Here is a 72,089-nt window from a genome sequence, read left to right on the forward strand (position 1 = left end):
GACCCTTTCAGCTGAGATCTTTGGGCGAATATTGCATCTTTCGTTTTAAATGCTGAAAAGCGGACTATAATGGGTCTACTTTTGTCCGAAGCGAACGAGCCTAGCCGATGCGCGCGAGAAATTCCATCTTCTGGTAACTGGAACTTGAGATTATCTGATACAACTTGCCGAATTTTTTCTTCCGATTGCGCCCAAGTTTCATCAGCACAATCAGAAATGCCATAAAAGACTAAATTATCTCTCCGCGAGCGATCCTCGTATTCATTTAGTCGTGATTCTAGATTGACAATTTCGGTGCGAACTGCTGTAGAAACCATTTGTTGTAGGCAAGCTTCGTCTTTCAAATGTTCAAGGTTGACTACTTTTTCTTCTTGCGTTTTTAATCTTGACGTCAAATCAGACACCTTGGAGCCGAGCAGCTTCTGGTTTACTTTAAGCTCATCCATAGATTTCAAGAGCTTATCGTGCCGGTCATCTAGATGCGGGGTGAGGCGCTCGATGGCAGACAATACATCAGTGTGAAGCTTTTCGCAGGCCTCAGAAGGGCCTGGGTTTAGCTCGACATCTCCGCCCAGAAGAATCATTTTCACAACATGAACACAAGCAACAACCGTACGGACCAAAGTATGTGGGCATGGGAACAGCAGCAGACAAACGTTGTTCGATCGCTTTGCGAAAAGAGATGGAACTGCACCAACCTGGACAAAAAAGCAGAAGTGGTTTTGGTCGAAGAACATTGCTGCTGCCATTCCATGCCCCGTGAAGGGTGCCGGCTTAGACAAGTAGTTTATATAGGCCAGGTATGGTGTTGTCGATGTCACAGCGGCTGTTTGTTCAAGCGTCGATCCATGGGTTAGGCGAAGTGAGGACAGCCCTTGGTCTGTGGCAGGAATCGCATCCAGGAACGGACACACATCGGCTGCAGACGCCCCTTCGAATGTTCCAGCGCAGGCAGGAATGCACGTGCCGACGGCGATAATCGTCTGGACAAAAAAGCAGAAGTGGTTTTGGTCGACGAACATTGCTGCTGGCATTCCATGCCCACTCATTGTCTGTTGTCTGTTGATATTTTTTATTTCTTTGTGTGTTCGACTGATTGATTGATTGAAGGGCCCCAACTTTAAACGACAAAGTGATCAGTGCACAGAAATGAACGGCGAATTAATATTGCAATGAGAGGTTTTGAATAAAACTTGCAGGTATTTAGATTCATTGTTCGTTATTTTCAACCAGGGCTCAGCGCGGCTTAGCGCACAGTTGGTAAAGCTGCCGCGTTCGCCCTTCAATAGAGAGTTTTAGAATAGTGTCGTGGCGAATAGGGTGACCCTATCCGCATGCGCTTAGCGTTAGGGGAACGGGTTCACGTTTTCTGTCTATAGAATAGGGTCGCGGATGGTCGCTTTGCGTTGCTTGAAGGCAGCGCCATGACGGCGGGAAAGAGAAGCTTTCAGAACAAGTAAGTTGATATATATGCCGCACTTTTTTACTGTGTAAATAAAATGACGCGCAAACTGTTTCAGTTACCAATTACTAAGTAGGAAAAGCGAAAAATGATGCATATTTTTTTTTATAATGCGGACATGTTCAATCCGAGCCAAGGCTATTCACACAGGAAGAGTAGTAGTAGTAATGTTTTTTTTTTTTAATATTTTGCATTGAATATGGAAGGTAGAAGAATTTTTTCTACCCCTGCATCTGCTATCGCTGCTGGAAGCACCTGAGCTGGGGCGGCGGAAATAAAGGATAGCAGGCAGTGTGTAGAAGTGAAAAGAAAGAGGGGAGGGGATAGTAGAAAGGACAGGAGGAGGAGTACACTGAAAATAAATATATTTACATATATACATGATAAATATAAATATATACACGTCGCACGCGCGTGTAGGTCTGCTAAAAAAAATTGCAAACCTGTTTGTGGAGATCAGTAGTTCAAACCTCCCGCGCTTTCTGACGTCAGTCGACGAGTACTTGCTAAGCCTAGCAGCTCTGTAAACACGGACGCAATCTGAAAATTAGGCGTGTTTTATCGCTAAAATTTTGTTGTTCAGGCAACTTCAGCCAAAGCGAAAGCCTCGTGCGCCTTTAGTTTGATGTGAGCGTGAGCCACAGAGCAGCGGCAACGACGAATCGGTGATGTAGCGAGAGGGCCCGCTTCGGCGGGCGCCGCCATGTTGTCCCAACGTAAAGCGGCTTAGGGGCGCAAGGGGCGCACGCTATTTCGCCGATTTAGCGTTAGCGTCGTCCGCTCACCCAAACACCGAAGGGCCGATAGCGTTCTGCGCATGCGCAGTAGACTCCTGCTATTCCCCTACACTGCAAACTCAAATAAGCCCAAATAGGAGTATAAATACCTTGTGTCCGCTTTTAAACTCCTTATTGAAAATTGCGCAATCGACTTTAAGTAGCAAAAATGAGGAAATCCTCCTTTTTTACCGCTGTCGCGAAATGGAGGAGTAAAATAAAGTATTCACATGATTTTACTACTATTCCAAGCAGGAGTATATCGGCTTCAATACTCCTTCAGACCCTTTATGCACTCCTTAGTGTCTGCCCGCCGCCTAGTGGCAGCTGCCGGTTCGCTGCACTTGCAGGTGACGACGCCTGCTCGCTCGTCGTTGCCTGCTCGCTTCTGCTTTTTCTGCTTCAAGCGCGTTTGCCATGTTACAAGACACCGGATCGTCGCAGCTTTGCGCTGCAGTGTGCTCTGCACAGACAGTTCCTGTGAAGTCTCCAGTGTGTTCGGAGAACGCTTGGTGTTGCATCGCCTATGACGGCAGTCCGCGAGAGGCTTAGCCAGCCTAGCTCAGTCGAACAAACAAGGCGGTGTGTGACGCGTCGACCTGCCCGCAGCCGCCAGCTTGCCGCCCGCTCCTTTTCGCGCGCTTGTCGGGACATAAGAGACTGGACATCATCGACCTTAGCAGCAAGATGCTGCAATGAACGTCTCACTCAAGCCAGCAATATGTGCAGAAGCAGCGGCTGGTCGTTCATTGTCTACGCAGCATACAAGTATTGGCTGCTGGCGTTTCGCCGCGCCGACATGGCGGTGTGTGTGTGACGCATCAGTTTTCACGACACCGACGGCCCCTCGTTCTTTCGCTGTATTACAGCAAGAATACAAAAGACCGGATTATCATCGTCGTGTATAGCGGTAAGCAGTATTAAACTCTCCTTTGATGCCACATACGCGCATGCACTTAACGCCGCTCCCTTTTCAGTGTGCGAAGGCTTGCTGTGAACCCCGGGTGCACGGAGACGAAAGGCTTCATCGTCGTCCGGAGGAGCCAGCGCACACAGAGGTCATTAAGTAAGCATCTAGAAATTTGTTGTTGCATGCGGCTGAAAAAGAGTGTGACACTGCAGTCGTGGCTGTTTACGTTAATATGTACGACTGGAAGTAGGGTCAATTCTTCTAGGGACCAAATTTTCTCCATGCGTTCACGCCCCATGAATATGGAAAAGCTGTACAGGCAATGAGCAGGTGAAAATGCACAGCCTTGGGGTCCGGAAATTTTTGTCACGTTATTACGAACAGTGCTGAGAACAAAACATTGCCTGCCCTAATGTGTTGCTTCCTTTCCTGTGCTTTAAGAGGGCCTTGTTATGCAAAGAATGCAAGCGATTTTTTTCTTTTCAGTCATAGCACAGGACATGGCGAAGCCTTAGCGCTCAAGCAGATTGCCTAAATTGTTACATTTTCCGAGTTGGTGGCGTCTTATCGTAGCAGCGATTGTCGGCAGCGGACATGAGGTGGCAACCATACTGAGCGTTGCCTTTCTGGATCGTTAGGCGTCTAGTTCCAAAATGGGGTATCTCGTAAGCTCTTCGCATTTGAAAAATGTGAAAAGAAGTTTCCTCTTCGCGTGCAGTTTCCGAACACATTCCATTATGTGAAACTCGTGGATGCAAGCGTTCCGGTTCGGACTGCTGATCCCGGGAAGGTAGCGAAAGAAAAAAAAATAAAGCATACGCTAGAATACAGGATCCCCTGCTCGAGCTGGACATAGTACATTGGCGAAACCAAGCACTTCCCCGAAAAATTGAAGCAGCACAAAGCGGATGTCAAACAAATGAATAAGGAACGAAGCGCGGGTTGACAAGACTGACTTCAAGGGAACTCTTGTTCTGGACACTGAGCCGCACCCGCGCAGGACGCTCTTACTTGAGTCACGGCACATTCAGCAGACGCAAGGAAATGTTATACTCTTCCTAGAAACCCTATCCTCCTCTTGCATCAACTGTCTACGAGCAGTGACCCGGCGGATGACTAATCGAAGGCTTAAAAAACGCGTTGTGACTCGCTCGCAGTCACACCTGGTAAGAACCAAGAAGGTTCCGTCGTGTTTTTTTTTTTCGCTTTTTTTTTGGTTGGCGTTCTTTCCTACTTAAATTTCTTTCCCAGCCAGATAGATCTGTGTAGAATGTTTTCTTTTGAACCCTGGCAACGAATGTGGGGGCAAAGCATAACAGAAGACAGGTGGCGGCGGAAGGGTGGGTCTGGTGGTAGCTTTCTATTCCTAACAGTGCCTGCTACGTTAGTCACCCTTGCCCTGCCTTTGACCTCTACCACGCTTCGCGCTTTGTATCAAGCGGCCGTGCCTGTACACAGAATGACGACGCCCTCAAAATGCACGGCTGCGGGTTCTCCCATCAAGGAAATAGCGCTTTGCATACACGCAGTGGAAGCTCACATGCAGTCTTTTGTTTGCATGTTCTGATTTCAATAATTGGTTCTGATATGGTGCCTGGAACGTGTGGGGAACCTTCTGACAAGTGAAAAAGAAAATTATATCGCAATGCTTCTTGCAGTGCCGGAACGCAGACAAAGGCAGCGCGAATGCGCAAGTGCCTCAGTAAGACCATTTTATTTTTTTAGTTTTATTCTTTACGGGAAAAATGTTCCCCATCGACGCTGCTTCCCATTCGCCGTATTTCCTTAATGTTTACGAAAGCGGCTGTCTGGAATTTTTGATTCCCTGAAAACGCGTTTAGCCGCTGTCATGCGACAGGGTACAGATATGTATTATAGCTAGTTGATTACCTACTATGTTCTACTAGCTAATCTTTTGTCACGAGAAACGTTTAAACTTCAACAACACCTACTTTATTGAAAAGTGCACTCTGAACTGCTTTGGGAACTTGACTTCTACACTTGAAGCACATCATACTTCAAGCTTAGAGGTGTAATTTCTCTGATGTACTTTTTTTTCTAATCTTTCTTTCAGAAGGAGCCTCCTTTGACGTCGTGCCTTTTAACCAGCGACAGCATGACATGCCCGTATGTTGACAGCAAAGCATTTCAAGGTTCCCTCCTTGCTTTCAAGTGTGGCATCTCTATTTTTATTCCTTGGGATATTTCAACTCTGCACCCAAAGACAGCGTGGGTTAAGGCACTCTTCTTTTCTACAGGGGCCAAGACATTGCTTCTCTGTAACCATCGAAAGCAAGCTGCCGAACACTTGGTTCAAATGTTTTGTACACAATAACAAATTGTTTGAAATAAATCACTGCAATTTCATCGACGCATTTATCCTGGGAAGGCTTTAAAATGAGCCTTCCATAGGAATACTTCATTTCAAATGGGCTTCCTCATCATGTGAAATAATAAACTCGTCTGGGCATCATGAATGTTACCTTATAGTAAGGGAAATTGCTAAAAAAATTTCCTGTCAAAACTACTTGACAGGAACAGGCACGTACTCCTGAAATGTACTATAAAAGTAGCTGCAAAGGAGTATATAATACTTCTGTTAATTGCCATGCTAACTCCTTTGTGATCGCAAATTTACTCCTAGAGAGCGGTAACACTTCACTCCTTCCAGCACCCCGAAAGTGCCCCTTCAAACAGAGGAGTAGACGATATACTCCTATTCTGAGGAGTATCAAAACCCCTTTTCGGGAGTGCGCTACGCGATGAGCCATTTACTCCTTTTTGGGAGTTTTTCGGTTTGCAGTGTATGACCCAAAGCGATAGGGTGACGCTATACTAAAACTCTCTAATGACTATCAGTGCAATGCTTGTTTCCTTTTGGGGGCACACCACGTCCGCCATGCAACATGGACAGAGGTGGTAAGCTGACGTCCGCGGTCCTTCCTTACAAAAATTGTCGTTGAGGTTGTGTTGTAGTTGTTTGGAGTGGACTCAACATGCGATCTAGATTTCCTATTGAGACCAGGACGGCCTTCCGTTTGTCGATTGTTTAGGCAGCGTAGAAAATCAATGAAAAAGTGGGCACCGTGCTAGAGTTGAGCTATCTCAACTGAATATCTGCTTTGCTTTCCTGTTGAATTCATATTTAAATTACTGGCATGACTCAACACTATATTTTGAATCTCGGATGTGGTAAAAAAAAAGGTTGCTAGCAATACGTTCTTATTGAGCTAGATCGACCGACTACCGATGCAATTTAGGTGACCTATTCATATTTATTGCTGCAATTTCTCGTTAACGTGACGCTTACAGCGCCCAGTCGTGTAGTGCTCTACACATACGCAGACCATTGACCGGCAGCAACTGCTGCTCAGTTCTTCCGCTGGAAAAACTGGTTACTGGCAAGCCCCAATGGCAGCTGCAGACCGTGAAAAAACCACGTTTGTGACCCCTGACGGCCTCTACGAGTTTAGTGTCGCGCCTTTTGGCCTCTATAACACTTCTGCTACTTTAGAGCGAATAATGAATATCGTTTTCCGTGGCCTCGAGAGGGAGACATGCGTGTGTACCTGTAAGATATAGGTACCTTTTCGCCCAACATTGAGACGCATCTGTGTCACCTGCCTGATCAACGCAGGCCTGCAGCTGAACTTAGAAAAATGCACCTTTACTGCCCGTGAATCGACAATTTTAAGTCATGTTTTGTCGAAAGGCGGTGTACATCCTGATCCCGAGAAACTGCGTGCCATGACTGAGTTTCCCAAACCTTCAACCACTAAGGAACTTCGCAGCTTTCTAGAGATCTGCCCCTAATTTAAGCGCTTCATTCACAACTTTGCCTCAATTGGTGTCCCTTTGACTCAGCTGCTCGGCAGCAATGCCAATTTTTCGGCTTGATTATCAGCAGACGGCGACGCCTACAATACTTTGCGTCATCTGGCTTCACCCTTCTTGCGCCATTTCTACCCAGCAGCCCCGACTGAAATCCACATGGATGCTAGTGGTATTGGTCTCGGTGCAGTCTCGCGCAGCGCATATATGGATTCGACATATGTCAACCGTACACTTGTCTAGGCTGAGTATCACTACTCTTTCACTGAAAAAGAGTGCCTCGCCATTGTGTGAGCCATAGGCAAGTTTCGTCCTTATGTTTACGGCCGCCCTTTCTAGGTCGGTGCGGATGATCCCTCCCTTTGTTGGCTTCCTTCATTGAAGTAATATTCCGGCCACCTGGCGCCAAGGGCGCTGGGTCTCCAGGAATATAACATACGAGTTGTCTACTCACCGGGCGGCAAGCGTCAAGACACCGACGCCTTGCCTCGCTACCCGCCGAAACTGCCAGCCTCTGCGAAATCGATGCACCTGCGCCGTCTTCCTCCATCAATTACCTGCCTTCTGAAGAGCGGAAGGATCCCTGGATTCGCGCTTTTCTCTACTTTCTCTCCGACCCATCAGCGGTTGCACCATCCTGCACCCTGCGCCGTCAAGCTTCCCATTTTGAGATCAGAGATATTCTGCTTTATCGCTGTGATTATCAATCGGATGGACGAAAATGGCTTCCCGTCATTCCTCACAACCTCCGGTCCTACACATGCTCATGTTTTCTCGCTTATTTACAGTTCTGTCACGCGGGCCTTTTCAAGACTTACACGCACCTATGCCGCTGACGCTACTGGCGTGCATGTACTACTTCGTTTACAAGTATGGCTGCTAGTGCCGCGAGTCCTAATGCCGCAAGACACCCACTAACGGTACAAATAACTACCGTATCATGACTCTTGATGATTTTGTTTTATGAATAACGGAATATAGCCGCTCGACCAGAAAAAAATCCTCTGACAAAGATAAAATCAAAATTGTCAGTATCCTTAACCCAGTTGTCCGCATGATCTCCTTCATATCTGCGTTCTAAAGTTCCAAAATATGTTCGGCTTTAAGGTCACTGTTTTAGTAGCATTAGTAGCGGGTTGAAAGCCTCACGCAAGGTTTTCCTGAGGCGGTCGCTCCGAACAGTCTACGGCGTGTGTTAAATACTTATAAATTTTAGCAAAACGTTCAGTTGGGCGAGTTGGTAGATATTCATGATGTAAACAGCGCGAACTACAAGGGACAAGAAAAGAAGGGGATTATTCAATCAAACACGTGTACTATACACCCACAGTGATCAGACGACACGAGAAGTTGTCGAGGCTCTTCACATAACTGAATTGCGTCAGCAAACCATCTGTTTTCCTTTGCTATAGGGAGATGAATTTTCTTGGGAGCACCTGACGAAAGTGCGTTTCATGGTTTATAATTTTTTGTGTTGTTTCTTCCCTTTGATTGTTTCTTCATATAAGAAGGTTTCAGTGAATAAACCTTTTAGTTGCGAGTCAGCGCTCGTCCTCTGTCCCTTCTTTTCTTGTCCCTTGTAGTTCGCGCTGTTTATATCATGATTATAACTTTTTTTTTGGTACGATAAGGTGTGTTGGATATAATGCCTTGATGCAGCACTTGCGCCATTAACTACGCCAATGTGGAAGACGTTGCAATGTTTTGACCGCTATGGGCTCTTTTAGCACGTCTCACATGTCCCAGCTGAAGGTATGTTTTTTCGCATTTCATATGCACTGAAATGCTACAGCGATTCGACCCCACGACTGTGATTGCGGATAGGCATGTTAAAGTTTTTGAAAACGGAACAAATTCCTACAAACTGCAGCAAAATGATCTAATTAAAAAAACCATAAAAAGCGGCTTCACGAAAAAGGATTCGTTTCTTGGGTCCAAATGTTTAATAAACTCATAAAAGTTATTGACCATTAAGGATCTTTTCGTTCCTATATAGTCATTGTTCTTTCCATGCAGACCCGGCTGCGCTTGCTGTGCACAATCCACAAGGTGCACGACCACTCTTCAAATATATTCAATGCGTGCCTTTCAGTGTTTCAAATCAAGCGGTTTGTGTTCCTTTGGATGCCCGAATTGCGTTTTCCGGCTTTCCCCGAGGTTGTGAAGCATTGCTTGTTATTCGCTTGACGAATGCTCCTACTCCATTGCTTAAGTTTTTACGCAGAACAACCACTGGGTATACAGAAAATCGTCTTTTAGGAATTGATACTGCCGCATACGTGTTATTTAGGTGACGGCCTGCTCCGTAGCTGAAATACTCGTTTGTCAGCAGGCAGTACACGGCCAGTGTGGGGGGCACCTACTTTGGAAACTTTCAGAGATAGCGGAGCTGTACGCAGTTTTGCTGTTTCTGAAAACGTAAGTAAATATTACTTCAGAAAAAAAGCGTTTGCAGACAAAGGACCAGAACGAGAAGGACACACAACTGCGCACACAACCCTTCTCGTTCTGGTCCTTTGTCTGCAAGTGCTGTTTTTCTCAAGATGTACCCCAACCAACTCGCCCAGAAACACACCTTGCTAAATATTACTGTATGCATTCGGCTCTAGTATGCCTAAAACTCGTCTTGGAGCAATACTGCACTTCCAGCAAAGTCGAACTGCCCTATGACGATCGCACATACGTTATGCGCATTCAGTTTGCTTGTAGGCAGCTTTGCATTGTCTTTTCCAGGCATGGGCTAGGGAGTTGAGGTCTAGCATTTCCCCATTCTTTTCTAGTCAGAGACGATGTTTCATCTCAAAGGTTTATGGTGTACCGAGCCTTGAGCAAGGATCTGATTGGAGGGCTCTAACTAGTAAGTGTCTATATGATTGAATTATTTTTCACGCTTCTAAATGCTGATGTAGGGAATATGCTGCAAATATGAAAAAACATTAAAATATTGTTTAACCCTCATCAGAGACTTCGGTTCCGTATTTATTTCAGTTTACGTGACATCTCAATACTTTTACTACACCACTATACGGTACTTACACGTTCATAATTATTATTCGTGATTTATTGTATCTATATTTTAAAAGAAAGCGTTGTTTCCCACCTTTTGTTATCCTTTGTGTAAAGATACCCGCAATAGGATTATTTCCTCTACTGTTTCTTTGTTTTCTGCATACATTTGTTGTAGTGGAATTTCACCGTTCGTTATTTTTATTTCTAAACATGCCGACCAGTCGAATGTTCTGATTAGTACTAGACCGCTATCTTGCTTACTTAACAAAGCTCGCCACAATCCCTAATCGAATTGGCAGTATGTATAAATAAATAACATCAGAGCATAAACTTCTGTTGTTTGTGCACATATTCGTGTAGCACATAGTGTGTAGTTATATGAGCTGTGTAATGCATCTTTCATGAGCTAAAATATGTAAACAAAAATTTTCCTTGGACCATGTTTGAGAATATTTAAAAAGTGCAAACGTTTCACATCGATAAAATAACAAGGCACTGATTTCAATTTTCTGTTCCCCACGGCAAGTATGTTAGAATTTTTAAATTACCAAAATTGGTAAAAATAACTGAGCACGTATGCACTGCACAACAATTTTGGTGATAAAAAATGTGTGTTATACCCGCCAACAACCACATATAAAACTATATCCCGAATTTAAGTGCTCGTCCAACCACCATTTGGATGGTCCCATGTCGAAACACGTAGCATCTTTCGATTATCAATCGATTATATGGACGCCTCCCCACCGTGCCTTTGCCGAATTAGGTCCATACTGATGTCACATAAAAACAGGACGTCCCAGCGAAGGGTACTCTCTGCTAATTCCGGTGCAGTTTCAATTTTTTCTTCCTAACTGCTGCGTTTCACGCCCACCAGAAGACCGCGATCTCCACCTAATTCTGCACTAAGGATAGTTGCCGGGCCAGTTGGTACATGATCACACCGTAAAACAGCGCGCTTATACGGGACGAAGAAAGCTGTGTGAAACAGCGCTGTGTGTATGCGTGTCTTCTTTCTTCGTCCCGTGTAAGCGCGCTGTTTTACGGTGTGATCACCTAATTCTGGTTTACACCACCTACCTGCAAACTTCGCTTCCACCTGCTGTTCGCAGCTGCTCAAGCAGCACTGCTTGGTGCATGCCGAGTGGTTTAAGTAGCGTCGATCCGGCGACTGTAAATTGACTGTAGCTCCAAGCAGGATGTTTTCGCATCTTAGGTTAAACAACACTTAGATATGCTCGAGCACTAGTGTTATCAATATGCATAAGTATTTCGCACGGATGATTTGTAGGGTGAACTCAAGCATCTTTTTGAATATTCATTTTTGGTACATCCTCGAATCATGTTACTTAAAAAAAAAAAAAAACTTTTGGATATCTCGGTTAGGCGAAGATGTGGGATGAAGAAAACAAAACAAGCTGCACTGGACATGTCCCAGAGCCTATCCGACCTTAAGGAGCGGTTAACTTTGCCTACCTTACCAAAGTGATGAACTGAGCCCAACGCCCTGTTTTAATACATGTGGAAGGAAGTGTAAGCGCTGTTTTCGGCAAGACAAACTGAAATTGGTTGCGAATTGTAAGCTGTAATACGGTCTAGAAGAAAGCGCCACTGACATCTCCTGGGGATATGGAAGTAACCAGCGAATATTAAATGAAGGGGAAAACATCATACTGAAAGAAAAAAATTCTAGCGAATAATCGTGGTTCATATGACGGAGAATTTATTATTTTCACACAATTAGAAAATGGTGGATGATTTAGCGTAGCTAGGCCAAGTGAGAATTACATGCTCCAGCACTCCGCTATCTGTTCGAGGCTCCAGCGGTAATTACGTGTAGTGTAGCCAAACCTTGAGAGTGTTCACCTGCCCCACCCTCCTCCATTCTGGAAGGTGAGCGAAAAGCCTCGTACACTACCTAAGGCATCAAGACTGCAGTACCTAGGACCTAGTAAGCTTCAGAAGGCACCACAATCAAGTTTTCTAGGAGGCGCAGTACGCGAGCGCAGTATATTAACTCCTCATACGTCCAATGAGCGTGTAAGAAAATTGCCTTTCGCTGCTTTGGACAGGTACTGGCGCTGTTCCGCTGTTGATGAAAGACATTTATGAGCTGCTGCCTTTAAATACGGGGTATGAAGGCCGGATTTGGTTCTCGTTGCGAAGCTCCGTCGCGTCGGCCAGTGTTCAAGGCCACATGTTTGAATATTATGAATGGAGCGACGCGAATGGACTGCGTCCCGGCGCTCAACCCTCCTTTCTACAGACAATTATCGTGGACGCGGTGAAAAATCTACAGTATGCTGGACGGACGGACGGACGGACGGACGGACGGACGGATGGATGGATGGACGGATGGACGGATGGACGGATGGACGGGTGGACGGATGGATGGATGGACGGATGGACGGATGGATGGATGGATGGATGGATGGACGGACGGGTGGATGGATGGACGGACGGGTGGACGGACGGACGGACGGACGGACGGACGGACCGATGGATGGATGGATGGATGGATGGATGGATGGATGGATGGATGGATGGATGGATGGATGGATGGATGGATGGATGGATGGATGGATGGATGGATGGATGGATGGATGGATGGATGGAAGCGCTCCCTTTGAAACGGGGTGGCGACAATGTCCACCATGCTCAGCTTTTCTTTATTTTTGTTTAACTGTGTTGTCAATTCTCATTAAGATTCGCCATCTTCTTTACCTACGGTTTCCTACACTTCTAACCTTACTTACTAACCTTACGCTCACTTGGAATTAAAGCGCCAAAAATCGAAATTCTCAGAAAGGAAAAGCAATTTCATGAAAAACGTTCACCATAGGCTATTTAATTCGACGAGGAAGTACAATAGGCGTGCTTGATTCGCACTTCGAAGATTTTGAATATTCGCAGAGCACTGACATCATAATTATAGATGGCACCAAATGTGACGGTGTGGGTGTGCGCGCCATCATTAGCGATGCTGTTCATAATGAAAATAGCCTTGGCTCAAAGGTACGAATAATAAATAAATATGTTTTAAACGCAGCGCAGAGGAGATGAAAGGCGTTAGAGTGGAGAACTCATTTACCTTATCTCTGAGGCTCTTAACATATTTTCTTTGGTCTTAACGCCGTATATATTTCTTGAAAAGGGCATCAACTTCACTCACGTTTCACGTGTGGGCGGCTAACGCAAAGAGCAGAAACACTTGTTAAATTGCACTGCCCTCAACAACCACCTAAAAATATCACCCCGCAAGGACAGTGCGCTGCGATGACTCAAACTTGAAACATTCGGAAAAAGTGTCAGCGCATGTTTGCAGATCTTAATCACCCCACAGCAGGATATCGTGTATGCTTAGAGCCCAAAAAATTTACAAGTCTAGGACATGGGATATGAAAACGCTACACTTGTAATATATGCTAGGAAATCAGGAGTCAAAAATGAATATATGGAAAGGTGTACTGCCAGTATGCATTAAACTTTCCTACAAGTATAGCCAATATAGCAAACGGGATTCGGGAACTTATCGACGTCGTCATTGACGAGTCTAACAGTGTAAATGACCTAAAATTTACATTGTCACATAATTTCATCAGTTATAGACAGCCTCTCCGAGAGAGCTAAACAGTTTATTGAGCTAGTCCTCGGATCGCTTAAGAATAGTTACATTACATGTCGAAATAAATTTACTAATCAATTTAATCAAGAATTATCCGTGCAGATCTTATTCCATCGGTCAGGTACTTGATTATTGAACTACATAGATAATTTTTGACAACTCGAGCCAAATTAGGAAACCTTTCGTTTTCTTATTCAGAAGTGGATCTGAACACGAGAGGTTTAAAGCGCATATCTGACCGGGATTTTTAATTTCAAGTCAATATGTATTAATAATGCAAGCGCACCCGGAGGAACATATTCGAGCGTACTTTTTAACAAAAAATTCCGTTCTGAAGAAAGATCACAAAGCTATCTTCGCGCACGGCCGGTTTTCCATAATTCCCGAAATGTTAAATTTGGATCGCTATAAAAAGAAGCTGCTTGCACCCAGCTGTCCAGACAGCATTCTGGCGACACTCCGGGTACTGCATAATGAGGACTTGAATATAATTGTCTTCCAGGATTGCTGTCGAGTAAAAAAAAAGCGAAAGACGACTTTTTTTCAAAAATGTTCCAACTAGGGCGGGATATATATCCAGAACTTTTACGTCTAGAAATTTCAAACACTGCAGCGAAAGCACAATTCCGGTGTGTACTAGATGGTCGAGGTCGAGATCGCGTACTGACGCTTGAGGCGACACACATGGGCGATGTCGGTGCACATGGTACAGCGGGCGGTGACTACGAGTGCAGCGCTATGATCCCATATGTCGCCGAAATCACAGGACGTACGACACACTAAGGGCCCGTATAGCGGGGAGAGGCTCATACGGCGGAACGGGACCGATATTAAGGCAAGGAAGCCCGAAGGGTAGGTGTCGGCACGTTAGCGACAGTCATGATGACATTTCTGAGAGTCTTGGGATGCGGACAACCCTTGGCGGGCTAGAGTATGGGCGGCGTCGGCGCGGGCGGTGGCGTCGCGAGCATCAGTATTCGACGAGGCGGTGGCGGCCAGTACGCTGTCCAAGGGCAGCAGAGGATTGCGGCCAAACAGAAGACAAAAAAGAATCTAACCCGCTGTATCGATCGCCACGTGAGGAATTATATGAGACGGTCACAAATCGGCGGGTATTATCCCGCTCACGGTTATGCTCAGAGGTGTGCAAAGAAATCATGTCGGTCAAGGCAGAGTTCAGGCGTGTGATCAGGCCGTTTGTCAGTGGTAAAATTATGACAGAAGGAGAATGAGCGGAGATGCCCGGCGACCACTTGGGATAGAAAGCAGCGGCCGCAATGTCTGAGCAGGTGCCGAGGAGCACCGTGATGGAGGATGACGTCCTTTAGGAGTACGCCAGTGACATCAGTAGCGCAGCTGGTTGGATTCGCTCGTCGAGTAGTCCGTCACGACAGAAATCCATTGGTCCCCCATAGCAGACACCGCAAAAGGGCGCAGCATGTCGGGGCCGACAATGGAAAACCGAAATTTCGGCATGGTAATTGGGAGAACCGAGTACTTCTTCTGTAGCTGGCTGAGCTCGCAAGCGGCTACATAGCGCGGGAAAGAGCGATAGAGACCTGACCAAACGACGTGGTGGCGCACGTTGCCGTGCGAGTGGGATATAGCAAAGTGACCTGCCGTGTGAGCAACCTGGACCTTTTCAAGGACGCTGGAACGCACGTGTTCTAGAACCACGAGCAAGAGCTTACAAACATTCATGCCGGGTATTGCGCCGGTAGAGGATGTTCTCGTGGAGCACGATTGTGGCGAGGGAAACGTCAGAATGGTTGGTGGCTAGGCGGCCAATGAGGGAGCACAGCAAAGAATCTAAGCGCTGTTCTTGATTGAGCTGTGTTGCATAAATCTGATACGGACAAAACGCACGGGTCAGTCTCACATCCGCTTGAGGAAGGCAGGTCGAGAGGGTGCCCGGAGAAGCAACTTGCGTCTTGGGTGTAAGCGGCCGAAAATAGGTATAATGTAGAGGTTGGCGAATATTCGAAGTGTTCATAACGCGAATCGAGTGCTTTCATGTTCGAATCACCGAACGAATCAAAAGGGGCACGTTTAAAACTATTCAATCGAGGCTGCATCCTGTCTCGAAATTGTCAAATTATTCTCAAATATTTAGCATAAATTGCAAGAGCGTCTTTTGTCCACTGCTGCTTCAACGACAGGGCCAATTACGCCGCCACGAAGCGCGCCACAACTTTCAGTGTGTGCATAAAAGAGGGTTCAGCGCGATAACGCGGTCCTGTCGAGCAAATGTAATCATACTGCTTTAACAATACCCTTAAAGACTGGGTAACAAGTTGCACTTGTACCAGGTTTAACAAACATAGCCTCTGTGTGGGAAGCCAGTGGCCATCGCTCATATGTTTAGTGCCTCTCAAGAAGCGGGAATAGGCGCCTATATGCGCGCTGTCATAGGCAGCAAGCGATACTATTCGTACGTGGATGTGATGACGGTCGAGGAGTTCGAATACTCACTTGATGTTGCGTGTCACATGGTGTAGGTCAGTGCAAATTTTTCAGACGGTTAGAGCTCTAAATTAATTACTTAGCACCGCGGTACTTCACCAGATAATTCGTTTTATACAAAAATTGGCCGAAGTAGCGAATAATATTGCACAAATATTCGGTTCATATTCTATTAATTCCTTCACTATTAGAGTCGTATTCCCTTCGGCTTTTGCTTACGCTGTGCGCATTTGATGCCATGGCGAAATTAGCCTGTTCTTAATGCAGTGGGGCTTGAAAAATTACTATCCGTACCAGCGGGGTCAGAACTACAGATTAACGGGGGGAGTGAAACAATGCCATCGTAAAAACTGTCAGCATCACAACCATATATTTTACATGAGTGCTCATGCCGCGTTATACAGTGGATTTACAGAAAAGTCGATATCTTTCCAGGGTTGCGGGCATCCAGAAATGCGGCGAATGACAAACTAGAAGCAAATGTCGTGCGATCCTCAAGGCTGTTGCCTTGTGCGAATTAACCCGACTTTTCTGGCACGGTCTGGGGTTAGGCAGGTGTCTTTTTAGGAAGGAAGCTGTGCTACCTCATATTTGAATCAGGTGGAGCCGTCGTTCCCTGTGAACTCCCTGTGCCGGCGGCCCTTATCTGCACAGGCCGACATCAATTTCTCCTCGCTTCCCTATTATTCGCCGTAATTGCTCATGAAACTACAAAGGAAATTAGGACACAATTGCTACAACGCTTTTTTATTTTCTTTGTGTTGGTATGTTTATTATGCCTTGATTAAAATCAGTGATTGGGTATAATATTTTTCAAAACCGCATCGAATACGAAAAGGTTACGTTCATTCCCGATTTGTGTAGTTAAAAACAGCATGTAATAAAAAGTTAATGGTGAAAGAACGAAGCAGGATAAAGTCGAATATTTTTGTGATTACCAGCTACTTGTGCGAAACAGAACCAATATTCAGGCGGAATAGCGAAGCGCTAACGGCGGCGCTATTGTTTATGAGCTTGAAGCTTTGGAAGGCGCAACACTCACGTCTTCCAGGAGGCACAGTACACGAACGCAGTTTATCAACTCCTCAGGCGTCATCTGAGCATATAGTTAAACTGCCTTCCGTTGCTTTCGATAGCTGCTAAATGGGCGCCAATCCGTAGTTGATGAGAGAAAAGAAATTTATGAGCTGCTGCCTCAAATACAGGGCATGAAGGCAGGGTTTCATTGACGAGGCTGAACTCCGTCGCGTCGGCCAGTATTGGAGGCCACATGTTTGAATATTAAGAATAGAGCGACGCGAATTGACTGCATCCCGGCGCTAAACCCTCCTTTCCACAGAGAAAGATCATAGGCGCGTGCTGGTGGTGTCATATTTCGCCCTGTTGGTGAACCAGTCGCAGAAAAATCTATAGTATGCCCACTTCGAATTTAGCGCTGATAATAAAAAACTCTGAAGGAAAAAGCAAATTAATGAAAAACGTTGAGCATACGCTATGGTTATGGGCGTGTTGTATTCATTGTTTGAAAATTTCGAATATTTGCACAGCCCTAACGTCAGAGTAACATTTGGCACCGAATGTGATGATGTGGGATGTACGCGCCATCGCAAGCCATGCTGTTCATAATGCAAACAGCCTCTGAACGAATATGAGATAAATAAACATGATTTATACGCAGCGCAGAAAACATGAAAGACGTCACAGCAGAACACTCATTGACCTTATCTGTGAGGCTCTGAACACATTTATTTGATCTTAACACCGCATATAATTCTTGAGCAGGTCAAAAACTTCACTTGCCTTTCATGTGCAGGCGGCTACCGCAAGGAACAGAAATACTTGTTAAATTGTTTTGCGGTCAACCACCAGCCAAAATGTCACCGGGAAGACAATGCGCAGCGATGACTCAAATTCCAAACACTTGGAGAAAGCGCGAGTGGAGGTTTGCGGATCTCAGTAGCGCCACACCAGGAGATTCCCCACGCTGACAGTGCACAAAATATACACGTCTGGAACGTGGCATATGGAAACTGCAGATTTATAATATATGTTCGCCAATCAAAAGTGCAAAGTAAATGCGAGGAACGGCGCATTACAAATATGAACTCAGCTTTCCTACATGTTTCGCCAGTATAGCAAACAGAATTAATGAAGTTAGGAGCGTCGTATTTGCCGAGTCTCTCAGTGTGAACGAGTTAAAACTGACAATGCCACATAATTTCAACATTTATTGAGAGCCTTACCGCAAGGGCTAAAAATTTATTGAGCTAGTCTTCAGATGGCTTAAGAAAGATGACATTACATGTCACAATGAATATCGCAAATATTGGGATCAAGCATTCTCCGTACGGAAGTTTTTCTCTCGGTCAGGTTCTTGATTATTTAAATACAGTGATATTTTTTGACACTTCGACGCATATTAGAAAACCTATCGTTTTCTCATGCAGAAGTTGGCCTTACCAGGAAATGTGGAAAGCGTATGTCTGAACGAAATTTTTAATTTCAATGAAAATGTATATAGTAATGCAAGTGCAGCCGGAGGAATATACTCGAGCCTACTTTTTAAAAAAAGAAATGCCTTTCGGAAAAAGATCCCGAAGCCAACTTAGCGTATGGCCGATTTTTCGCAATTCTCTCAACCTTAACTTTGGACCGCTGTAAAAAGAAATTGCTTGCACTCAGTGGCCGAGATTGTTTCCTGTCGAGAGTCGGCATACAGAATAATGGAGATGGGTACAAATTTGTCTTCCGGGATAAGTGTCGAGTAAAAAAAAAGGCTAACATGACTATTTTTGAAAAATATTCGAGCTATGGAGGGGTATATCTCCAGAAATTTTCTGCCGAGAAAGTTGAAACATTGAGATGTGACTATGGTTTTTTAACGTAGTATATACTAATTTTTAAGTGCGTGGTAGCAATCATTCATGTTTTAAAATGCACTCAATTGGCAACAAAACGTGCGCTTTGAAAAGTTCTGAAAATTATTTGCAAAAAAGGCGAACTTCAATTTTTAACTTTCAGAAATTATGCTCTATACAATCTCCAATCGCGTGATCTAAAATACGGAGAATTCTTATTGTATTGACACACACGCACATTTGCGAATGTGATTTTATTAGCGGGGCTCCTGCTACTACATGAGCGATGGATTCGCGGGGTCGGGTCCCAAATTCATGCTTCTATAATTTACAGTGACCATAAAGAAACTTCACTTTGACTTTACATAGGCGGCCTTAGCACTATGGCAATTGTAGTGTAGCAGCCGCGCTCGCTCACTGTGGGTAGCTATGCGAGTGAAAGACGACGACGATTCAGAGGCGTGAAGCTCCTTTGCTGGACGTTGGAAGGCGACCAAGGTACTGCTGAGCCACAACCCCCTCCTACACAATAAATGTCAGTCAAATATTCGTCTATTTTTGCAGCTTCCTAGCATTTTTTTTAAATGAGTGAAATAGCAGGAAGTGTCGTCAGTAAGTACTGTATTTTCAAGGTGATGTTTTTGCATTGTAGCAACAATAGCAAAAACAAACCTGGACATATGCTCTTGACGAAAGGTTTGCTGTAAGTTAACTTCTTTTTCTACTAGATCTTTTAAAAACCTGTTAGTCAGAACGAGTATGGACCTCAAACTCCCTCTCACCATACAGCGCAAAAGTGTGAAGAACTGAAATTCACTTGTTTAATGAAATGAAATTAACACAATACACGGTAAGAGAGCATAGTACAACATAGCGCAGCAGGATGCAGGCTTCAAGCACAGAACAATGTTCAGCGCCACATTCACCGAAGGCCTTTAAACACCGCGCAGCGTGTTCTCATCAATGCCCAGTCCATCAAAGTCAAATCATCTTGCAGAACATTGGTGCATGCATGCATTTGCGTCGCAGATTGAATGCGAACATGCACAAAATGGGGAGCTTTTAAAACGAGGCGTTACATCGCAGGGATTAAGGTCAAGGTTTTGCAAGCCGGTAGTGCGCGTCTGTTGAAAGGAAAAGTTTTTATTGCTTACCTTACTTCTTTCCGGTGACGTTGTCGAAATTCTTTGCGCCAGCGTTTTGCCGGCTTCCCCATATCCATGCATTACTGGTGGGATCATCTTTTCCTATATAAAGCAAATATTGGGAGGTTTTTTTTGGATATTTTTGTCCTCCCGATGTTTTACGTGCGGACTAACTTTGGTGACTCTGTTTCCGGCTAATCTCTAAAGTTCATGGTTCACACATTTAAAGTGGGCGACCTTTATTTCTTTTTCCCCTTAGTGTTTTAATGGTTTTGTGCTGGTCGTGTTATGTCAAAGCACATTATGCGACAGCAATGGTTTTTATTCGAAATATTTCACTTCAGTATTTAAATTTCATTCAAAATTTCCTGCGCTTCATTAAGAAATACTTGATATGTCCATGTTTACAGGTTGAGTCAATTTTTTTCTGAATCAAGCATTCTGCTTTCAGCCAACTTGCAACTTGCCGGTCCGTGCTCACTGCCAAGAGTGCCATGTCTGAATGCCACGCACAGTGAAAACAGAAAAACAGCGGCGGTTCCACTCTGCCGAAGCAAGTTTCACTTAGCGAAAGCTACATAAGCATGACTTTACATGCTTTAACTCAGTATATATTTTATAGTTTGTTAATCCCCCCCCCCCCACTTCACAGCCCATTGTTCATCTTCACTGATCGGCTTGATGGAGAAAGAATGATCGATGGTCAGGCCCATGGCAATGACTAAATCTTGACCACAGCCTGACGAAGAGAACGTGGATGTTTGCACACGCAGAATTCTTAAGCACACTCTTCTCCCTCCATAGCGTTTAAGTCAAGCTCACAGCTTTTGGTATATATATAGCCGGTACCTGACGTCAAAACTATGAATTCAACCACGTGACACAATGTGATGACCACGTGGCTTTCGTACTGCCTCTGTCAACAACTTTCCGGGTCAAAATTGATAGCAAAAGTTAAAGATCAAAGTTCAAGGTCAAAGGTCGGGGACAGAGGTGTTCCACTAGGCATACCACGTATGATTAGGTATACGTGCAAAGAAACACTGGCCATGACTTATCTAAACGACGTTTTAAAGTCATTCGGAGGCTCACGGCAAAATTCGTCCCAGCTATTGGAGTGTAGCTTTCGGTACAAAATCATTCTATTTCACGTGTCCGAAAGCTTCAACATCCGCTTTCTGAAAATGAATCAATGTGATATTCAGCAGCTTATCATTCAGTGCTTCAACCATTTCAGACGTGGACTCTATGGCCATTGGAGATTATGTAGAGCTGCTTTATGGTTCACAAGGTCCCCCATTTTAACACCGACATTTTTGCCATGTCCAATCGTCGTGAACATCCACTTTGGAGAATTCTGATGGTTGTGCTCAAGATTATAAATTTGGTACCTGTTTTTAAAGGTGCGTGCAGTGCCATCGCTGAGATACGTCATGTTATTATATGGAGGTATGACATCGTCTACCCATTCATGGTCTTTGCTGAGAGTTTAAAAAGCTTGAGCCGACCTTGGGTTGTTTCGTCACTTATGATTGCCAAACTACAGATTTTTTCTTCTCATGACGACACAAACGAATATAGAAACTTGGGATTCCTCCCAACGTTACGTTTTCGTTTCTTCGTGAAAGTCAACCAACCTATTTCCTGCAGTCCAAGTTGGGGAGAATGCTGCTCTTCTGCAATAGCTCAATTTCTTTGCTAATGGCTTTCCTCTGAAGGCGTATTATGAACTCATATTTTATCCATCTTTTCAACGCACCCCCAGAGATGCTCCAGGAGTTCTTCTTTACGTCTCGTGAAATAATCTATACTGCACACACGCTTCTGACTATACTCCTTGGTTCTAACACTAATTGAAAGCAAGAGACGCTTGTGAACGGTAGCCACGGGCAACTGACTGCAGCCTTGGGGGCTCGTATGACAGGAAGGCTCATATTCTAAGAGATAATTCCTCCGCCACTCGTCGTTTCGAGCTACGAGAGCGAAAAAGGTAAAGAGCAAACTTTTTGAGCCCCTTCACGCCTCTCGCTAACCCACCGCATTCGCTCGAGGGAAAAGTTCGAGGCTTCGCCCGTCGTTTCCTCCATATCTTGGCTGCTCGATGAGGTCAGCCTACCACCTCTGTTTATACGGCTTGGCATAGGTGGTCTGCCCTCAAAGGAAGCAAGCGTTGTACTGAGTGGCGTTGAAGACCCAGCGCGGCAGCTTTAGCAATAGAGAGAGCTAAGCCTTGGTTGAAAATAAGTAAAGAACAATGAATCATTATAGCTGCAGATTCTACTGAAAACCTGTCATTGGAAGAATAATTCACGGTCGTGTTCTGTGCACTCGAGGCTTCACCCGTCGTTTCATAAACATTTCGACTACTCTTACGAAAATAACTTTTGAGCTCCAGTTGACGCCTTGTTGAGCTCGTTTTGAATCAACTTGCAAGCAACATGAGCCCAATATATTTAGAGCCTCTTCCACATCTGCTAAAAACTGTGGTTGATTGTACTCAGCATAGTCTATATTTCAAAATTTGGGTTCATTTTTAATTGTAAATGCTTTTACAGAGCATGCAGATTGTAAATTTAGGCCCTTACGCGGACTGGTTGAAGCGTGGAAATGGACTGCTTTTAGAAAGTATTTGATAGGGCATGTACTCCGCTGCATTGTATGTTTCGATATATTATGGTACGATGTCAGATAAGTAAAAAGTTAAGCTGAAATTGCATATGTTGCGATAATTATAAGCACTGTAGAACGTTACAATATTCTGTGCTAACACGTGATCTCATCTCACCGTTCATAATGAGCGGGTTCCTTCAACAGAGTGAATATCTTATTCTTTCCATAAGTAGTATTCGGTTTTTAAAACCCTGGGGAAGCCCACACAATAACATTAATGTTTTGCTAGCTAACTGCTATTGAGAAAGTATTTGGAAGTCTTGAATGCTTTAACTCTATTAAAGTTAAGACTGTGCGATTGGGACGAACACAAGAGTCAAAGAAACGATTACAGCGTCACGCGTGCGTAGGCGTGGTATTCGTTTCTTTCTCTCTCCTCCGTGTTCTACTCGCCCAGTCTTACCTCTCCTCGAAATCAACCAACTAGCTCGCAAGCACGTGCTACTGTAGAATTCTGTTTTCGGCTTTTCTTTTGGAGGCTATGTAACCAGCGAATTACGAGGGCACGGCTGATGGTGATGATTACCTGGCAAACAGTCTCTTCTATGGCCTCCAGAAAAATCAAGTAAGCAGAGTGCTCTACTTGCACGATATCTGTTAGCCTTGTTCATTTGGTATTGTGTGAGCAGATGATGCCGATGATGCTAACAGGCTATTGATCACGGCTACGGCAGTTACAGCGAAACTCTTGTTGAATCTAAACACATGATTGGTTCAGTAATTTCTGTTGAATTTATCTTGAATTGTATCTTATGGCAGTCGACCGTGAACCTAACTAACTGAAATCAGGCCTAAGCCTAAAAAAATGAAATCAGGCCTAACTAAGACATGCGTGTTGTAAGCAGACCCTTATCACATTATACATAATAAGAATGCATGCAGCACCTGTTCAGACTCTAATAAAAAGCTAGAACTTTTCTTGGGAGAGCAAATTGTGCCACTGGTGCACTATCCGCCTTCAGGCATGTCTTCTGCAGAAGACTCGTATGTGCGCTCACAAGAAAACGACGCTCGGTTAATTAATAAAGCGCCGTTTTGTGTGGCATTTCTTAATGTAAAAGGAGATAGTTTAGCCGGCGTTTAAAAATCGGTGGCATGCTACTCGGCGTGGGAAACAGAAATTAGAAGATAACGACCGAAGGAGAGCTGTACAGAAAAATAAAATAAAACAAATAGAGGAGATGGTAAACTGCGGCCATGAAATTTGTACTAAGGTGCATCAGCGAGAAATGGTGTAACGTGAAATGAAGAAGTGCATTAGTTCGAGAAATGTACTAACAAAGTTCACAGCGTGAAGAATGCATGAGCGTAAAATGCAAGGTGAAATAAGAGTTTGTCTACATGTGCAATGTCCTTTAAATACGCGAATAAAAAGTTTATTGCATGTCTGTGTTACCTTGGGCAGCCAACGGGAACTAAAACACCGTCCATTGTTAGAAGCACTTGGGAGAGCTGATCCATGCAATGTTCAAGTACTAACGCTGGTTAGCGAATGCAGGACACTCAAGCAGCATATGCTCCACAGTTTCGGTCGAGCCGCGGTTTTCACAAAACCGGCGTTTTATTAGACCGAAATGGTATCGCAAGCCGTTTGTAAATGCCGCGCTCAGGCGAAGTCGGTGATAAGTGTTACCAGGTGGCGAGGAATTCTGGGTGGAAGTCTTGATCTGAGATGTGAGTCGAGTGAGTAAAGAAATCGGTACCCTATCAAAAAATCCAACAGTCTCTCCTTGTTGGCCCTTGAATGGCAAACAGGAATTGCTATTGGCACTCTGTTTGTCAAACAAGCCAGTAAGCCAACACCAACAGATTCCTTATTGGGCCGTGTTGGCGGAACGCGAAATTATGCCAACACCAACAGAGTGGCTTGAATTGGAAAGAAAATCCTGACTGGTACAGCTGTTGGTCAAAGACGCCAGTAAGCCAACACCAATAAGTGGCTTGAATCGCAAGCAGGATACTTGTTGGGTGAACACGCCATGTAGCCAATAGCAACGTGCAAACAGGTAAATTTGTATGCGCAGCAAAATATTGACACTGTATGCCATGAAGACAACCCGTACGGTTATATCAGTCAGCATGCTTTGCTTCGGATGGTCTCCTTCCGTGTCATAGGTAATTTTCTGTGCACTAATAGAAAAGAATCGCGGCTCGATTTTCAACATATCAACGCGATCCAGTCTCCATGCATGTGCGGTGTGTTCGTTAAAATGGGCAGTGAAGCTCGAATCAGTTTGTCAAAGTAGATACCACACTGATCAATGCATACATCGCCGATTAGCTCTATGCATCGCCGAGCTCAGTCACGCATATACGAGGGGGTACCCAAAAGAAACCGGACTTATTTTTCTTTGAACTTATTTGTTCACATTTTAAGCACAGACCTTCAATCTCCTTCAAAGTATTCCCCACTTGCAATGATACGCTTGTCGAATCTTTCATTCCATTTTTCAAAACATTGTTTCAATTCATCTTTTGTGATGCTTGACAGTGCCTCCGTCGTTTTTTTCTTCACCTCAGCAACATCGGCGAAACGCTTTCTATTCACCTATTTTTTCATTCTAGGAAACAAAGAAAGTAGCACGGGGCAAGGTCGGGAGAGTATGAGGGTTGAGGAATAGGGGTAATGCCATTTTTGGTCCAAAATTGTCGTAGAGACAGACAGGGCTTTGTGAGCAGGGGCATTGTCATGATGGAAAAACCAGCCACCCGACCGCCACAAATCTGGCCGCTTCCACCGCACACTGTTGCCCAATCTTTTCAGAGCATCCAAGTAGAAAGCCTTGCTAACTGTCTGACCCTGCGGAACAAATTCTCAATGGACGACTCCTCTCACGGCGAAAAAACAAATCAGCATTGTTTTGAGGTTTGGTTTCACCTGACGAGCTTTCTTGAGGCGAGGTGAATTTGAAGTTTTCCATTGGCATGATTGTTGCTTTGATTCAGGATTCGATTCAGGAACACTTGAGTTGTCCCCATAGCATCGTCCTTGTACGTCTTTCTTAATATTTCAAGAGTTTCCATTCAACTTTTTCCGAGCAAAAATCAGAATTTCACCGGCGCGCGCTGTTCACGAAAATCAGCCATTGCAAAAACGACATTCACACAAAACAGTCGTCACTCTAAAACTCTGCCTAAACTAGCCTGACCTCCTTCAACGACGGCACTCGGCTTACTGACTCTGGAATGTTCGTTCTATGCGCTCCTAGTGGCAAAACGCGGTACCACAGAAGCTTTGCCGACCAAAAAATTTAGTCCGGTTTCTTTTGGGTACCCCCTCGTATTGCCTTCGCGTCTACGCAATTCATTCGACGGCTGCTGGATGTGTTTTGCAAGAGTGCGAATAGCACTGGATGTTATCGTAGCGCGCAGATCTAACGCATATCGCCATGCTTCCTTGCAGTGGGTCGATGAATATGCAAGCCGACAATGTGCTGTTAAGGCTCGCCGCGCAGCTATATATGCGTTCCTTCCTACGTATAAACATTTGTGAAATGTGCATTGCATATGAACGCGTAACAAACAGCGACCGTGACCCAGCCGGATGGTGGCATCGAACAGTCAAAACCAATCCCGCGATTGCATTTCTTTAACAAATATTGGCAAGATTATATCTGACGCCAAGTTTCGGTTCGCGGCCGACTGACAAGCGCTCAGCAATCATACGAATTCGCATTAAAGCTATGCATTTGCCCTGTATGCGATATACTTTTCTTCATCGACGCGATCCTTTCGTACAGCGTATCCAGACCGCGTAATTCGTGCCAAAGAGGTCATTTCGCATATGCGACAACTAAATTACATGTCTGGACTAGTTTGAAGCGTAGCGTACGCTGGCTACATACATAGAGGAACGTACAGCTCACGTCGACGCGCACGTTACGCGCAGTTGCCGGCTCGTTTGATTTTCCGGTTTTGCGGACCAGTACCATCTGGCGGGATAAGAAAATAAAATATTGTAATGTGCCCGCCCGTGCCGTGAAGTATATATGTGTGTACAGTTGTACAAGTCTGAGAACAGAACATTTAAGAACCGTCCATCTTCTTCGCACATCAATGCAGCTAATTCTCGTGCCTGCAACTAGCAGCGCACTGCCAAAGCCAAAAGTAAAGTACCACTCATAGTTCCTTAATTTAAAGGATGCATATCAGCATGAATCTGCACGCTTTTTTCATACTAATAAAGAAAAAAGGAAGGGAAGCATATTTGTACCCTCACCTCAAGATGTAGTTCATACATGTGCACATTATTTAGAATAAATATTGTTGTTGACTGATTCAATGTGAATTAAGACAAAACAGGACACACTGTCTCCTACATTTCAAGTTGTGTCCATAACTCCAAGTACACATTACTCGGACTAGCTCAGTACATGTAGGCGAAATTTGTTGGGCCACAGCGCCAAGGGTAACCGCATTTTCGAAATTCTAAAAACTGATATGGGTATTACTTACGATGGGCTACATGCCTCTCAATAATTAAGGAGCTCAACGGTAATAGTTTAAAAGTTAATTATTAAATGTTGGTTATAAAGCCTGCTAGTTAGCACGCCTTAGCTGCATTATGATGTAGTACACCACTGACAATGCTATGCCACAGAAAGCGCGCATCTAATTCAAATAGCTTATTTTTAAAAATTGCAGAAAGTCTTAGGTGAAACACCCTGTATACCAAGCGGACTGCTTTATTCTGCTCAAAGAAGCAAGGAGGAAGCACTGAGTGAGCGTTCAAAGTGTAGAGTGACTGATTTTTTTTTAAGACGCTGGTTCCGAAGTAATCTGCGAGATAGGGTGTAGCAAAGTGACCGAGGCGCCTAGGCGCCTTTCACCGCGCCTCGCAGGGTCGATGCATGGTGTCATGCATAGAATCAGTTGAAACCCTACAGCAGCCAGGTGCGGAGAGGCGCAAGCTACGAATCTCTCCGTGGGCTTCTTCGAGGCGTGCCATTATAGTGTACTAATTCTAGTACACTATTGCCATGCAACGGCCCACGCCAATTGACTGGCCACACCAACGAGCCAGCGGCCGGCACCGCTGATAAATTCCCTTCCTCGCACATAACCCGCCGGCCACTATTTTTTTACTGAAGCCTACGAAGAGAATTGCTCATTTCGTTCAGATACACTTCACGTCCTGAAATCCGGTAAAACAATGAGACCCACGAAATAAAGATTCAAAATCCGCTAAAAAATCTGCTAGCCGCTAGACAAACATTTTTCCCGCTAAGAGGCAACAACAGTCACTTAATTTAGCGGGAAAATCGCTAAAATGGCGACACTGAATTCTGCATGTACTTCGTATGAATTTCGAAGTCGAAATAAAAAATCATAAACTATTTGAGCAAGGTTGCTTGGACATTTTGCCTTTTCGTACATAAAAGCACGCATGTATATACGAGTACAGCTATAAATTATAACAGCACGTTTTACGTGGGAAAAGTACTTGTATGGTGTGTTAGAGATGACCGAAAATGGGAAGGGGGAGCGAGTAAGAATACCCACGCACACACAATTTTGGGGGAATAAAAACGGATATATTGTGGTTACAATTCAAGTTCGCGCACTTCAAAAGGGTTCGCACTGTCTTACACGCACGTCCGCTCAGATCGCTCGCGCACCACGCACTCTCGCTGCGCTTCTTGCCGCCGACGCTGATGAGTCGACGCGCCGCACTCGCGAAAACACAAAGCATCACAAACACAAACGGCGTCCTGACGGCACCGGGATGAAATGGAAGAGGATAGGCAGGAGATGCGGTATGCACTCCGGACCGAGCAACGCACCGAGCCACATTCACGTGAGCGCCACTCGAGGCAGGCGATGCGGTGTGCACTCTGGACCGACCGGCAAACCGAGCCAGATTCACGTGAGCCTCTTGAGTCGAGGGGACGACTGCCGCCGTCTCGACGGGAGTAGGCGCCGATGAGAAATTGCGTCGTACGATCGCTTACAGGTGGCACTATATTTTGCTGCGCATGATGCATGAAAGCCTATGCACGCCTTATAGTTTTGTCCGCGTAGTTGAGATGCGTCCATTGCCAAATCAAGGCGCGTCGCGTTGCAAACTTAGTGCGCATTTGCGGTTCGTTTTAATTGTTCCCGAAATGTTCGTCTACTGTGAGTACGTGTGTGATCATACAACTGCTGTTGTTGAACACACTAAAGTTCAGTCATTTGAACCAAAGAACGTCGCGGATTTCGATCCGGGAAAAAACTACAGCGTCTACTGGTGCGGCGACGACTTCACCGCTGGCGGTTACTACGATGCCAGAATCATACACATGACAGGTAAGTCGCCAAAAGGCCATCCATTGTATTTTTTTTTCTGCGGCTGAACAACTTTTTGCGGTATTAGGAAGGTGTATATACAAGCGCGTGCCCTAAGTATGCATGACTTCCGCACCTGTGCGCGCGCTGCTCTACGCAACGACACAACCGTCTTGAGAGCTCAAAATGGAGCACTTTCGGGGATCCATTGGCTATATTATAGATATTTGTCGCTTCGTCAAGGGCTCGTGAAAATATTTTGAGGCATGACAAGTAAACCACGCAAAGCGCGCAAGTTGAGGTCGCGGGAAGCGGCGAATGGAAAACATGTGCTCTAAAGTTTCGATTTCTCTTTTTTTTTTGTAATTCTCGTATCTTCACCTGTCTTCTAGCGAATAATTATAACGAAAGGTTGCGAAGTTCATAAAATGACTTGTTTTCTCATGCGTAGTTGTCTAACATTGTCAACGAATTGCGCTTCTGATACCCCGCCGGTGCCTCCCGGTGCCGGTGCCGCCGGTTTCGCGGGTCGCGGTGCCTCGTGTATTTCGCGGGTTTCTGCTCGTGTTTTTAATTTTATTTCAGTGAGTATTGGGCTTCATGTATAAGAAAAAAATGGCTTTATTGCACACAACAAGGCTTTGTGTACTACTAATTATACACTTGTATACTTCCTTATTAACCATTGATGTCCCGGGGAGGACTATATGAGGGTATTAGTTTTAATGACTCAGTAACTGTTGCAGCTAGCGGAGCGTAAAATCCAAATGTGAAATCAGCATACAAAGTTTTATGTAGTATGTATGTATACACATATATATATTAAATTAAGGTATATTTTATAAATAATGGTAATAGTTTTAACTGCCATCCCTGCTGAAAAAAGTTCTATGTTGCAATAAACTCATACAGTTTATCATACAAATATCATAGACTTATCATACAAATCATAGAAAATTATCATAGAAATGTCATACATTTCTATAAATCATAGTCATCATAGAGATGTCATAGAATAACATACAAATTGTATGATATATCATTCAGATTGCATGATATTCTATGATGAAGCCTCTATGAGGTTATTGCATCATAGAAGTTTTTTTCAGCAGGGATGCCCTCCTTGAGGCAAAACGCTGTGGGGTACATGTTGCTATAGTGGCTCAGCCGAGCATGTGTTTCTCTGTTTTTAGTGTTTTATAATTTATTACCATACAGAGTTCCTGCCCTCAAGGCAGGACAAAAGGAGGGAATATGTGCTCAACCTCAAACACTAAAATGAAGTGTGTATGTGCTTAGAAATTGTAATCAAGCTTTTACTGCTTAAGACGTTAATTAATGTGTCTTCAACTAATTCTTGCTCAACAAAGGACATATGAATGCAGCGTGAAGTACCGCAGCTGTGCCCTCTTGGTTTGAGCATCCACCTTGCGTGCAAGCGGTGTTGGGTTCAATCCCCATACAGTGCCCCCAGGTGCTCAGAGATGATGCAGTGTGTGCAAGGTTTCCCTTGGCCTGGTGTTTGGCATATGTGCGGTAAAATGCTCGAAAAATGTGTCTCTAATTTCACCTTGAGTAGACGAAAATTCCTTGTGCCATGGTGCTCTTTGGACAAAGCTGCCTTTAAACCAGTAAGATCTGCAATCATCATCATCTGGTAAGCTGCATACAGTATGATTGCAGTAGACGGAGAGGAACTTGTACACAGAATTCGCGGATGCAGGTTTGTTCCATTACAATACAAAAAAATTGAACATTTTGTAAAGGTTGTGTGCATATCAGATTGGAAAAATTCAAAATAATATGCGGTGCAGCTCCATGATACATTCTTAACCTTTTATCAATGCACATTGCTTCTAACTTTCTCTATGTGCTGTGCAGAATCAAAGGAGGAAATGGACATCTACAATGAAAAACGACACCGAAGACCTCTTATACCACCCGAAGGGAAGAAAAGGACAAAAGGAAAGGTAAAGTCATAGCTTTTAAAGGCTGGTAATATTACTTTCAAATGTGCAGTTTTGCACTGTAAAAGTGTGTGTCTACTTGATGAACAGCTCACAAGGTGGGGCTTGTGACTGGCCTTGAAGACAGATCATTGCCTCCAGATATCCACTTCTATTTCAAGCTGTAAAATATTTGATCCTAAGTAGGTTGTCGGGCAGGTGAGTTACATTTATTGAAAGCAGTGTTAAAAAATATGGCCATGGGAAGAAGGTGTACACACGAAGATGAACGGACAGCTAATCTATATTCAGGGACTGCTCCACATTAAATACACTGCCTACTAGGATGCCGTGCTGACATTTAGTATGCTCCTTTCCCCACACACTCTTCCACGTGATTCCTGGCTCAACTTGGATCAGCTTGCAAGGTCAGCTGACCTTTGTGCACCAGGCTAGCAGCCTTCTTAGGGGTTGACTCTGAGTGACCAAACACAGTTCTACTGGGTCATTCCATGCCAAACACCCCAGACGTTGCACACAGCCATCTACAGTTTGTTCAAAAATATTCATGGCAAGTTATGCCAATGTGCCTAATCAAAGCCTGAAACATTTTCGTTGAAAAAATTTATTTGTGAGGTCAGTGCAGCTTGAACATTTAGAGAAGGCTTTAATAAAAACACTTATAGTCGGATACAACTTAAGTCTGCAGTGAAGCTCCGCCCATATATTTAGCCTCCGCGCAAGAATTCCTCCACGACGAAAAAGTAGTCCGTTGCTTAAACATACCTTGTTACCTATAAACAAGCTTATTGCAAGAAAAAAAATTATGAGCTTTTGAATTTTGATATGGGGATTGTTTATAAAATCAAACATTCAAGCTGATTTCGTTTACTGTTCCGTTTACAAAAGTCAGGCTGATTTTGTTTCTGTTCCAATTGGAAAGCGGCGACTGCGCTCCAGTGTTAGCAACTGCTGTTTTTTTAAGTTGTATTCTACTATAATATTAACATTTGGAAAATAATAACATTTAGAAAAGATTAATCATCATCATCAGCCTGCCTACGCCCACTGCAGAGCAAAGGCCTCTCCCATGTCTCCCCCCACAAAAAAAATACTCTGCCTGTCGATGGAACTGCATAACCAGGCCTGAAGTGCGGCCTGATCTCGGTGACCAGAACCGACAACGCACTTCCTCACCAGAGCAGGATTTGGCCACCCTGGTGTAGTACTTGGCCACAACCTTCTGTGAACAAACTAATTAAGAGAAAAGATTAATGAAAAACAAATTTTTAGAAAACACTCCACAATTTTTTCAGTGACATTTGCGCAGATTCTGGCTTTCGGCATAAATCAGAGCGTATAGGTTTTTACGGCTCAAATCTTTTTTTTTTTTAATTAAAGAAAATATGAAAATGCACCATTTCTGCTGTTTTTTTATACCAACTTGCTCTCGCATATTCAGAAATAGCCGTTTGGCTTCTCTAGATGTCTAGAACTTATAACCAATGTTACAGGTGATGAAACTGTGTACATTGAAGTAAGAAAAATACTAAGGTTGCAAAAAAGTGCATTTAGAGCCAAAACACTGGTTAATTTCACCCTGAGGTGATCCAAGTAAAAATACAAACAATGACAGGTTACATAGAACAATTTATTGCCTTTCATTTCTTACATTTTAATCGAGGTAATTTTTGTTTAAAGGGAGAAAAGAATTTTTGAAGTTGAGCTCTTGCGTATGAAGTTGCAAGTTGCAGATATAGGAGAATTGCGACCTGCACTTGGACCTGTGAAGAGCCACATGTAGCTCGCGACCTACAGTTTGCCCCCCCCCCCCCCCCTCCTCCTCCCCCTGTACTAGTGCATTGCACAACTTTCCCCATTATGCTGTGGCATGCTGCTGTCAGGATTAATCCTGATGGATTGCATATTTTGGTGTGTTCAGTAGGAAACAGTTCAGTAGGAAATTTTAATTGCGCCTATTCAGTTGCAGGTGACAAAGTCAGCAAAAAAGCTACGGCTTGATGTGCAGCGCCAACAGGAGCTGCAGTTGATTGAGGAGGCAGTGGTGGATGGAGCCGTCGACATGGTTCCTGTTGGATTGCACAACGAGCTGAAGCGCAAAACAGAGGCCTTGGAGATTGAACTGGCTGCGTTGAAGCAAGCAAGGGGTGACCAGCCAGCTACAGCTGAATTTGAAGCTCTTAAGGACGAAGTTGGACAGCTCCGTATTCTGAATATGGAACTGCAGCGCAGCTTTACTTCCAAGCTCTTCGATGCTGGTAAATTTTCTTGAAAAGTTAGCTTCTTTGGAGCTGTTATGTCTTGATGCAGAGCATACTTTCAGATCCATCTACAGAATCATGTGTAGTGTGAAACAATTTTTTTGTTTCCCCCACACAGACACACACTTGTAAATGTGTTGTGAAGATGGTGGGGAACAGGTACTTCTAAACTTCTGAAATCCATCATAGCTGTGTGGAGGGATGCTTGTTGCTGTCGTGATTGCTTCCTCAAATTTCCAGTTAACTCGCTGGCTATAAGTTTCCAAAAAGACAGGAAGAGGATAGGCAGCTGGTCTGTGCAAAGAACCCTCGGTGTATCATGTGCCTTTTAACTTAACGGGAGATCATTAAGCATTAAAAAAGAATTTAAAATCTTTTTTTTCTTTTTTGAGGCAGGCCAGGTTTTTTCATTTATCGGAAATTTTTGTTTCTGCATGTGCTCATCGCGTTCAGAATATATATCAGTGCATGCTCTGCATATTCATTCATTCAATATCTTAGCTAGCGGAAGCTTCCTTAATTTCTTAGCTTTCATTTTCACTGCACATTAAAAAAACAGGGTGGCATATGCATGACTTTGGTAGCGCACATTAATGGCATGCCAGCACACAGTTCGGCACTGCTTATGTCAACAAAAGTTGGAAAGGAGGCTAGTTGATGGTGGACGCGCATTGCTAAGTGGCCAAGTGAAATCTTAGTGCATTATGAAACAGTAATCTGCAGTATTTTTGTTGGGAGCTCAGAAGAAAGAGCATGTTTCGCTTCTATTTAGGCCATTATAAGCTGATGAGCTGCATTACAGAAATGATCTAGTGTTTTATGTAGCCCTTCGTGCTGAGTACCAGATTTCCATTGGGTATAAAGAACAATTGCATTGTTTTCAGTGAAAATTGAATCTTAGCCTCTTCACTGGTATGTTGTTGTTAATTTGGCAGCAAAGGACATAATTATTGCTGGTAAAATCAGATTGGAAATCTTTCCACTGGCTGATTCAAACTTTTGAAGTCTTTGCTGAAAAGGACAGGTTGCCACCGTTTTGAAGTTAATGATGGTCTAGCATATCCTCTGAGATGCGCGCAATAAAATTGATGTTGATACACATGCTTCATTCATGAGAACGGCCAGTGATGGCTACACCTGTATTTCGTTTCTAGGTTCTAGCTTATGAAAGCTTTGTTTTCAGTTTGTTTTGAACACGCTACCGTACTGATACAGGTGAACCTAAATTTTTGTTTTGCGTCCCTTTAACATATTCCTCATATATATTTCTTTGCTTCTAATTTAGGAAGACTACAAAAAAAATGAAACTAACATGTATAAGTGCTGAATATTGTTCCTCGTTCATGCATTATAACTGCAGTGCAGTAGAATAAACAAGGTGTAAGCATTCTATAGTGCTGTTATTTGGAAGATGCAGTGTGCCCACAACCATGCAGTGCCGGCACCAAAAGAAATGTTCTAAAATAGGCTAGCTGCGGCTGTCACAGGACTGAGCTGATTAGAAATCAGTGAAAAAGGTCTGATTTTTCCATGCACATAGCTAGGCTTTTGATCATAAACAGGAAGCCTGAGTATGTCATAGAAGTTGCCAGACTGAAGCAGGAAGGTTAGCATTGTATTGAACAAATAACCCAGCCACAGGACGAAGGACAGGGAAGAGACAAGGTGCACACTGCGACTGAAACTAACAACTGTGCAGCAAGTTTTCTTGGGAGATGGATGTGCTTCATTAGAACACTGTTGTTAGTTCCAGTTGCAGTGTGCGCCTCGTCCCTTCCTTGTCCTTCAGCGTTTGCCTGGGTTATTTGTTCAATACAGTGCACCAGCTGACCCAGATTGCAACTTTTCTGCTAAAGTATGTACCAGTACTGCAGCCTGTGAACCATGGAATTACCCCTCCTGCGGCCTCAGTGTTGCAGAGTAGGCAAGGCAGATTTCGTTTGCAAACAGTATCCAACATCAGGAGTTCAGTTTCATGACACGCAGGTACTGCTTGCAACTATAGCAGAGATTTGGATAGCATGGTGGAAGGCGACAAGCTGGATAACGTGGAAGTAAACTCTTGTATACAGGTAAAAAAAAGAGTTGTATGAAGAAACCTAGCAAAGATTATCGGTAGCGTTGCATTGCTGTTTGTAAAGCCGATACAATTTCTTCCAGTGTCGTGGCACTGGTGAACATTGCCATAGGGGACAATAAATTTTTACCTTTTCTCTAAACTCTACTTCAGAGAAAATTTATTGTTCGATACGGCAATGTTTACTCAATTATGACATTGGAAGTAATTGTATGGGCTTTCCAAATAACAAGGTAATGCTATCAGTAATCTTTTCTCGGTATTAAGTTGCGCTGTGAGCAAAATCATTAAGTGCCAGCTCAATGGCCTGTGTTTGATGAATTTATGTGATACCTGATTGGCATTGATATCCTCAGGTATAGGAAGCTGGAGTAATGAATTAACAGAAGTGTTTTAGGCAACTAAACTTATGTACTTAAAAACCGAATTATTCACTCTTATGTGCTATGATATGTAAGGGGGAAAGAAGGGATTACTTTTAAATTTATTTTTCTTTTTCAGAAGTGAGGCTGATATATGCAGCTGCCTCTGATCTTCCACTGAATATTGTGTATCAGCCCGCACTAGATAGTATGGAGAAGAATGGTAAGTAATTATTTGTCCACTTGCATTCTTTTACTTTTCTAAACTGATTTGAATGCCTCTGAAGCTCTTTACTTGTAATATCTGCAGGACAAGCCTCGGCGAGCGTTGCATCCCCACAGTGCCAAGTTCAGCATGGTAAGGTGTATACATTCTAAACACGTATTGGTTTGTTGAAATGGGGTTTGCTGGTGGCAGTTTCATGACATTTCAGGACGTGTGTTTGTAAGCAGAATCTGTAAACTTCTTGAACCTAGGGAGAGAACACTTTTTAGTTGAACCGGGTCAATTTGAGAGTTATCAGAATGATAGAGCACCGTTGCATTACCATGTAGACTGACACAGATGCTATGCTTAACTCCTTGAATGTGAGGCTAAAATGAAAGTGCTGACGTAAGTATACCTTTCACTGGCGAGGCTTTGCACGGCTGCTTTGTCTGATGTGGCCGTGCAACAGTCGGAAGTACTGGCATGCCTTACTGCAAATAATTATGGAAGAGAAATTCCTCTGCAGCTCCTTATAACTTGCTGTTCCTACAGGACAAGCCTCGGCGAGCACTGCTTCCCTGGAGAGCCCAGGTCTGCTTGGTAAGATACACTTTCATGTTTTGGGTTTAGTGATCTGACAGTTTAGTGCTGTTTTGGATCGTAGTCGTATGTTGGGAGAAAAAAGCCTCGGTAGTTGGCTAACTTATTACTTGCTGCACCTACAGGACAAGCTTCAACGAGCACTGCTTCCCAGAGCCCAGGTCTGCTTGGTAAGATACTCTTTCATGTTTTGGGTTTAGTGATCTGACAGTTTAGCGCTGTTTTGGATCGTAGTCGTATGTTGGGAGAAAAAAGCCTCGGTAGTTGGCTAACTTGTTACTTGCTGCACCTACAGGACAAGCTTCAACGAGCACTGCTTCCCAGAGCCCAGGTCTGCTTGGTAAGATACTCTTTCATGTTTTGGGTTTAGTGATCTGACAATTTAGCGCTGTTTTCGATCGTAGTCGTATGTTGGGAGAAAAAAGCCTCGGTAGTTGGCTAACTTATTACTTGCTGTACGTGCAGGACAAGCCTTGACGAGCACTTCTTCCCTGGAGAGCCCAGGTCTGCTTGGTAAGATTCTCATTGTACTCCCGTGTTGGTTTGGTGATCTGAAAATTTTGATCTGCTTCAAAATATAGTGTTCATAAGCTGAAGCCGACTCGCCTGGGAAAGTTTGCTTAATGCTTGAAAGCCAATGAGCATCAGACCAATTTGATGTTGCTGAGAATTACTTAGCACCATTGCACAGCCCATGCAGTACGAAAAGAATGCCCTGATTAATTCTTTGAAAGCAACAATACATGAAAGCACTTTCTGAAGACTACCTGTTCGTCTTACTGCCAAGGCTTTGCACGGCTTCTTTGCCTGCATTAGCCATGCAACAGTCTGGAGTGCCTGCGTGCCTTATTGCAGGTAATAGTGGAAGAATAACACATCTGGAACTCCTTTTTACTCACTCCATCCGCAGGACAAGCCTCGACAAGTGCTGGTCCCCTGGAGAGCCCAGGTCTACTTGGTAAGATTACTCGATTGTTGGTTTGGTGATTTGACAATTTTGATCCACTTCAAAATATAGTGTTTATAAGCTGAAGCTGACTTGCCTGGGAGAGTTTGCTTAATGCTTAAAAGCTAATGAGTGTCAAATAATTTTGGTATTTCTCAGTTATTTAGCACCATTGCATTCTCCATACAGTGCGAAAAAATGCTATAACTCCTTTAGAGTGAGAATAAATGGAACGCTTTCAGAAGATTACCATTTCCTCGAATGACTTTCCATGGTTGTTTTGCCTAATATAGCCACGCAACTGTCTAGATTATCTGCACACCTTAGTGCAAGCTTTAACTGAAAAGCAACGCCTCTACAACTACTTTTTACTTGTGTACCTGTGGTACAAGCCACGACGAGCACTGCTTTTTTTTATATCAGTTTCGGAGTAGAGGTACCACATGCAGTGTTTGAATATTCCAGCCCCCATGAAAAAGTTAAGTATATAAGAAGCTATGTTAATTGATCATTTTATGGTTTGATCATCCCTGTGCATGCACATTTTATACTTTTTTTGGTGTCCAAAACAAAAAGTCAATTTTTGTCTTTGTGCAGGAGAAGGAGGCCATGGCCACTGCCCTGTCACTGAAGCTGACATACAAGTGGGCTCTACCAGGGATGATGGAAAAGTAATCACCTTTCTTTTTTACAAGCAAGCATGTAAACATCTGGTGGAGATGGTGTTCCATGGCTCCCAGTTTTACTGTAAGGACTGTGCTTTAAAATATAAAATATCTTGTCAGCTTAAATGGGACGACAAATTTCTTATGGTCTAAAGTAGGCTTTTTGAATTATTATAGATAGATGTGAACAGGTAGGCAGACAGCTACAGTATTCATTTTAAATGAGTCTCAGGGGAGCATTTATGGAGGGAGGTGGTGGGGCATTGGTAAATTTCGTTTAAGGAAAACATGCAGAACACCATTTTTTTTAACAAAAGGCGAAGAAATACATGGCTAAAATGTGACTGCTGCCCCAAGAGAGTGCCGTATATCCGACCCTATGTTAAATTAAGCCTACTCAATAACATTTTGAGTCTGCTTAATTTTTTGTTTAGTTTTAAGAGTGCATAGGTCAGGAAGATAGCACCTCTAAGGGAATAACCTGTAGCACAAGCATATTAATTGCTGCTTTTCGATGTGGCAGAAGACTTCAAGCTGCTAATTGGGTGCTTGCAAGGAGAGTTAATTTGTCATACTGAACTGCTGTTTCATGTGAGCAGTAAATTTACAAAAGCCTCTCCTGCATTTCTAACCTGCTGTCAGGCACTTTAGTTGTGCAGCTGGTAAGCCTGTTCGCAACACAGGTGCATTGATCATGCTTAAACTGCTAACAATGTCCAATGTATTGAACAAGTTGCATAAGCCCATGTTATCATCAGTGGTGTATTAGCTTTGAATATTTTGGGGCCAGATGTAGAATCCACTTTCTCCTTAACTATATTGCTCAAAGACAAATTTAGGCAGTCGTTTTTGCATTCATGTCTAAACTGGAACACTATTTTTGTAAAGAACCCGTAGTAGCTTTTTCTGATTGATAGCTCAAGCTTTTGTGGAGTATGGAATCTGGAGCAATGTTTTGTCATATTACGCGTTGCTGTTGTTATTGGAGTTTGAAGTCTTATGTGGGCAATACACTAATGTGACGCTTGAAAAAAGTGACAATGCAACACTCTAAAAACTCATAAGGTGTGGTAGAACTGCTTTCATATGGATGCTATTGTGATATTCATGACTTCTGCATTTTTTGTGCTCCATACCATGAGACTCAGGAGAAAACAGTTGCCCAGCCTGTCATATTGGCTTTGAGGGGACTATACAAAAAGTGCTAAATAGCGTGACAGTTTTTGTTTTGCGTCATTGTCAAGTGACCTTAAGTCACCATCATGTGCTAGAGTACTATGTAATGCTTGATGGTGCTACTGAAAGCTCCTCTGTCAAGGTACTTATAGCCTCAGAGCGCAGAAAGAGGTCTGAAAAAAATAGGCCGCAGGAAAGTATTAACAGCTGTGTGCACATATTTTGCAGGTCTATGCTGGAAGCGGTGCCTGGGTGGAGCCACAGGTGTGGACTAGGCTCTTCCAGGCGCCATCCGACTCGATGTTCTGCCGGATGGCGGCTCAGGTGTACTGGAGCACAGAAGAGTTAAAAAACAGGAGTTTGACTGGAACGCTTTCAAACAGAAGCCTGTCTCTGGGCAAGACAGAGCCAAAGCCTGCATTGACGCCGCAGAAGCTGACTTCTCTGAAAGGTGTGTTGACCCTTTGGTGACTCTTTTGCTTTATGTCTAGCGTTGCTCAGTTAGTAAATGGCGACGTAACAATAATTTGGAACCTAAACTTCTCATCATACCTTGTGGGCTGTGAGTTTTGGTACAGAAGGAAAAATGTTTCAATGACTGCACTTCAGGATACAACTTGTCCACAGGTTATTTACAAACACTAGACAAGCAGGAAGCTGTTTGCTGGAACTGGTCACATTAAATGCATCATCATTTGCATCATCGTGTACGTGCAAAGTATGTTAATAAAACTGGAATTAAACAAATTTAGGAAGTCATGACAGACCCATTGTTCAAGGAATTTTCACCACCGGACAACACTGCTTATAGTTCACAGATCCAGAGCTGTGTCCTGTAATTAATGGCAGCTCACTCACTTTTAAAGTTATCATGTGTGCATTTTTTTCAATGCAGAACACTGCGCTATACCACAGCAGTTAATGAAGCTGGTTCTGCAGCAAGCTGTATTACTTAAACTTGTTCTTCTGCTCTTAACTAAGAATTCATTGTATTCTGCCCATAGTTATTATTGAAGCGTTAAATGTTTGTCCGTGGCAGAGCTTACAGAGATACGGAGGAGAAATTGAAGTTGGCCTAGCTGGATTTAGCTCAGCAGTCTGAGATTGAGTTCATATATTTTAAGAAGGCTTCTCATAAATTTGTTGTGGTGTGTGGAATGTAACGTCCCAAGGTTACTCAGCCTATGAGGGATGCTGTAGTAGAGTGTTCTGGAATAATTTTACATCACCAGAAGTGTTAAACCTTTACTGACATCGTCCAGCACATGGACGCCTTTTGCATTTTGCCTTCATCGAAATTGGGTGGCCGCGACTGGGTTCGAGCCTGAATACTCAGGCTCGGTATCTGAAATCCTAACCACTAAGCAAATACAGCTAGTCCTTCTCATGAATATGTCGCAGTCTGCACTGACTACCTAAAAGCTCTTGACCGCGTCGAATCATCTCAGAAAAAAGTTTCTTCCTTGCAGAGTAGCATGATGGTGCTTTTATGCTGCCACTATTTTGTCAGTTTATAGTGTAAAATGTATGTTGCCAAAGGCAAAGTGCTACAATGCACTTGTATGAACCACCAGTGGCTATTGTGTTCCAGATTGGGCTGGCCCTTAGTCACAAAGCAATTTTTCATTTGGCTATATATAATGCACTATATGCAACTTTTGAAACTGCAGTCCTTGACTGCATTGGGCGTCTTTGCTTTACTTCTTCTTTTGAGAGTTGCTTGTGGAAATTTTTGTGTAATGCCCCTCAATCCATACATTGCCCTTAATATTTATTCTTTCTGCAGCTTTGTTCCGCCTCTACATGGGGGACACAAGCCCAGAGGAGTCTGCAAAACGGCTGAAAGCAGTGCGCAAGCATCTTGCTCAGAAACTGGGTGATGTACAGCGCAAATAGTGCGCAACATAATAAAGGTGTTCTGTGAAATTTTTTGTGACTGTTATCTAGAGACACACATTTTGCTAAAAAAGTTATTGCACCATTTATTTGCAGCATGCAGAAATAATTTTCCAGTTTATCCAAGTTCTCCTTTTCTAGTATTCAGATAATCGTTTTAAGCTTGTCCAAAGATACCAGCAGGATTGTGTGTAGAAACAATGTGAAGGTGCCATGGTCATGTGTCTGCGTGAGCTTCATGCTCACGGGCCAACAGGCCTTCAGGCATGCACAAAAGCAGGCCAATACCAGTAGGCCGACACCACCAGGCCAATACCAGTAGGCCGATTCCAGTAGGCCGACACCATTAGGTCCAACACCAATAGGCCCGACAGCAATACACCCAACACCAATAGGCCCAACACCAATAAGCCCAACACCAGCAGGCCCGACACCAGCAGGGTCCCAATTTACGGATTGCCAACAGACCTACAGCCTGTTGGATTTTCTGATAGGGTAGTGATGTGTCAGCCAGCTCCAATGCTCATACGTTTCTTCTGAAGCAAATATTTTTGCCATTTTCAGCGCATCAGATTTCGTGAAGCCAGTCTGAATGTATCTCCGACGCGTTTTCATTGCCCCGAATGCACATGTGTGCTGGTAAGCGCTTTAATGTTATGCAGTGGCCAAAGCCAGAGTTACTGTGAGTTAGGTGAAGTGTTTTTTTCCTCGGAGGACTCTTGGCGAGGATAGGTACTCATAGCCTCCTAGGAGGCAATCACATCTAGTGGGAGACAGCCTGCTTCCGCTACTGTTCCTCATGCGGAACCTCTTGGGATACCAAGGCATATCCACAGGCAGTTAGTTGTTCCGCGCGGCCTCAAAAATCTTATTGCTTGTTGGAGATACTCTTTGAGGCACCCGGAGTCAACAGCTCAAGGTTCCTTCAACGCAGGCTTTTTCCAGCAGAAGAATTGACCGGCAGTTGCTGGCGGTCAATGGTCTGCGCATATGTAGAGCACTACAGGACTGGGCGCTTTCAGCGTCACGCTAACGAGAAATTGCAGCAATAAATAAGAATAGGTCACCTTAGTTACACGGGTAGTCGGTCGATCTAGCTCAAAAAGAACGTATTCCAGAAACCAACGGAAGCCCCTCGTGGTCTTAATATGAATTGAAGATCGCATGTTGAGTCCACTCAAAACAACTACAACACGATCTCAACGAGAATTTTTGTAAGGAAGGGCGGAGGAAGTCAGCTTACCACCTCCGTTTATGCGGCATGGCGGACGTGGTGGGCCCTCAAAGAAAGCAAGCATCGCACTGATAGTCGTTGGAAGGGGAACGCGGCAGTTTTAGCAACTGAGCGCTAAGCTGCGCTGAGCCCTGGTTGAAAATGAAGAACAATGAGTGTAAATACCTGTAAAATTTATTCAAAAACCTGTCATTGCAAAATTAATTCGCGGTTTATTTCAGTTCAGGAAAGTGTACTGACCACTTTGTCGGTTGAAGTTTTGGCTCTGCAATCAATCAATCAATCAATCAATCAATCAATCAATCAATAAATCAATCAATCATAAATCTAGAGGCCCGTGTACTGTGCGATGTCAGTGCACGTTAAAGAACCCCAGGTGGTCGAAATTTCCGGAGCCCTCCACTACGGCGTCTCTCATAGCCTTAGTCGCTTTGGGACGTTAAACCCCAATAAACCATACGAAACAAATCAATCAATCAATCAATCAATCAGTTCAACAAACAACAATCAACAAATGTTTAATCAATCAGTCAGTTGAACAAACAACAATCAACAAATATCAAACAGACAATCGTTCCATCAAACACGGAATCAAAGAATCAAACAGCCAATCAAACAATAAACCAAACAATCAGTTTAGGCAAAACAATCCGTCGTTTAAACATTCAGTCAGACATTCAAACAAAGAACAAACGAAAAGCAAAGAATAAAAAGCAAACAAACTCTCAAATAAACAGTGGAGGTCGCCCGGAAGGCAACCGCCGCCACGTTTGTTAGAGTGCTGCCAGTGACGATGCAGCGTTGGAGCGGCAGCGGCAGCGTCCGGCAGAGGCCACGTTTCTGGTAGCCTTTCAAAATATGGGGCGAGGCTAAGGCCCAGCGTTCTCCAGCGCATGCTGGCCCCTCTTCTTCGTCTTCGGCATTTTTATACGCACAGCCACGCGTGTCACTACAAAACGATCAAACAATGAAACAAGCGGAATAGATGTTCAGCTATGTAATGGAGGATACAAAACCCTGAGAGAATCTGACTTCAGAAATTCGCTAACGCATGCAGCGGGAGTAGCTGGTCACATGCCTCTAATAAGATAATTTTTTCTAATCCTGTGGAAAGACAAGCCAGGAATGTTGGCCGTCTACTGGAGAGTACATCTACACCCAACTTGTTCATCGGCGGGTACGCCCGGGAAATTAATGGTAGTTTTTCATAGGAGACTTACCACAGAAATTACGGTCGGTCAAATCTTTTCGCGGCACTCAAGCATGGCCTGGAGCCCGGTCACGTTCATATCCTGTGTCCTTGTAACGAGCTACGCAGACTTCGAATAGTTGGATATTAACAGAGATTATGGGAGTAAAGAACATTTTCTAGACATGCACGGAGTGCATGCTGACAGATGTATAGTGTGATTTGGAGACCTGAAGCAGTGCGCAAAAGACTGGTGGAGAGAAAGCCTGGAGTACAGTGTCGTGGGATGGTTAAAACATGCTAAGATTGAGCGATGTTTCGGCGCTTTTTAGAGCGATATCGGGGACATCGCATCCTGTGTTCCAGCTTTGCATGCAGCATCGTGTAGGTAATCTGCGGTGGTTCGGAGTCATGAACTTTAAAATGCTGACCTAACTGCTGCGATCGTGTTTTACAAGTGTGTCACCCGTATGTGAGGAATGCAGACACGAGGCAAAGCGGTGTAAGGATATTCTTCCCGGTAATCGCGGACGTGCGTTGTTGTAGTGTAGACGGGTAAGAAGTTGACAGCGCTGACAGCGTGCGAGCAGATGCGTACGGTTTCTTGTGTGTCGGGGTTTTTGAAAGGCTGCTTCTTCGAATTTGGAGAGCGGTGTTGAGCAGGGCACTCTGAGAGCAATGCAAACAGCTGCAGTCAACGCTCTATATAGCTTATATTTTTGTGATAGAGGAAGTAGAATGAATAGCTGTTGGTCGATATTTCTATTATACAGGCAGGTCTCCTTAATACAGCGTATGCCACGCTTCTGCTGGCCTTCAAGGTTACGCGTCATGCGGCCGATTATATGGGAGCGTATCAGTGAGGAGAGCTGGAACGACTCGAGCCATTCGGTGGCATTACCATTCTCCGTAAGGCCGAAGCTGAGAGTTTTAATGCTTCGCTGAGAACAAAGGAACGCATCAGGTAGGATATGGGGTATGAGGTCGCGGTCGGTTTGAGCGTGCATTCCGTCAGGGTTGAGATATGTTGATGATCTCAGAGCCAAGCAAAGCAAGCATGGACCAGTCACTCGATAATATTCTCCATGCTGAACGTGGCGTAAAGGGGCAAGAGGTGCAAGCGTTTGCGTTTCGGCGCGCTTCAAAATGGAAGTCTATGAGAGTATTTCAGTCTGCATGCTTCATTGAGGGCATTGAGGGCTTCGCATCCGTTGATCGGGAGATTGTGAACATAGGCACAGGGTAGAGGGTCGTTCTCAGGGTTCATTCGCTTTAAAGATTGAGAGGATGTTAATGACCTAAGGCACGTTGACGTCCCTGTCTATGCGAAGTCCCTGCATGTAGGTTTTCTTCCGTCTTGGAGCGTTCTGGAAGGTTTGACCGAATGAATTTTGAGTAGATTTAAGCAACAAGTAGGCTTTTGCGGAGTTCGAAGAATATGCGCGAGGACATGTGCGTACAAAGTCACCGCTACGTGGTGCCTTGCGAAACTGTTGATATCTGTAGATAGCCGGAAAACAATTAGTGGAATTCGAGCCAGACCCAGCAAACTTGTAACTTCTTGTTCAGGGGCCTTCTGCGAGAGCGTCTATATAGCATCACAGCAGGATATTTTCCTTGTTGTCTAGCACTTTTGAGGCACAGTTGTTTGGCACCCGCTCCTTAGAATGGACGACGTTGTCGCTGTAGTGAACCGTCGGCGTCACCGGCTGAATGAGCGTAAGAGCGAATTTTTCATGGAACTAGCACGGTATGGGAGGGCTTAAGAATATCGAAAGCTATGCGCGAGGTGAAGCACAAGGAAGCGGCACCACGTGCTTGGAGCGGCCGACTCGCATAATGAGTGTGTAGAAAAAATGTTATTAGGATTTCATAGGGTGTAACGTCCAAAGCAACTCAGTTTATGAGGGGCGCCGTACGTAGTTCAGGCCGGATATTTCGACCAGCGGAGGTTCTTTAACATGCCCTGATATCACACAGGACACGGACCTCTGGCATTTCGCCTGCACTAAACTGCAACCGCCATAGCAGGGATCAAAGTTGCATCTTTCGGGACAGCAGGTGTGTGCAATAACCACTGAGCCACCACGACGGCCTTTGTGGGTGAAAGGAGGATCCGATAGGGGTGCACGCGTGAATGTATTGAAGAAATGCTTTACCTAAATATACTTCGAAATGAAAATACCTGCACAACTGCGCGAAAACTACCGTCATAGAGCATCTCAGTCGTGCAGTATCTTCGTCCTTTCTTTGCGTTCTCTACACCTTACGTTGCCATGCGCCATGTTTCATCTTGCTCATATATGTGCCCGTCGGTCATAATAGCAATGCACTTCAGGACATGGCCTTTATAGAAAATTTCTAAGTTCTGAAGATTCGTGTCTTTCTGGTAAGAATATAGTTCGGAGCAGCGGTCCGAAACTGTGATGAGCGACAACGGTCACTTTCATTTTTCTTTCTACGCCAATTATGTCAAAATGGCGGTATAGTAATCTTATGGGATATTCTGTGGTCAAAAAAACGATTCCTTTTGATATCGGTGTTACTATTCATATTCTTTCGGCTGCAGAAATGCAATATCAGACTAGCAGTTACCGGCTTGGTTGTTACGCCTGAGAAATTTCCTGATGCCATCACCGTTTTGCGCTCAGGGGAGCTGTGTTTGCATTAACTTTATTGAACATTGCGGCTGTTTCAAACCAAGAAAGGCTGGGATTTCAGGGAAGTTGTGGCCAAAGTGATAGCTTCACTGCATCTACCTTTAGAGACGTGACGGAGGATCTACACTGATATAAGGTCACCCACGTGATCACTTCATTTCAATATCCCCTTCTGCATGTGTTTTATTCAACACACTTTACTACATTTTCCCTGCCCCGTTTAACAAACAGACATATTGTTCCCTATTCCCGAGGCCATGAAAGTTAAAGCACAAAATTATTTTGTCCATGTGCACATTAATGATCACAATTCCTGCGTTACCTACGCCAAGCCAGGATGCCCATGGAATTTTAAAAAGTCTCTATGCCCTTGGTTGTTTGCCTCTTTGCGCAGGGCCACCTGGAAAAAATTCTTTTGGACTGGCGTGTGAATACAGTTGATCATTACAGAAAGAGTTCACGCTGAAAACACAAGTTGTACGTAAAGCCAACTGTACATCTTTTGTTTTAGAATTATTAAGTTGTGTGTATCACACTCCAGGTAACACTTCTTTCCAATGACAGAGGGCTGCAGGTAATCAGGAGAAATTTACTCGTCGATGTGTTTGCAGCGGAAATTCTTTTAGAAAAGCCGCTTAGTTACCTATTATTTATTTGTTCTCTTTAGGTGGTGAAATTGGAAATGAAAACGCCGTACACTTTTAAAGTTCTTTAGCGGCTTACTTCATCAACTTTAACTCTTCATCATAGACTCAATATAGATACATCAAATCATCTAGAATAAATGTAAGACCCATTTTTTAAACTCATTTTTTATTCCTGATCAGAGGACATACTTGCAAATGCTGGAAGCCTAGGAACACAGAATAGATGAGACAAATCTTTTTCTGTTGGACGCAGCGATGTTGTGATACAGTGTCAGACTGCCTGAAAACATATACCTGACTTTTTAAGGCAAAGAATTCGTTTTTAGATCGTACTACCACATACATATCTGAGGCAGGTCAGTTTTCATACTGCCAGGCGGCTACGACGATGGAACATATGTAGCTAAACAGCTTTCTTTCGGTCAATGACAGGGTTATAAATGCCACAATGAATACAATGCATGCGATGAATGGTATTTCAATGCTTCAGAAAACAAAAAGAGTGCTCTTGGCGCCTAAAAACGCCCACAAAAGAAGGTTACGCATTCTCAAACACCCGTAAATGCGTCACTGTAAAACATGACATTTAAAAATGCCATTGCTTTATTGTGGCCCCGTAGTAAAAAACTGCACTCCATTGGTACAAACTTCTTTATTCTAAGGCCGAGTGGAACGGTTGGAAAACAGCCGCATGGTGTTCAAACGAATTCACATATGTATAAATTAATTTTACAGTAGAAAATTTAGTTGTGACGCACAGCAATGTGTCATTCCTGTTGTAACGAAAGAGAAAGAAAGTCATAGGAGCAGTGGAAAGGGGAAAGCAGCTGGTGAGGATTAGATAACAGTAGATATGTTGAAGAACGCAGGGGAGAATTCCCTTTAATTTGTAACCACTCTGTATGCGCAATGCCTTATGACCTGGGCCGTACCAGAAGCTTTGAAGAATGAGAGAGAGATGGACTTTAATGAATAGAGGAGAGATCTATCTTGTTATTAGCGTAGCATGTACCCCAGATGAGGGTGAAAGAAGACGGTGAAGAGTGAAAAATTGAAAAAAGAAAGGTAACATCAAGCATACTCAACACTCACGCACTCACAGACACACATGATTATCAAAGCGTGTCCACAAAACCCGCCTCCCTTAGAAAACTAAGGAAGCGTATGTCCCTAGCGCAGCCGAAGCCGCAGCACTCCTGGTCCATGGACATGGTCCAGGTGCACGGGGCCGTCCTGACGGAGTCCTAAAGCGTTTAACAATGCTTTGTGATGGGGTTTAAAGATTTGGCAGTGGTAGATCAAGTGCTGAAGATCCTTGTGCACACCACACGTAGGGCACAGAGGCTACTTGATGTACCAATTTTATAAAGATAGAATTTAGTGATGGCAACATCCAGGTGAATTGGGTGCAGGCAATTACGGTCCTGTCTATATAAATTGTGTGGCATTCGGAAGTCACAAGTGGGGTCGATACGAAGAAGGGGTCTATACCTACGCTGCGGATCACACCATAAAGAGCGTTGCATCTGCCAGGATTTAGTTGCCGGAAGTCTCGCGCCATCACTACGAGAAAAGGGTGTGACTAGCAGCAAGGAAGTGCCGCCATGCGCTGACCTCGCTGCACTGTCAGCACGATCGTTGCCTGCGAGGCCGCAGTGCGCTTATAACCACTGAAACACAGCACGACGACGTAGCTCACAGGTCTCGGTGTGTAATCTGTTCAAGTTTTCGACGATTTGGTCCTGAAGGCTTCCTGATGACTTTATCCATTGTAGGGCAGCCTGCAGTCACTGAAGATTACCCACGCTGTTTACAGTTGTTGTAGAATGCACGTAAATGCTGTTCGGAGAGTAGCCAGCTCGGTAGCAGTATTGGAGGTGCAGTGGCTGAATGTCGCTGAAATTGTGGCGCGCGTTCACGGAATCCAGACGCCAATCGCCCATGAGATGGATGTGACACAGCCCTCAGTGTAGATGCGGCGGTGCGCACTGTAGCGCCCTAAAGGTGCTCAAGAGCAAAGTATTTAAGGGCAGGATCGGGGGTATCGGGGATGGGGCGGGAGAATGCTAGAATCATCTCAATCCATTGGGAAGCAAACTTCAATCACTTGAAAAATTACACACCATTCATCGCACTGTCCGCTGCTTACATAAACAACCTTAGACTTCTATCGACCAAATAATCAGGCGACCATCGTATATATGGACTACCTAGTGGGCTATCTAGTGGGCTACCTAAAAGTTGGCAAACCTAGTGGGGCCTCCTAAGTGTCCAATGTGCGCAATGTAGAGCTCCTGTGTGCTCAGTGAGGGTTCTTCAACGGGGCCCCTCATGGGCCTCAAGTGGGCTGCCCACAAACAACCAGATCAGTTCCATCTGGGACTGATGTAGCTGGCCTATATGGAGCTGATCTCACTTAGGCTGCATGGCGCACTGTGCTACCCACCCAGCTCCCACGTCGCTCGTAGTTTGGATGGCCAGCTCCTGAGGACAAAAAATTGGTTAGCCCCTCGAATACCGCCCGTGCATTGATGCCGTTTTTCCAGGGGCAAGCCCTATTTTCGCTTACCCACACTTTCGCTGCAGGAGATCGATGTGGGTAGCTTGGGGGCAGCCCCACAACCAGTTGCTCCTGTGCGACCCCAAGGCACTAACATCAAACATTAAGCTCTTAATTTTTTGTATGCTAGCCTGATACAAGCAGCCAAAAATATCTGGCCATGCGGACAATGTGAGCCTCCCGCACTCACTTTATGTTGGGAGTACTTACGGTAGGCCATGTGTGTGGGTTTTGAAATAAAATGGTTTGGATAGTCGCAGGTAGTTCAGCGGAACCTGCTATGGTGGCAGTTATTGCTTGTCATTTTTCACAATTTGCATGAGATAAAGCGTCATAATCTAGTAATTTTTAAAATCGAGTAGACGTCATAATAATTTTTTATACAAATAATTCGTAACAGCAGGTGTGCGAATGTATAATACACATTTTCAAAGATGCCACGTTGCCCCGCTGCGGCCAGTGTGGCCCCGACTTTGGCATTGCTTCAGGAGCCCCATTTGGGCTTGCAGTTTTTTCTCCTGAATATAGTTCTATCAACGCCGATATGGGAACCATGTAGAATAAATAGGGACAAGTTACCGAATCAGGGTGTAGAAGAGTGTTATATAAAATTTCTTGGGGGATTCCATAACAACTGCAAGGCTAGCATAGCGCTCCATAAAATCACCAAAAAATGCAGCAAAGAAGGGTAACAGGCCGGGGGACACGATCTCACCAGTGATATTCACCGCCTGTTTACAGGAGGTACTCCGAGGCCTGGAGTAGGAACCGCCCTGGTTAAGAGATAATGAAGAACACCTAAGCAATCAGCGATGCATTGATGAGATTGCCTTGCTAAGTCACTCAGGAGATGCACTGCGAAGCATGATCCTTAAGTTAGAGAGGCAGAGCAGAGAGGTGGGTCTAAAATTTAACATGCATAAAACTAATTTAATGCTCCACAGTCTCGCAAGAGACCAGCAGTTCCCACTTGATAGCGAGGTGCTGGGAGCGGTAAGGGAATACGTCTATTTAGGATAGATAGTGACCACAGATTCTAATGGGGAAGATAAGAAAAAGCGAATGTCGATTTACCCGGTTGGGTCAGGCTGGCGGTGCCGTCTAGGGAAAGCTGGAACCCAAGTGGTGTGTTGCCTCCGCTCGGCGTTTGCTGTCGAGAACGGTGAGGCATTAAAGGCTTTAGCCGTAATAATCCGTATATGAGAACACTTAGCGCAAACTAACGTGTAGAGACTGGATAATTTATTTACGTATATTTAAGCTTTGTTGCTTCTTTCTCTCTGCACTGAGCATTTTCTGTATTTCAGCAGCGAGAGCTTTTTGTGCACTCAGGCTCGTCTATTCATGCGACGCTCTTACGCATCTTGCTAGCTGCTGAAGAGATGAACTTTCGGAAAGAAAAGACAATAATAAAGAACGCTGCAAAGTTATGGACGCCATTACTGACGTCATGTATCTTTCAGATCATAAAGTCCGCAGCATGCATTTCAGAGGAAAACACAACAGTTCATATCATATTAAATGATTCAAGTAGGAGTTGACGGCAAGGAGTAAATCTAAGTTGCCTGGCCAGTAACCTTTCAAAAATTTGAGAGAGAATTTCCTCCTTAGAAGAGCTCAAGAGAATAAAATTGTTTTAACTAGCTCAATACATGATACATCTACAGGCTGAACATTCTGTGGTTCAGCTACATGACGTGAAGCAAATTTTCTCAGCTCGAGCCCCTCTGAAAATACTCTCTCCAGTGCGGATGTATTAACCTACCAGATTAAAACAGCTGATGTGTCATGCGTGCAAGCTGACGACATTTTTCTACAGAGAGGAGCACTACCAGGTAAAAGGCATTGTTCGAAAGCAGAATAAGTATTATCCGGGCCCGTTGGTAAATTACAATAAACTAGGAGCGCTGCGAACAGAACATGGAAGACAGGACATGGCGCTGGTGCGTGTCTTCCTTTCTCTCTCGCTGCTTAAGTTATGTCATGTGGTCTTTACAGAACTGGAGTCCAGCCAGAAGACTGGTGGGCGGTAATGTTGGTATATTTTATTCTTTAGTCTGATTGCCTTTTGCATTACGTATTCGTGTTCGAAGTTATTCCATGTGGCAACTCCGAGGAATTAGAGTAGGAGAGCCTGTGTAACCTTGTGTGCTACCGGCTGAACTCAACCTTGACCTGTTGCGATGCCATTTCGCTAAAACCACGAAACCTTTGTTATTGGATTTTTTATTTTGCATATATATACGCCAGAATAATATGGGGCTCTCTATTTCGACCCAGTATCCCCACAGCTCTTACCAGCACTGGGTGCAGTGACTAGCGAACATCATCTGTTCAAAACAAGTAATCTCCATATGCTTGAAGAAGTGCATTCCAAAGAGTCAATCGGTCACACACTGTAGTAGTATGAATGCTTATGAATAAAGAAGACAATGCAATCTTTGTGATATTCTTGAATGTGAAGGAGAAACAAGCGAAAGTAAGCAGGAACCAAAATCGACACACGAAACTGCGGCAGTTTCTGTACTGATCTCCTGCGCCAATCACCGTCTCCATAGATACAATGGCCTCATTTGCGGCATTTGTTCTTCAGTGCATCTGCCGCTAGCTAAAGTAACGGATTTAGAGCGCTTCACCAACTCCCCAGAATATTAGTTTTCGCTTCCAGTAGCTTCAGAAAAGAAAAAAGATAACAGATGGCATTTAAGACTACTTATGTGCTCTAACCGCGGTAGCACACGCCCGGTGTTTAACTACTGTGATGGCGTACTACTGTAGTGCAGTGGCCAGTGAAGGGGTTCTTTTCGCGCTGCCTTGATGAATTTGATCAAGACGACGATTCCCACACCCAAAGCGAGGGACTGGCACTTGCAGAAACACTGGCAGTGGCTGCCTCTCTTGTTAAGGTCCTGGTTTTATTGGCCACTATACAGAATAGCGTCTAACGCTTCGGCTACATTTGCTATCTCATTCAAATAGGTAATGCAAAATCCCTCCTTGGGTCTCGCCGCGTACATAATTGATGCCAATGATAACTTACCTTTTGACCGGTTCAAGGATAAGTCATATATTTAAAGCATGCTCTATTTGTTCTCTGCATAATACACGTTTTATGTCGGTTACCATCCGTATATTTATAAATTTAGATCAATCTTCGGGTTTATGTTTGTCTGCAGGTTCGAGTGCTTTCATGCGTAATGTTTTTTTAATGGGATGTTTCGTCTGCTTTGGGAGCTTGCCAGTCTCGTGTCGAACCGTCCTACTGCCTACTTCTACCACGCCATTATTAATGATTGCTGTGAGATTAACGTTCATTTCTTGAACAATAAGATTATCGTCCTCTGTTAAAGCCGAATATCTCTTCTTTAGCGCGATCTTGAAGTTTACGTGTCAGTGCTAACTCCTTAATTAGCTTTCGTCTCACTACTATTTCTTGTTCCCTCATGTCTAATTCGACTCGCTAACATCCCGTACTAGCTACAAACCACTTTTTATAGTACTTTCGCATACTGCACGATGCCAGGGTAAGCGAAAAGCATGAAGCCAATTACATTTGTCGCGCGAAAGCATTATTTCGCTAGCAATTTTGAAAAAGACGAACTTTAACTTAAGCCTACAAGATACCTGCAGAAATAAAATAAGTATTGCCGCGACTCGATTTCGAACCCATGGCGGTGCAAACAGATCGGTTTCGCTGGCCACTCGACAAGAGCACTATGCTACGCAGCAACCGGTCACGCATGATGTTAAACTGCCCTGCTATGACGCTGCGCATTGCACGTCGTCGTCTTCGTTCACTTCTACCCGTGCGCAAAAAGCACTATTAGCCCCATTCACAGCAAAATCCGCACGTCGACGTGAAGCTTCTGACACCGTCACGAACGGAAAAAACACGCGCATAACTTGCACCCAGGTTCAGTGGTCATTTCGGCTATGGGGGGGGGGGGGGGGGGGGGGGGGGGGGGGGGGGGGGGGGGGGTAGCGATAGAGAGATGTGCGCTGCATGGGTTTGTGTTGACAACGTTGTGGCAGAAATGCGGCATTGGAGCAATACACAATGTGGAGGAGCGACGGTCGTGACTCGTCAAAGTCATGGGGTATACATATGTCAAAAGAGCTATAGAATTGGCTTCGTTTATTTGTTTATTGGGGTTTAATGTCCCAAAGCTACTCAGGCTATGAGGAACGCCGTGATGAAGGGCTCCGGAAATTTCAACCACCTGGGGTTTTTAGCGTGCACTGACATCGCGCAGTACACTGGCCTCTATCATTTCGCCTGCATCGAAATTCAGCCGCCGCGGCCGGGATCGACCCCGCGTTCTTCGGGCCAGCAGCCGAATGCCGTAACCACTGAGCCACCGCGGCGGGGCGATGGAATTGGCGTTCGTGTTAACAAAGTTGCCGACTTTATTGACTTGGCTTAAAGTAAAGCCGCGTAATTGACTCTCGGAGTGAGTTTACCATTTAATCATGCTTTGATGTACGTTGCGGTGGCGTTGACGTTAAAAAAACGTTTGGGAACAATATTTCGTGCTTAGCAATGATAAATCGCCAGGCAACTTCTTGGACTCACCGTCGGGGGTCTTCCCCGTCCATTTCCTGTTTTGTCGACTGCGGAAGGTATTCTTGATCCGTAAATTCTTTCTCTCTGAGAAGTTCGCTAACAACTCCCCTTCTCCCCCCCCCCCCCCCCCCCCCCCCCCCCCCTGCTATTCCCAGCGCATTCCTAGAGCGTCTATCAATGTCGACTACTGCTTGGTCTCCAGCCTGCTTCTTGCCTACGTTGACAATGAAATCACCCTGAGCAAAGTTTACAGTAATTTTATTTTGCTCATTGTCGATAAAACATTTCCACAAAAGCTTTCGACGATCTGCTGATCACCGCTGGACGCAGAAGCGTAGGCCTGTAGCTCCTTCAGTTAGTGCCTCTTCTTGAGATCAATAACGATACACCCACGCTCACGTTCATACTAAAAAAATCCCTCCAAGCAGCCCGCTCCATCCTTTATGATGAATAATCCCACACCTTGTCGTCGTATATATGCTATGGCACTACAGCATGGCATTTGCCACAACTTTTAGTACAGTATACGTATTGACTGACCTCCAAAGCTCATAAGCTCTATCACAGCCCATTCATTATCCGCTAGCTCCTCCAACAGCACTGCTATAATAGACTGACTGGATAATGTTTGGTTTAGTTTGGTTTATTGGGGTGTAACGTCCCAAAGCTACTCAGGCTATGAGGGACGCCGCAGTGAAGGGCTCCTGAAATTTCGACCACCTGGGGTACTTTAACGTACACTAACATCGCAGGGTACATGGGCCTCTAAAATTTCGCCTCCATCGAAATTCGGCCGCCGCGGCCCGGATCGAACCCGCATCGTTCGGGTCAGTAGCCGAGCGCCGTAGCCACTGAGCCACCGCGGCGGGTGACTGGATAATGTTGTTCCGTTGTTGTTGTTAATGTTGTTCCGCTAATTGCTCTGCAGCCGCTGGGGATTGACGACCGAGGCTTAACTGGCGTATTCATATGGGTGCTTTTCTCGTCGTGGTGTAAATTGTCCGGGGTGGCAACCAAGATCATGCCGCGTCGCACGCCTTATTATGCAATCCAATCGATATTACGATATTATGCTGCCCAGAATTTCGCAGCGTAGGGAACCGTGCCAAGATGTGCTGGTTTATAAAGCAGTCAGAAGCCGAAGACGGCCGATCCACGATGGTGGCCATCGCGGAAGTAGGGTCTTTTATAGGGGAGTGGGTTAACGGACAAACGCTACTAATCCTATCTTACAGAGCTGTTGAAATTGAGGGCATACCTTGCGAACAGCATATTCTCACGTAGTGGTGACTGCAGTCCACCGAGCGAGAAAAAAGCGAGAATTGCTTCTAAATGAAATTCTTTATTTGGGTTGATTTGCGCCCGCAAAGTACCCAATGGTTCGGCGGCAGAGTAGCAACAGGCGAGCCCGGCGGTCGTCGAACAGAATGCACGACGCTCTCGGCAGTGGTCCTTTTAAAGCTGACTGCGAACTTTCGAGGTATAGCATAGAATATTACCATACAATTCTGGTACAACGTAGAATCAGTTCCGCCCGCGTGCGATTAATCCAGATAAATGTGGGCGCGTCTTGCATCACAAACAAACATTTATAAAGCGGCGTGCCGGCAGCTTCCAAAAATGAACAAATAAACATTACAAAAGATTCACGGCTTTGCCCCTTTCTCAAAGAAGCATCGAAACGATGCTTTAAAAGATAACGCGAATACAAACAAATAAAACGGGTTTTGGAAAAATAAACACCAAGTGTGCAAGAGTGTGCAAACACAGCCTCCTATACCACACATAATAGGGCAGTAGCGCCCGGCGACGCTATAAAGCGCAGGCGCTGAGATCGGCGTTCCCGCGATAGAGGAAAATAAAGATGGACAGCGCGTGCTCGGAGCGCACGCCCGGCACGGGCTGTTCGGAAGTAGAAGCCTGCCACGCTGGTCATCTATCTCTGGTGCTGCGCTGCGACCCCGCAAATCTTCAACAATGGTGACCCGGCGAGCCGTGCCTTCTATCCCAGCAACGTCCTAGCATGGCAGGCCGGCAAGACATAGATTTCAACCCCCCGCTCACAGCGTTCCGGCCTGCAGGCGTCGGCTGGTGGTTCGCCAAACTGGAGGCTGCGATGTACTTGAACGGCATTACCATTCAGCCGTTTAAACACGCAGTCCTTTGCGACATTCTGCCGCCCGACCTCTTCTGCCGACTCGCCTGCCCTGCCTCAGGATGCCGGCCCTACGAAGAGTTGCGCGCTGCTGTCCTCGCCTGCTACGGCGCATCCTACTACCCGCTGTCGCTCTATGACGAGGCGCACCCGCTTTCGCCAGCGCCCGCCCCAGCATCGCACTTGTCTCCCGCTGCATCCTACGGAAACAGCACGCCGCAACTGTCACTGGCAAGTACTGTGCCGCTCCAGTCCAGAGTCTCCGACTCGGCTTCTTTAGCATCGACCGCACCAGACGCTACCGCATCGCTTCCGGCAGCACACCCTGCTACCCCGGTTATGCTAGCAGCACTGTGCTACGAATCTACGGCCCGATGTCCGCAGTCATTCCCTCAGCAGCGCGGTGAGGTGCCTGGCCCACCGCGGTTTGCCACGTCAACGAACTAAGCGACAGATGCGCCTTGCGCCAGCCACTTCAGCGCCTCTGGCCATACCGGCTCCCAGAATGACGTTACAGCGCCTTCGGCACAGTCCCTCGAGCAACTTCTCTGATCTGCAATTGTGCCGCCGTCAGCCGAGCGCTTCCTCGACGAGTGCCCCACTCCGCCACCTTCAGTAATCTGTTATTGCGTAGCATCGCTGACAGCCGAAAGCTCACCTGCCGCCTCATCGCTCATTCCACCAATGCCGTCAGTCACTGACCTGAGCGAACGTGCTAAGGGCGAAGTGAGATTGCCGGCACCGCAGAATCTGTCAGCTATCCGCCCCACTACCCAGGACGCCACACCGCCTGCCCAAGGGGCCACACCCCAAGCCCTCAGTACTGTCAACAGCTTCTCGGAGTCTGACCCTGGCAGCTCGACACTGCCGCAGCAAGCGTTTGCTTTGGTGTCTGACTTCAGCCATCTTCAGCAACGGATGGCAGAGTTACCCACACCGAGTAATGCGGCAACTGCCCATCCACCAGCCGTATCTCTTGCTGTCAGCCAGCCGTCTGATGTAGCAGTCTCAGCTACACGCCTGTCACTGCCACAACTTTCCTGCAGCCACCCACAGCCGACCATGCCCACACGCGCATCAACACTGGTGAGGTGCTCCGTACTGTCGCTCCCATTTCACCCAAGCACCTGACATTGAACCGAGCAACTTCCTCCGTCATCTCCACAGCTGTCACCGTTGTCTCGTCGGTCACACCTGTGCCAACCCTAGTGGCCGGCCCGCAGTGCTCGCGCCCTACATCCGTTGCACCTGAGCCATGTAACCAGCTGTTGCCACCTACTTGGAGGACTTGAAGCTGCCGCTACAGGAGCTACACGCCACCACGACAAAGACCACATCTGTCCACGGAGCCGTTTCGGCCGCTCCCTTGCTTGTGACGGCGTACTCTGCGTGCAGCTTCCCGCTGACATCAGCTGCAACATTCCAACACCAATGACACTTGTGCCAGCGGGCAGCACGACAGTCGGTGACGGCCCAATCATGGCCTCCTTTGCCCTCGTATCCTTTGTCAGCTCGGCACCCTGCATCATTCGCCCCTTGCGCAGCAGCCAGGCTCGTCCACCTCAGCTCGCGCACTCCAAGCGACGGCTCTTCCCGGCCCCTGATACGAACTTACTGGACCCTCATTCTATCCTTTCTTTTACCGAGCACACATTTCGACGTTCCGTCTAGGCGGGGGCCCTATAGCGCCCGGCGAGGCTATAAAGCGCAGGCGCTGAGATCGGCGTTCCCGCGATACAGGAAAATAAAGATGGACAGCGCGTGCTCGGAGCGCATGCCCGCCACGGGCTGTTCGGAACTAGAAGCCTGACACGCTGGTTATCTTGCCCTGGTGCTCCGCTGCGACCCCGCAAATCTTCAACAAGGCTTTAGACCGAGGACATGGACAAAATTCTGCTCGCACGTGGCGCCGCTGGGACGCAGTCATTTCGTCAGGGACGTCTTCGTAGTCTAGTTCACCTAGCCCACGAGGAACGTTGTACGGGCCGAAATAGCGGCGCAATTTCCGCGGCGGCGAATGGGCGTCGAAAGCCAGAATCTGTCTTCTGGCTTGTATTCCGAGTTGCGTCTTGGTAGGTCGTAGCGTCTGGCGTCGGCCCGCTGCTGGTCTTTGTTCCTTAACCGGTAAGTCTTCAGGCTTCTTCGACGCGTTGATGGTAGGCGGCGACATCGACGTTACCTTCTTCGGTAATGTTGGGAAGCATATCGTGTAGTGCAGTTATGGCCTCCCTGCCATGGACGAGCGTAAAAGGCGTCATCTGGGTGGTCTCCTGCAATGCGGTGTTGTAAGCGAAGACGAAGCAAGGCAGGATGATATCCCAGGTCTTTTGTTCGACATCGGTATACATGATGAACATGTCGCCGATGGTTTTGTTAAGCGCTCAGTCCTTTGGTCAACCCGCGGTATTCGGTTGCCTGCCGGTGGCTGGTTTCGCTGTAACGCACGATGATTTGCGTCAGACCCGCCGTGAATTCAGTTCCTCTGTCCGTGATGAGCACATCGGGGGTGCCGTGTCGCACAAGAATGCACTCCAGAAAAAATTTGGCGACTTCTGCTGCTGTTCCGTTGCGTGGGGTTTTTGCCTTGGCGTAGCGTGTCAGGTACTCGGTCGCTATAATGATCCACTTATTTCCAGACGTTGACTTTGTGAAACGGCCAAGCAAGTCCATGCCGATCGGCTGAAAGGGCCTTGAGGGGGTGTAACGGTGTTCAGAAATTCTGCTCGTCGGGTGGGAGGGCTCTTTCGTTGCTTGCAATCAATCAATCAATCAATCAATCAATCAATCAATCAATCAATCAATCAATCAATCGATCAAGTTTATTTTCACATCAACAATGTGAGGAGCGGGGGCAAAAAGCCTACAAAGGCTTGGCGGTGATCCCCGCCTCCTACCGCAGCTACATTGCACTCAAAAACCCGCAATCACAAACGCTGCAGTACATGTTATGCCTCTGAGATATTTAAATGAAGAGCACATTGCATGGAAAATAAACTTTTTCAGCACATCAAATAACACATAACCATCAAACATTCCCGTCAAGAGAGAAGGCATAACAGCAGGCTGAGTTAGTTCAGTAAAGAAAGAAACGATATGTTGTTAGTCTTCCCTAATTACAGTTTTTCACAAATTGTTTAAAATGGACGGCATATTATAGGACAGCATTTGTCTGCCGTAGTTAGTTCGCGTTCGCGGTAAATACCAATTGTCTCCAATGCGCGTATTGTAGGGGCGTTCTCTGGATATTAGTATAGACAAATCAGCGAGAAATGCAGTTCCTTGTTTAATATTTGATATGTACTTTTAAGCAGCAGGACAGAGTACAATTGCACAATAGGTACAATGTGTAATGCCTCAAAGACAGTTCTGGTGTGTGCTTCTTATGGAATGTTAATGGCAAGAACTGGTTTTTTGTGTAGTACATGGAGTTTTGTAGTATTGGAGACAGTGGTTGTACCGCAGACTCAGAAACAATAAGTTATAACACTGGTGAACAAAGAGTCGTATAAAAGTATATTTATGCATTGTGGAAAGTAGCACCGAAACTTGGACAGGATACCTACTACTCTAGAAATTTTCCAGCTATATTATCAACATGAAGACCCCAAAATAAGTTCTCCTGAAATGTGACACCAAGGCTTTTAACGAAAGAGGAGGCGTGTATTTTTGATGAACCGGTTGATGACGTTAACTAAGAAGCACACTTATTCCGGGGTCTAAAAGGCATAGCTTTTGTATTGCTTATATTGATATTCAGCGAATTGGAAAGTGGCCAGTAGAGTAGCGAACGTAGGCACCTCGTAGCATCTATTTCCGGTCTCGATACATATGGTGCTCTGAAAAATCGGCTGGTGTCATCAGCATAGATCAATTACAATCTGCTGAAAACGGGCTTCTAACTAAAATTTAATTATACTATATAAAAACAAACCTCGAAAGCCATATTTGTCTAGCTTTAGTAATAAGGTTTCATGATTAACGCGATCGAACGCGTTAGAAAAATCTATAAAGATGCCTAGAGTTAGTTATTTGTCTTCAAAACAATTTAAAATCAGCTCCTTCTGTGTAAGAAGAGCGGTCTGATTGAAGTTTAATTTCTTAAATCTATGCTGACTGGGTGTGATCAGCTTATGCTTTTCGCAAAAACCTAGAATCCTGCTATGTAATAGCTTTTCTAAACATTTGGAAAGTAACGGGAGTATAGACATCGGACAGTAATAGGATAAATTGTTGGCATCCCTTCCTTTATGAATTAGGATGACCCTCGCAGTTTGCATCCTACTAGGAAAGGTGCCCTGGGTGAAACAGCGGTTAAAGACATGGTCCAAGATAGGACAAACGACATCAATTACATGTTTGAACGCTTGGATCTGGAACCCATCCGCGTCCTTCGACTTGCTATTTTTGAGGCTATTAAACATCACTTAATCTTGTTTTGGTCTGTTCGAGCCAGAAAAGCGATAAACGAGTTTGACTGACCAAGATATCTCACGAAGTAGGGTCATGAATGGTATGGGCAACAGACACAAAGAAATCGTTAAAAGAATCAGCCAGCCTTTTCCAGTAACGTCTCATCATCTATCATGACTTTCAATTCATTAATGCTCTCGGATGAATTAATAATGGTAGTAACTGGTTTCCATACTGTATCACTTCGCTACAGAACATCCTTGTTGAATAGACTATGAAAGTACTCTTTCTTTGCCGGACGAAGAAATGATGTCACCTTGTTTCTGTACGCCTTAAACATAAGAACTTCATCAATGCTTCTATTCTTAATGGAAAAAATATAAATGTAGTTTTTGTTTTTTACCATATTTAAACATTCCTTGCTTATACGAACACTTTAGTTTTCTGGTGCTCCGATATGGGAAGCATACAATATACACCAGTTTTATGATGCTTATAACTATATCATATGCATTATCAGGATCTTTAAACTCATAAACTGGACTCCAGTCCATTTGCTCAAGTCTAGACCGAAAGTGTGTCAAGGTATCCTTATTCGCTATCTGTCGCTGTTGCTGAGTAGCTTTATTGGACTTTGTTATACGACTATCTAGGAAGTAAAAAATTGGCAGGTGATCTCTAACCTCGCCAGAGATAATGCCAGACACGAGTGACTTCTCATGCATTTTTTGATGCACGCATCTATTGAAATTGCGGTCGATGTGTAGAGGCGCGTTGGATAAATAATGGCATTAATGAAACCGCTACAGGCTTGCAGGTTATTTATTTGTCGCTGCTGAGTTGAGGGTGGAGAAAAGTCTATGGGGATGTCACCGCCAAGGACTAAGTAAAGTCTGTTTTCTGTTATCCATGTCAAAAAAGTGTCAAGAAATGAAAGAAAGTTTGGGACGCTGCCACATGGAGGACTGTACAAAACAGAAAAAATGTTCTGCCCAGCCTTTAGAGAAAGTATTTCAAAATCTTCACATCATTTAGTAAAGTCAGGAAGAACTTAACACCGAAAGGATTCCTTTGCAGCTAGCATTACTCCAGCGCCATTTTTATTGAGGGTGTTTAGCGTGTATGAGTTATAGTGTGGCATGATAAGGGCTTCATGATCAATTCGCTACCACGTCTCGATGAAAATTATTATGTCAAACTCGAAATCAAACAAGCCAAGAAATGCTATTATTTTATCCCCTTTACTACGCAGAGACTGTGCGTTAAGATGAAAGAATGACGTTACTTTTTTGTTTTTTTGCAAAAAGGCTATTGATATCTGAAGGTAGAAAGAACTGGAAAGCATGTATAATCAAAAAGGAAATCTCAGTTGGTGCATGAATCTTTACAGTATCTTTTCCAACTCATTGACGCAATCGATCCGGACCACTGGTGAAGTTACATCCATCTTAGGAAAGATGCGGCCATTCTTCGTCCACGCAAACTTCCATTGCTTATCTTTCTTACGAGCAAAAGTGAGTCCCGTCAGCTTCTGGAGTGCAGGGCACAGGTGCTCATTTATATAGACCGGATTTGCATCTTCATCAGGGTGCCAAAGATCGCTTGTGGTAATTATTTGTTTTTTGGCTTTTTCAAGGAAGGCGTCTCGTTTTGATTGCTTCTGAAAGTATAGCACGAAGTATAGCACTGGCACGAAGAATTTTTAGTAGGCACACGGTGGCACACTTCAATGTTGTCGGATGTCACGGGTACATTCAAAGCTTCCCCGACCCTCTCAATAACCTCAGGAAGGTTTTCCTTCTCGGTTACCGGCAGGCCAGTGATCTCTACGTTTCGGTTCCTGGAATATTGTTCCAAGCTGTTAAGCCTTAGTTCATAGCCAGACAATTGTCTTTGTAGCGCATCACGGTCAGAGGTCAACGAGGCATTTTCAGCCCTTCAGGATTTGGTTTCTTCCTTCAGCGCAGCACACTCGGTGACCATGTCATCGTACTGCTTACTACAGTAGTCTATACTCTGTGAGACTTCTCGCAGCTCCTTCCTCAAGTCACGTTCAAGAATGCTTCGCAATGCCGCAATGTCTTTCGCAAGTTCTTTTCTTAATTCATCCCATAAATTTTCAAGGTCGCTAGGCATGGTTCACAGGAGATGACGAAAAAATTGGCGGGGGCTTAGCTTTGGTTAAGCCTAGTAGGTTGCTAAAGCAAAAGCGCAGCGCCTCCAGCTGAAGGAACGCAGTGCGCCGCGTCTACAGGTCACGTGTGGCTAGCGGCCGCCGCTGCGCGACGACTCAAAGCTTCTTCGGTAATTTTTTTTTATATTTGTTTTTGACGTTGTTGCGACTGAGAGAAAGAAAACATAATCTACAGCTGGTATTTCGTCAATGCTGCAGTAGCGCCTCAGGTTCGCGGCGCGGCGCGGCGTAACTGTAGCCGGGCTATCTGAAGGAGCCAGTTGGTGGCCCATAGTCACTCCGCTAAAGCTCAAACGTAACTGCGGTCGGGTCACGCGAAGGCTTGAAAGTGCGAGTAGTATTGCTTTCGCAATAAAAAGAGAAAAGAAAAGATGCACACTTGGAAGCACCAACGAAAATACACTACTCTCGCGCTAAGAGGGTTTACGATTGTACAAAGAAATGCGTGCAGACCATGAGCTATTTGTCAACAGTGCAAAACATACAAAAACCACGGACATAGTGCCTAGAAAGATTCAGCTTACCTGCAAAGTGCAGGAAACGTTAGTGACTGTGTCAAGAAGTGTACTGCTGCCTGTGTCAAGAAGTGTACTGCTGCCAAACAAGGGTGCCGTATGCCGGGCTGCAGCAATTTAACAGTGACCCAGGTGGCAGGTCAGCAGTTGGCGCAGGCGCAGGAGCCACCGCGATCCCTCAGGCTGGTGACTCTGATCTGCCGCGTGTCCGGTGACGGCGAACAGCTGATCCCGGGAACTTGGGTCGATGAAATGCCAAATTTCCTAGCTGCAAAGTGCAGGAAACGTTAGTGACTGTGTCAAGATGTGCACTGCTGCCAAACTCGACAGGTTTTCACATGATATGCGACATCGGCAGACAGTCGGAGCCAGTAATACTTGTATTGAAAGCGGCGGAGGGTGAGAGAAAACCCGAAATGTCCAGCTGTCGGCTCGTGGTGTAAAGCCTGAAGAACTTCTTCGCGCAGACTTGGGAGTAGAAAGAGGTAGGCTGTTTTGTTCGGTGCAAAGTTCTTCTTCAAGAGGACTAAGAACGAAGACAATACTCTCTTGAACGAAGCGGGGGGTAAAGAATGTTTGCCTTCCAAGTACTCAGGAGTGCGTTTTAGGTCGGAGTCCGAGCGTTGCTGCTGTGGAAAAGAGCTAGAGCTGATGGGCACCAGGAAAGCGTCTTCATCGTCGTCCGGCGGCGGTGCATCTACAGGGGCTCGTGACAGGCAGTCGGCGTCAGAGTGCTTGCGACCGGACTTGTAAACAACGGTGAAGTCAAACTCCTGGAGGCGCAGGCTACATCGAGCGAGGTGGCCCGAAGGGTCCCTCAAACTGGCAAGCCAGCATAGTGCGTTCAGATCGCTGACCACCTTCAACGGTCGTCCGTACAGGTAGGGGCGGGTTTCTACGTAGCCAAGATGATGTCAAGACCGTCCTTCTCAGTTTGTCGAATAGTTAGCCTCGGGCTTGGACAGGGAACAGGTAGCGCATGCGATTACCTTCTCGAATCCGTCAGTTTTCTGAACGACGACAGCGCCTAGACCCACGGTGCTTGCGTTGGTATGAACTCCAGTCTCGATGTTATCATCCAAATATGGGAAGATCGGTGGGGACTGTCGGGACACTTTATCAGAGTGGGGACTAGAGCCTACAATCCACAGCCCTGCTCGAGAAGAATACTTATCTGGGCAGCTGGTCGCGTCTTGCATCGACCACATAAACGTGCGTTCTCGAAACCTAACCTGTCGGTCCGGTCTGCTGTAGTTCAGGTCAAGCTTGCATACCACTATTTCGTTTTCTGCTCGTTAACAGATGCTTCCAGGTGCCCTGCGTCTGTGCGCAGCCAGCAAAAGGCATCAGTACTTGATTATAAGCGTCTTGACGAAAGAATAGAAAAGCGTGATTGCGATTCTTTTATTGATAGTGTCTCCCATGTGGACTTATATGACAGTTTCGTTGAGGTTTTTCGTTCACAGAAAGCCGAATCTTCCCGCATGGTGACAGTTAAGGGACGAAATTTAGACAATAAGTGGATGTCACCCGTAATACTGGAAGCCATTAAAGAGAAATTTCTGCTCTCAGCTTGATCGAGACATGCCCCAAACTGTTCTGAATTACGAATGCAGTTTAAGCGTGAGCGAAACCCTGCTATTGCAATGATCCGCTTGGTCAAGCGCAAGCAGTTTTAATGGGAACAAAAAATGGCTTCTCAAAGTTGGTTAAACGAATAATCGGTTCGGAAGAAGCGTAAGTCTCAGTTTGACGACGCACGTTTTAACAGCAAGAAAACATGGTCATTGGTAAATAATCTCAAAGGATTGAGCTCTGCTGTTTACAATGATAAATATTTTATCCCACATTTTGGTTTCGTTCATTGGTTTACCGGGTTTAACGCCCCGAAGCAACTCAGGCTATGAGGGACGCTGTAGTGAAGGGCTAAGGAAATTTCGGCCACCTGTGGTTCTTTAACGTGCACTCACATCGCAAAGCACACGGGCGTCTCTAATTTCGCCTCCATCTGTGGTTCTTTAACGTGCACTGACATCGCAAATAACACGGGCCTCTCAAATTTCGCTTCCTTTGAAATTCGGCCGCCGCGGCCGGGATCGGACCCGCGTCTTCCGGGTCAGCAGCCGAGCTCCGTAACCACAGAGCCACCGCGCCGGGACTCTCGCATTTTCATAAAGATGAACAGAGCATTGCGAATGACTTTAAAAACTCTCTGGTCCCTGGTGCATCTCAAACCTCTCCTACCGATGGTCTTATCCCTCTCAGTGTGATGGAATCTGCTTTCTTTGCTGCTATTACTGAAAGTGATTTAAGATGTACACTTCGCTGTCTTAAACGTAGCATGTCTCCTGGACATGACGGCCTGACGGTTTCTGAATTATGCAGACATTTTGAATCGATTAAAAGTGTTCTACTAGCTGTACTTAACAGGATTCCAGGGGTATAATACCTACTTAAATGAAAACTGCTAAAGTTATACCTTTGTATAAAGGTGGCTCCAGAAACATTGAGTAGTTACCGACCCATCTCCATTCTTCCATGCATTGGCCAAATTTTTGAGAAGCATCTACTACTTTAAATGACAGAGTTTTTGAATACACACCGTGTTCTATCACCTTGTCAGTACGACTTCATACCAGGAAAAAGGAACAACGGTTGTTCTTGAAGAATTCTCTTACCTTCTAAATTCAGCGTTTGATAAGAACCAAGTCGATGCTCTCTTTTTCTCGACGTAATCAAGGTTTTTTATAGCATCTGCCACTTATTTTGCTTCATAAACTTTCTGCACTTGGATTTCGAGGTTCGTTTTTATAAATGTTTACTAACATTCTACAAGATAGGCGCCAATATGGGTCGATTTCAATATTCCATAGTAATTTCACGGCAGTTATCTCCGAAGTCCCGCAGGGTCCTATAATGAGTCCTTTATTATTCAATCTATACATTAATGATCTTGCTAACAATGAGCCTGTTTTATTGTTCCAGTATGCTGACGACACTGTTATTGTACCATGCGCTAAGGAATACACTGATGCTATTACAGCATTACAGATGGGAGCTATTAAAGCCATGGACTGAGTAAATGTTCTCCCTACGAACATCGCACATCGCACATCGTTTACAGACATCATTGACGCACGTCGCGCCATTCTGCCGTCCCAGTTTACACCCGCCTCTAGACCGTCCTCGCCACTCTGGAGCCTGCACAATCCCCGTGTGCTTCTTTCGATATCTGGCATCAGGAAGATGATATACTTATCGCCGACAGAGCTACAAGTCACTCTTGAATATTTTCATGAGCACCATGCAAAACGGGTGCACGTTTAAACCGACGGATCAGTGAACCCTATCACTTCTTCTGGCTCCGTGGTCATACGCGCAGGCACTACAGAAATTAGAGTTAGGACAGGTCACCGCATTTCTTCGACGGGTGCAGAACTCACCGGTCTTCGTGTCGCCATTGAATACATCAGTCAGCAGCGCCCTCAGCGGTGGTCTGTTTTCACCGGTTCTAAAGCTGCCCTCCAAGGCTTACAAGCTGCTCTTCGCTGTGGAGCCCATGAACAACTGGTCGCAGAAATTCGACAACTACATCACTCTGCCATCAACAAAGGACATGACATTATCTACCAATGGCTACCGGGGCACAGCGGCATAGCAGGCAATCACCGCGCGGATGAGGTCGCGCGAACTGCTCACGACGACGGCGATTTTGTGTCGATCCCCATTTCGAGATCAGACGCAGCGAGCAGGCTACGCGCACTTGCGCGAGACATCACGTTTGCCGCGTGGAATTCCGGCCAATTTCGCAATTCCCGTTTAAAATCCTTGAACCCAGATCTGAAGCTCCGGCTACCATCAGGCCTACCACGACGACAAGAAACTTTGCTGTGTCGCCTCTGGCTTGGTGTAGCTTTCACCGCCCACTACTCATTCTTAATCGGTATGGCTGATAGCTCTGAATGTGCCATCTGCGGGCATAGAGAGACTATAACCCACATTCTTTGTGACTGCCCTGCCTACACCACCGAAAGGCAGTCTCTCAGCCGTGCGCTGGAGCGCCTAGATCCGCGACCACTCACGGAAAGGAAGATTCTCGGCCACTGGCCGCGGCGGAGAAGGCCTGCAAGGCACTGCTCCGCTTCTTGAGAACTTCTGACCTGCACGATAGGCTTTGACTTCAACGAACAGCGACGTTTTAGAATGACTTCAGTTTCCTGCTACTCTCCTTTCTCTTTCTTTTTTTTATCCCCTCACTACTTTGATCCCCGTGTAGCGTAGCAAACCGATTATTCTTTCGGTTAACTTCCCTGCCTTTCCTCTTCTACATCCTCCTCCTCCTCCCTACGAAAAGGAGGTTATTTTTCTCTTCCTTCCTTTCTTTGCACCAGGGGTGCCCCGTGAGTAATTGTTCTCCCTACGAAAACGAGGTTCTTTTTTTCTTCCTTCCTTTCTTTGCACCAGGGGTGCTCCGCCTCGTCGGAGACGGCTTTTCTTGTCTTGAAGGCTGAAGTTCTGCTAAGCAATATTCGGCAACAGAGGACTTGCAGGGGATGCAAACTGAAGCCTTATGTACAAGGATTTACATATATACAGCAAGTTGACTATTTAGCACAACAACATGGAACTGGCTAACATAACTGGAGGCCCCTACTCGGCATAGCTGAAGATGCGTTACATCTGCCCGTAGCTTAGAACCTTTCTTTTTTCCCGGGCTCCGAACCCAGTTTTAAAGACATATGGGCCCGGCACACATTCTTCAGCATCCAATCGTGTCAAACTCTTAATACGATTGATCCTTAGCCGTGTGGCCCACCCTCCAATTGCCGTAAGGCACATACCCGTCTCTCAAATAAACGTAGTGTAAAAAGGACATCATTTTCACTTAAAACATCGTACATTCCCAGAATGGACACACAAACGGATTGGCTCCCCGGGTTAGGTGCCACGCCCCACACTTCCACTGTATTAGACAAACTCTGTCCCCCATGCAAGAAAAAGCAATGCATGCATAAAAACAAAATAGCATAACACTTCCACGAGTGCGCTGGTCTCCCCAGAACTCGGGACCTTGACAGCTCTCAGTATAAGGGTAATTATCCGACCCAAACGCGAGACACGACGGTCGCGCACAACCGGGAGCGCCGAACCACGTCCCATGCGAGTCGGATTTCCCTGGACTGCTGACCCAGCAGCCGCCCCCCGGGGTACGAACGGCGTCATAACTCAACTGGCCGTCATAGCCCTTAATTAAGCAGGTGGCTTCTTTCGCTCTGTCCGGTGGCGTCTTCTGCGCGCGCCCGTTTCTTGAGAACCGCTGATGTTCCGACTTTACAGATTTGACGCTATCACCGACCACCAGCCGGCTGCACTCTCACTGACAACTCCCAATTATCCGGGCGCGCCCGATCCCGCCCCGTCTAGCAGTGTTCTTTTTTGAAAGGAGCTGTCGAACCGCCGAACGTAGCGTTCGCAGCTAGATGAAACAGCATCTGGTATCGGTCAAGACGCGGTGAGCCGTCGGCGTGCGACCCAGTGTCGGGGCTAACATTTCTATAGCCCCTTGTCCGTCTGGCGCGACGCGGCCCTGTCGCGAAACAAACCCCGCGACCCGTGTCCCTCCTCGTGTCTGTCCCCGAAACGGGACGAAGGATGTCTTGGGCGAGCCGGCCTCTGCCAGTCTGGCTGCTGCCCGCCTTGAGCGCTAACTGCCGCCTCCCGCCGGTGTCTCCGACAGCTTCGGGACACAGGAGAAGGAAGGACGGGCGCTCGTAATGATGTCCGAGAGCGTTTGCAAACTGCCTCCCGTCCTATTTCGATCAACAATGTGACGGGTGCCAGCAATCGTCGCTAACACCTTCTTGGGATCTGCAGAAGCCTACTGATCCCTTGCAGACTGATTTAAGTGTAATCTTATCAATGTTAGTACTTCTAAAATGAAACTTATATGCTTCCATAACCTATTAAAAGAAGTTGTCTTGAGCCATCCTGTTTATTTCCATACTTCCTCCTTTTTTCATTGCACTTGTGCGCCAGTAAAATATGCGTAGCATTCGACTGAGTGGAAACCTCCGCTGTCATGCAGGCATTGCGGAATCAGGGTGTGGAAGAGTGCTATGTGAAAATATTGGAAGATATATATAACGATTGCACAGCTACTATAGTTCTCCATAAAGTCAGCAATAAAATTCCAGTACGGAAAGGTGTCAGGCAGGGAGACACAATCTCGCCAATGGTCTTCACTGCCTGCTTACAGGAGGCATTCCGGGGACTGGAATGGGAAGAGTTGGGGATAAGAGTTAATGGAGAATACTTGAGTAATTTGCGATTCGCTGATGACATTGCCTTGCTAAGCCACTCAGGACAAGAACTGCAAAGCATGATCAATCAGCTAGACAGGCAGAGAACGGTGGGGCTAAGAATTGACATGCAGAAAACCAAAGTAATGTTCACTAGCCCTGCAAGGGAACAGCAGTTCGCAATTGGCAGCGAGGTGCTGGAAGTAGTACGAGAATATGTCTACTTAGGGCCGGTAGTGACCGCAGATCCAGATCATGAGAGGAAAATAACTAGAAGAATAAGAATTGGGTGGAGCGCGTATGGCAGGTTCTCTCAGATCATGAATGGTAGCTTACGAATATCCCTGAAGAGAAAAGTATATAACAGCTGTATCCTACCGGTACTCACCTATGGGGCAGAAACGTGGAGGCTAACAAAGAGGGTTAAGCTTAAGTTAAGAACAACGCAGCGAGCTATGGAAACGAAAATGATAGATGTAACGTTAAGAGATCGGAAGAGGGCTGAGTGGGTGAGGGAACAAACGCGGGTTGATGACATCCTAGTTGAAATCAAGAGGAAGAAGTGGGCTTGGGCAGGGCATGTAATGCGAAGGCAAGATAACCGCTGGTCATTAAGGGTAACGGAGTGGATTCCAAGAGAAAGCAAACGTAGCAGGGGACGACAGAAAGTTAGGTGGGCGGATGAGATTAAGAAGTTTGCGGGGATACAGTGGCGGCAACTAGCAAAGGACAGGGTTAATTAGAGAGACATAGGAGAGGCCTTTGCCCTGCAGTGGGTGTAGTCAGGCTGATGATGATGATGGTGAAAATATGCGTATTTGTCAAATATGTTGGCCTGATCTTCGACAGTGATCTTTTGGAACTCACACCTTTCTTTAGTTCGCCAAGGGCTCGGGCTGTATCGTGTGTCCTGTATATTATTAGATATTTTATGCCTTATTCTCCCCATAAATGTGTTACACTGCTCTAGCCTATAGTGTATTTAGATACGGAATTGCCATTTATGGTCCCTGCCTGGTTCGCTGGCAACACAGGGTGATTTCACTTCTGCGTTTACTTATAAAAATATTTTTATCTGTCTTTCTGTCTGTCTAATCAGCGCTGAAGTTCCCTGAAGGTTTCTAGTTGCGGCGCTTCCCTTTTAAATGGCACGTCTGCATTTGTCCGGCGGGTCACAGGATCGGCGATGCGCGATAATTTTTTTACAAATCGTTGGTAATATGCACACAGTCCGAGGAATCTGCGCAGAGCGTTTTCTTGAGCCGGCGGTGGAAATACGGCGAGAGCAGCAGTTTTCTGCGGGTCTAGGCGTGCTCCCTCCTTGCTGTCGATGGAGTCTAGAAAGAGCAGCTCTTCACCGGCAAAGTGGCACTACTCTGCTTTCAAGGTTAGGCTGGACGATTTGACTGCGTCTAGTACTGTTCGAAGCCTTTTTAGGGGCTATTCAGAGTTCAAAGACATATTTGCCGCTTCAGGCCTGCCAGCACTAAAAGCATTACTCTTGAGGTCTAAAAGCATTACTCTTGAGCAGCCGCTCTTGAGGTCCATCGATGAGAAATACTTAGCGCTGCATTGCCCGTCCAGTGTGTCGTCGATGCGGGGAAGGGGGTAGACGCTGTTCGTTGTGATGTTGCTCAAGCGGCGGTAATCAACGCAGAACCGAAGTGCGCCGTCTTTCTGTCTCTCTAGAAGAACCGGTGCTGCCCAGGCCCTCCTTATAGCTTTGATGACGTCGTCGCGAAGCATTTCTTCAACTCGGTCCCGGTTGGCTTGTCGTTCTCACGGCGGCACTCGGTATGGTCCTTGGCGAAGAGCTCGGGCGTGCTGGTGGGTCATAATGCGATGCTTGGCAATCGGCGTTTGTCGGACCTTCGGCGATGACGAGAAGCACTCGCTGTAGCTTCAAAGTAGATTGCGGATCTGGTCTTGTCTGCTCCGGGGCAGGGCTGGGTTGATGTCAAAAGTGGGAAAGTTCTCTTGGTCAGTCGAATCTTGTACGAATGGGTCGGAGAGGGCAAAGAAGTATCGTACGTCGGGTATTTCGTCGAAGAAAGCAATCGTCGTTCCCCTGTTAGCGTGTCGGTATTCTTCGCTGCAGCAGTACGTCAATTTGGCCGTTGAGGAAATCTCGATGATGGCTTCTGTGTTTATTTTTATTTATTTATTCAAATACCGTAAAGGCCCTCCGAGGAGGGTATTACATACGGGGGAAACACGAAGCACTTTAAAGACACTTTGTTCAAAATCAAAGGTGGACAAAAGAGAAAGAAATAGTGCAGACAACATTTTTGGAAATACAGTAAAAAACGCAAAAAAAACGAAAACAAAAAGAACAACAACGCAACAACATTAGAGAGCAAATAGAAAAGCTAAAAAATTCAAACTGCTGAGATTAAGAATCACAAATCACACAGAAAAAAAAACACAGCGCAGATCAAGAATGCAAAAAAAAAACCTGAAAGAAGGTACTGCTATTCGAGGGAGCACA

General features: G+C 45.3%; 2 protein-coding genes across 2 annotated transcripts in view; one reads left to right on the top strand and one right to left on the bottom strand.

Annotated features, from left to right (window-relative positions):
- Positions 1-584, bottom strand: part of LOC149346452 (uncharacterized) — an 831-nt gene extending 247 nt beyond the window's left edge. Inside the window, exon 1 of the mRNA XM_089541337.1 lies at positions 1-584. This exon is cut by the window's left edge and continues 247 nt beyond it. Coding sequence (XP_089397463.1) covers positions 1-584 — 584 coding nt within the window.
- Positions 585-28,632: 28,048 nt separating this feature from the next.
- On the top strand, positions 28,633-41,189 carry LOC149346453 (uncharacterized). Its single transcript, XM_089541338.1, has 13 exons — positions 28,633-29,037; positions 30,898-30,986; positions 32,947-33,241; positions 35,823-35,906; positions 35,994-36,041; positions 36,444-36,491; positions 36,617-36,661; positions 36,787-36,831; positions 36,957-37,004; positions 37,402-37,449; positions 37,960-38,108; positions 39,507-39,729; positions 41,065-41,189. The coding sequence occupies exons 1-13, from the start codon at positions 28,725-28,727 to the stop codon at positions 41,172-41,174; spliced, it is 1,545 nt and encodes a 514-aa protein (XP_089397464.1). The 5' UTR covers positions 28,633-28,724; the 3' UTR covers positions 41,175-41,189.
- Positions 41,190-72,089: the final 30,900 nt, after the last annotated feature.

This window comes from Amblyomma mixtum, chromosome 4, assembly GCF_055824585.1.
Source record: "Amblyomma mixtum isolate Tamu chromosome 4, ASM5582458v1, whole genome shotgun sequence".
Classification (NCBI taxonomy): Eukaryota; Metazoa; Arthropoda; class Arachnida; order Ixodida; family Ixodidae; genus Amblyomma; species Amblyomma mixtum.

Bases quoted from the DNA above. Each gene is read 5' to 3' on its own strand.
- LOC149346453 (XM_089541338.1), top strand. From the start codon at position 28,725: ATGATGCATGAAAGCCTATGCACGCCTTATAGTTTTGTCCGCGTAGTT. The intron at 33,242-35,822 runs GTAAATTTTCTT...TTTCTTTTTCAG, and splicing joins TTCCAAGCTCTTCGATGCTG to AAGTGAGGCTGATATATGCA. The intron at 36,662-36,786 runs GTAAGATACTCT...CTGCACCTACAG, and splicing joins CCAGAGCCCAGGTCTGCTTG to GACAAGCTTCAACGAGCACT.